Below are 72,089 nucleotides of genomic sequence, written 5' to 3'. Positions count from 1 at the left end.
ATCAGCTCTTCCTCATTTCTATGGTAAGGTACATGAAGACCCAGACTCTTTCTTATTTGAGTTTGATATTTTGTGTAGAAGTTATGATTATTCATCTGATGCCCAGAAGTTAAAGTTGTTTCCTACAACTCTCAAGGACGCAACACTCCGTTGGTTCATGGGACTAGGAGGAAACACTATATCTTCTTGGGAGCAAATGAAGAGAGTGTTCTTGTCAAAATATCAGGAATATTGTAAAACTAGAGATATTCAAGATGAAATCTTTACTATTGTGCAAAATGATGATGAGACTCTAGAGGAATACTTGGAGAGATTCATGTATATCCTCCAAAGGTCAAAGCACAAATTTGATCTAAGTACCATTAGAACCTTGTTCTTACGTGGGCTTACTGATGATGCTAGGAATAATTTAAATCTGTTAGGACAAGGGGATATTGCTCAAAAATATTTTGATCAAATTTGTGACTTGTGCAGGAAATTCTCAAGGAAACAATATAGATCCGGTAAAGGAATTCAGAATAGAAGCAAGAAAACCGAATCTATTGATGCTATGATTATTGGATTAGAAAACAAAATGGACAATATGAAAATTGAAATAATGAATATTGTTAGTAAACAAATAGACTCTTTGAAGTTTCAGCGAAAATTTGTAGAGGAACAAGAGTCATTGTCTATTTTCTGTCAAAAATGTGGAAGAAATCATATTTTAAGAGAATGTCCTCTCGATATTAAAGAAACTAATAAATGTGCAATTTGTGCAGAGAACCATGCCACGGAAAAATGTCCCTCCATACCTAGGTTGAAAGTTGTACTTGAGGGATGACAACCTGAAGCTGAATCACTGCATGCTATGGGAGCACAAAGAAACTGGCCTTAGGTAAGTGCAGGTATGGCTCTTGGACCTCCACCGCTTTTTTGTTGTTGTTATAATTCACATTCATATTCCTATACTAACACTATTCACTCTCAACATTGGCAGCATGGGAACCAATATCAGTATGGACAACCCTCCCAATATTCGCAACAAGGATGGAGAGGGCCATACCATTCACACCATTCACATCATTCCTATCCTGCACCTATGCAGTCATACCCTCCTACATATGCACCTTACCCAATGCCACAATCATCATTACCTCAGCTGAGTCAGTCAATGCCACCATTGCCTTTACCTCCACCGTTTCGACCCTCTCAGCTGCATGCTCATCCTTTACCCAACCCCAATAACAAAGTAGTACAAATGATCCATTCTATGAACCCACTTTCTTCATCTAGATATCAGTCTATGGCAGTTGGAGTCAATGACCTCCTATTGAGATCGGGGAAGATAGTAACCTCAGAAAATCAAAAGAAACCTATGGTGATTATCAATGAGAAAGGAGAGGAAGAAACTCCTGACCATTTTGAAAAAGATGACACCATCCAACCTATCCCCGTACCTTCTGAGCCCTTTCCATCCTCTTCCAACCGACCTCCCTATCCATAGAGGTTAGTTGTGGAGAAGAAAGACCCCATTCCTGAGTCTAGCCTGGCTTCCAAGCTTAGGAACCTTTTCATAAGGGTACCTTTGCTCCAAGATATTAAAGAGATCCCCATCTGCACAAAAATCATTAGGGAACTCTGTCTTAAGAAGCCAGGAAGGAGAATATTAGAACCTCAAACTATTCAATTTGTTGGTAGAGCAGCAGAGTTAATGACAGGGTGTATGCACATGGAGAAATATACCGACCCCGGAAACCCTATTGTCTCTGTTCAAATATGTGATATCCTTGTCTCCAATGTACTTATAAACATGGGGGCAGCCATTAACATTATGACCAAGAAAACCATGGATCAACTTGGATTGGTCCATATTTGTCCTACTCCCACTGTGCTTGAACTAGCAGATAGATCTAAAATCAAGCCGGAAGGGGTGTTGGATGATGTGGTCGTTTCCCTAGACTCTTGGGAATATCTCGCAGATTTCATTGTGCTTCAGCCAAAGAATCCTGTGGGAGGACATCCCTTGATCTTGGGACGACCATGGCTTGCTACGGCCGATGCTTATATCGGATGTCGTTCTGGTGACATGTATATTTCCCATGGAGATTCTAGGAAGAAGGTCACCTTGTATCCACCCGCTAGATCCATTCAGGAGCTCCGAGACACTTTATGGTTAGACTACAATAGTGATGAGGAGACTCAGCCTGTTTCCTTGATACATCAGAATGTTGAGTTCTTGCAGGAGGGTGAGATTCAAGACTTCCTGAACAATCTAGACACCATGCCCAATTTTGAGTCATTGAGTCAGATTTTTAGTCTAGATTTTCAGGAAAGATATGACTCTCTACCTCCCTCACCACCATCTCTAGCGACACCTTTGTGTACTCTTGAGCCTGATACCACTCTTGTTGAGATTAGTCCAGGTAAATCCTTGCATATCAGTTCAGACTTGGATTCTTCCCAGCAAGAGCAGCTTGTGAATTTGTTGTGAAACCATCTTGATGCCTTTGCATGGGGCTATGAAGATATGAAAGGCATCCCTCCTAAAACTTGTACACACCATATCTATATTCAAGATGGAGCCCGACCTGTTCGACAACCCCAAAGGCGAATGAACCCAGCTCTAGAGATTTTGTGAAGGAAGAATTGCAAAAACTCTTAGATGTTTTTTTTATCTATCCTATTTTTGACAGCCAGTGGGTCTCTCCATTGGTATTAGTCCCGAAAAAAGATGGGAGATGGCGCATTTGTATTGACTACAGAGAATTGAACAAAGCCACTCTCAAAGATTACTTCCCCCTTCCTTTCATCGATCAGGTACTCGATACCCTTGCTGGTAAGAAGTACTTTCTTTTCTAGACGGCTTTAGCGGGTATAACCAGATATAGATTGCACCCGAGGATCAAGACAAAACCACTTTTACATGTCCATGGGGTACATTTGCTTACCGAGTGCTTCCCTTTGGGCTATGTAATGCCCCAGCTACCTTTCAAAGGGAAGTCTTGGCTATTTTTGCTGACCTTGAGTGTGTAGAAATCTATATGGATGACTTTTCTGTGTTTGGTGATTCATTTCAGGAAGCCCTCAAGAATCTAGAAAAAGTGCTTCTTCGCTGCCAAGAAGCTCATCTCGCCTTGAGTGACAAAAAATGCAGATTAATGTGCAAGGCGAGGGTGGTTCTTGGCCATCTTATTTCTAACAAAGGTATCTAGGTTGACCCTGCAAAAATAGAAATTATTTTGAGTCTTCCTATACCCAAAACTCAAAGGGAAGTGAGAGGTTTTCTAGGAAATGCGGGCTACTATAGGAGATTCATTGAGAATTTATCAAGGATAGCTACCCCCCTTTTCTAACTTTTAGCTAAGGATAGTGAGTTTTCTTGGTCCACAGCTTGCCAACAGTCCTTTGAGACATTGAAGGAAAAACTAGTCCAGGCACCAGTTTTGAGAGGACCAAACTAGTCCCTGCCATTTCATATTTCCTCTGATGCCTCAGATACTGCTATTGGCGCAACTTTAGGAAAAGAAGAAGACAAACAATCTTATGCTATTTATTTCATTAGTAAAAACTTGTCACCCGCTGAACTAAATTATATGGTTACTAAGAAAGAGTTTTTAGCTGTAATTTTTTCCATTAATAAATTCAGACATTATATTACAGGATATGAAGTCTTTGTACATACTGACCATTCCGCAATAATATATTTGATGAATAAACCATTAACTAGTGGTAGGGTGACTAGGTGGTTATTATTGTTACAGGAATTTAATATTACCATTGTTGATAGACCAGGAAAATTGAATGTAGTAGCAAATTATCTTTCAAGATTAAATAATCCTGGTGAAGCAATTCCTGTTGATGATGATTTTCCTGACGAACATATTTTTGCTGTGTCAACAAAATCCCCATGGTTTGCTGACATAGCTAACTATTTAGTCACTGGAAAATTACCACCTCACTTATCCACTCGTGAAAAGCGGAATATCATATAGAAAAGTGTTGCATATTCCTAGATTCAAGGAGACCTCTTTTACACCGGAGTAGATCTCATTATCCGTAGATGTGTAAGAGAGGAAGAAGTGTTTGATATTTTAAAATCTGCCCATGATGAACCTTGCGGGGGTCACTTCGCTGATAAGCGGACTGCATACAAAGTGTTACGAGTTGGCTATTTTTGGCCTTCCTTGTTTAAGGATGCCAAACAATATGTCAAGCGATGTGATAGCTGTCAGCAGTTGGACAGCTTAATCAAACCAATGAAATGTCTTTATGTCCTCAAGTTATGATTGATCCTTTTGAAAAATGGGCCATTGATTTCATAGGACCAATAAATCCAACATCATTAAATAAAAAACATATTTTGGTTTGTACAGATTTCGTTACAAAATGGGTAGAAGCTAAAGCTGTTTCTTTTGCTACTGAAAGAGTTGTTGTTGATTTTCTTTTTACTGAAATCTTTACTAGATTTGGTGTGCCTAGAGAAATTGTTTCTGACAATGGACCACAGTTTATTTCTAATCTGGTACAGGGTGTGATGGAGCAGTACAAAATATGGCACAGGAAATCTACACCGTATCACCTGCAAGCAAATGGTCAAGTGGAGTCCACAAATAAGGTGATTGAGTCCATCCTCACAAAGACGGTAAATATTCACAAAAAGGATTGGGCTAACAAATTACCGGAAGCATTATGGGCATACCGAACCACTTGGAGAAACAACACAGGACACACACCATATAAGCTGGTGTACGGGAAACAAGTCCTCTTTCTGATACAATTCCAGATCAAGACTTTCAGGACTACAGTCCAATTGGGGTTAAATCTCTCTGAAGCACAACAACAGTGTCTGCTCCAGTTAAATGAGTTAGATGAATTCCAAAGGGATGTTGTTCAGCAGAACATCTTGGTTCAACAACAACACAAGAAGTGGCATGACAAGTCTATTCAAAAGAAGCAATTCCAACCAGGTGATTGGGTACTCCTTTACGATTCTAGATTCAAATATTTTAAAGGGAAATTCCACACACGCTGGATGGGACCCTATGAGGTCGTCAAAGTGTTTGAAAATGGAGCGGTAGAGATTAAAACCATTGATGGACGGAATTATGTGTTCCTGGTAAATGGGCATAGATTGAAGGTATATTTTCAGCCCCTTACTAAAGGAGATTTTATGCAGCAAGTCCAACAGCAATTTGAAAAAGAGTTGGTAGGCAGTAACACCAACCTATTGAAGATTTGATTCTTTCTTGTCCTTATTGAAAAAATCATAAAAATAAAAAATGACAAAAACAAAAGTATAAAAAAAAATTTAAAAATCCCTGTAATTATGAAAATCAGTTGACTGACATGATTGCAGAAGCATCAACCTGAAAACCAGCATGGTGGCAGGAAGATCAAAATTTTAATAAAAAGGGAATGTTACTTGATTTTTAGATATGTTGGCTGCCACCAAGAAAAAGCAGGTTCAAGAAACCCAACCCTTACCCAAGTTTGAGGTAACTAGCATGGAGATTTATATCCAAGTAAACGCTTAATTCCCGCTGCATTACTTTTTCCGGCACCAGTGCAGGAAGATTTTCAAGGTAAAAACTCTGCCTTTCTTCTATTTCCCGTTTCGAAAATTCCCACTATTTTATTTTTCTAAAATCCCCATGAATTACCTTCCTCTTTCTTCTAAGAAAACTACCCTTACCCGATTTCGTAAAATCCCTCTTTTCCCCTGAATTTTTTTCCACATCCCGTTTCATTTACCCCCCTTGGTGATATTATTCTTGGAATCCCTGCTGTAATGTTCCTTCCCATTCTAAAAATTATCCCTTTCCCACTTCTTTATTCCCTCATAAATTGATTGCAGAATTTGATGCAGTCAATCCAGAAGGCATGCTCATGAAACACCAAAGGATGGCGAATAAAACTTTTCTTGTATATTGAGGCAAATTTTTTAAAGTCTAGCTATAGAATCATGTTCTAACAGAATTTTTTATTTTGGTAAAATCCCTAGTGCAAGATGTGCAGTGAAAGCAGTCAGTGCAAGCACGGTGCAATGCAAGCAGGATCAGTGCAGGAACACAATCGACTGTGGAAGCAAGTGTAAAATAAATTTCACACAGTCCAAGAGCGTCTTATGAAGGATGTTTATGGAACTTTATTACCCTGCACATGAGTACTGATAGATCATAACATTATATATTTTAATTAATACTCTGTTTTATCATTTACTGACTTAGGAAAAATTTTAAGTGCAAGATATATTGGGTTCTGAAATCTAATTTTTTAATGAGTACTGAAATATGTCTTGATTAAATTATGAGGTAGACTATGGGATAGTATTGATTGTCCAATAACTCGTATTCACCTCCTTTGAAGCGATCTCGCATTACTTGTTCATTATTATCTTACCTCGTAACCTGATCATTATGACCGTTGCACCACCACCGCATAAGCCTCCGCCACATCCAATCATTATTGCTCACCTGTAGCAGCATGATACGTATCTGCATCGGAGTTGTTTTCATCATGATTGGTTGGGTGAGACTGAAAAGACAGAGGATGGATGAACCTCCGAGTGAAATCCTTTTGAGGTTGTGACCGAGAATTGTGAAGTGAAATTCGAACATGGCACCCGTAAGGAATGAGCCGTCGTCCTTGAAGGAGATCGAGCAGACCGCAGAATACTGGAACAGTCTTTCACTATTGCAAGAATCCGGGTTCCTTCCATTTTTACAGAAGTTCGACGGTTTCGACATGGCTGTGGTACTGGAGTTTGTGAAGATGTTTGAAGGAGGCCAAGTCAGGGTCGGCTCATTAGAATTCGAAGTCACGGAGGAGTCCATTATGCAAGCTACAGGCTTGCCAACTACAGGGGAGCAGTGGTTCAAAAAGGAGCGGCTTGGGAAGAAACGATGGCATCGGTTTGTGGTTGACAAAAAGCTTAAGGTTGATTGGAAGAAGGGACTTCCGCAGAGTGCCATGATCGGGAAATGGTGAGACCTCCTGTTCATACTGTAGAAATTTGTGACCTGCGAGGGACGTTATACATTAGCATTCGTGTATCACCTTCGGCTGTTGCTGCACTTTGAGTCGGGGAAACTTATTAATTTCCCTTACTACCTGCTCAGAAGTCTCGAGAAAATGGCAAAGGGTGTGCAAAGTGGGAACGCAAGCCAAGTCACAAATAAGTTATATCATCACAGGCTTATCACAATCCTCGTCAAGAAAATTCTGGAAGAAAAGGGAGTGACCTAGCAGGCATTCCTGAAGGAGTTTCGAGTGAGGAGTGCAGGGAAGTCTGTTGGCCAAGTACAAACAAGAAAAGGAAGGCAGAAACATTGTCCCCTGCCAAGCAAAAAGGTAAAAGCACGCCAGTGCAAGGAAAAAAGAAGTTTGTCGAAAACACTCTGCCCTCAGCAAAGAAAAGAAAAATCAAAACCTCGACGAGGAAGAAGACTGTCTCTCCAGGGACGAATCAATCAAGCTCTCTGATTGTGATTGATGAATCACCCCAAGTTTCGCCTAAAGATCATAATCTTTAAGTGCTTACAGATGCAACGACCCACACTATGGTAAATGAAGAGAACGTTGAAGACGACATATTGTTGTCTACCTATGTTCGCATATTAAGAAACCAAGTGTAGGTGAAGTTCAAGCAGAGGGTCATGAGGATAATGAGGCACAACACATGGAGACCCTCGATAATTTCGATGAACAGGACATCGAAACCCTCAATGTTCTTAAGGAACATGGTACTAAAGCCCCTGCTGTTTTTTAGGAACAGGGTACTGAAACCCCCGCTGGGTTAAATGAATAGGGTATTGAATCCCCTGAAGAATTGGAAGAACAGGGCATTAAAAACCCTGTTGAGTTGAGTGCACAAGGCACTGAAACCCTTGGCACAAAGGCTGTGGAGGGCACCAAAACCCTCGGTGATAAGGAAACCCTGGGCATAGAAAATTTTGGCGATGTCATGATGCAAACGCTGGATGACCTTAATCTTGATAATGATGGGACTTGTTTTGAATCCGTTGCAGAGAAGGTATTTACACCAGAGGATCTGAGTACGAAGCCCTCTACTCTCTACCTCAACAACCAAATAGTGGAATTGTAACAGCAAGTTCATGACCTGGAGGCTTTGAACCAGGTCATGAAGGAGAAAAATTGGCAAAAACAAAGCGAGGTAGAACTGCTCGCAGAGGTCAAGAAGCAGAAACAACAAGTAAAAGTATGGAAGTATCGGGCTTCCAAATTCTATAAACGCCTCAAGAAGGTGACTAATCAGTTGAAAAGAGACCGAGGTAAAAAGCCAAAGGTAGTGAAAGCAGGAATAAGTATTGAAGTACAGGATTGAGAGCTGGCTACCCATTTTTGAAATTTTTTTGCAGAAGGTAAAATGTTGTGTGAGGACACACAACAACTTAGGGATGGGAGGATGTTGGTGTCCAAAATTGCTCTATTTCTACCCCATTTCCATAAACTTTAACCTCTATTTTATCTCTACTTAACCCTCTCATTCTTGCACTAGTCCAAGATAATCATCTATTCCTACACATGCTTCATATTTCATAATTAAGATTTATTAAGTGCTTTATTAATTACTTTACATAGATTTCATGCCTATTAGTATCTCTTGCAACTTGTGTTTAACTTTCCTAAAAGTAATTGAAGAACTAAGTGTTAATTATGATTTAGTGTGATCAGTGTAGGCAGATTCCTCCACTACCAATGATGTTGCTCTGATATCACCGTGATAGTTCGAATCCTTCCACACTGGCGTTTTGATCCATGACTCCTAGTTCAGTTGCGGACTAATGGAGGTTGGATATTGGCGGCGTATAGTCAGGGATACTTGCCAAGGATGGTCTACGGCCAGCGAATTTCACGTTCCATTATAACCATTAGCCGGTTTTGTAATGTTGTTTGTTAGTTCGTTCGGCCGAAAGGCTTGAATGGGAAATGACTGTAATTAGCAGAATATGGCTAAGGTCGAAAGACTATATATAATGAAGACTGTAGGTAGAGACAAGCTAGCGATCTCTGAGTTGTAATTTCATTTGCCGTGTAATTTTGTATCGCTCTCGGCTCTGGGTTGGACTCGCACCATCATGTATATTTTCTCATCAAGTTAATACAAGGAACACACCATGTTATCTACACGTTGTGTCTAATTTAAATTTTATGCATGCTTGAGTGTTGAATCGTTTCGTTTCCTAAACGAGAAACGATCTGGTTGGCTAGAGCCCAACCAACCCAGCTCGTTTACCCTTGTGATTTTTCCATTTAAAAGGTCTGTGTGAACATTTATTCATTTGCAGTTGTGTGTTTTGAATGGTTCTTATATTTATTTCATAAGTTCTAAGTTAAATTCATTTCATAGTCAAGTGTGAACGGATCCGTAGTTTGGAAGTTTGATTGAGCTTATTTCTCTCTTGCGATTCTTGTCTTGGTTTGCTTCCGCTTGGGTCGTGCAGGAAGATTCTTCCTGTACTAGTGCATGTAGTTTCCTGCACTCCAGTTTATTCATTTACTTCACAGCAAATGTTACATTTCTTTTCCTGCTTATCATTTTATTTATTCCTGCAAGCAAAAGTATTGTTAATTCCAGTAATCGTCCTTAACATTAAGAGTATACTTCTGAAGGATCTGAGAATGTTTACATGAATTAAGAAAGGACGTTATTACAAACACTTCACACTTGCATTTTATGACTTAAGAAAAAGGAACAAAAACATTACAAGCAAATTGTCGAAAGCTAGTTGATGCATGCAAATTACTTTGACTGCTGCTTTGATTATTCTGAATTGTTTTTGCTTTATGAAGTTTACTTTCATTGCAAGGTTCAGTTAATTAAAGCATTTCTTTTCCACATGTAATTTATCTCAGAATTTAGTTTGCAATTGCAATTCTTTTCAACATGTCTTTTAATTCTTTCGAAAGTAAATTGGAAACTTTGGTGAAGGAAGCTCTGTCTCGGTGCAAGAGCTGGTCTCTTGTCACAGGAACAGAGTGCTCTAAGCCCTGAGGCTTAGAGCACCTCCACAAAGACATAAATCTTCAGTAAAGAAGGTAAAATATACTTTTGCACAGAAGTACTGTACCTGCACTAGTGCAAGCAGATTGCAATAGTACAAGAACAGGTTGTTTGTGTAGAAGGAAAATCAATTGGGAAACAGATCTTTGCAAGGGCCCACTTGTCAAGCTGTTAGCCATCTATACTGAAGATAAACATAGTATTTCATTTCAGCATTTAATATTGCTTCCAGTTGTGTGAAAGTTCCTTTACTTGATTTCCTTGCAAATTATTCTTTTACATTCCAACACTAGAGTTGCTTTGGTGTCGATTGCCTTTAAGATTGTTTTCTGTCTGATTCTGCAACATTTCCTTTAAGAAGTAGGATTAGGAATAGGAAAAGTTCATACCACTTCTGGCATTGCCCGTGCTTCGTCTCTAAGTTTACGAAACCCCCGGGTTGACAATTAAGTGTTGAGGAGTTTGCTTAAGTGCAATTCCTACACGCAACAACACACACCCAACAATAAGAGTAGCCAAACATCTAGCTTGCCTAACATTCAAATTAGGTTGATCAAACAAGTATCTCAATGCACTATGATCACTCATAAGAATAAACAATCTGCCAAGAATTTAATGTCTCCATATATTCAATGCGTGAATGATAGCTGCCAACTCAAGATCGTGAGTCACATAGTTCTACTTGTGCTCATTCAACTTCCTTGACTCATAACATACTACATGTCCTTCTTGCATCAGGACTCCAACAATTCCTCTCTTGCAAGCATCTGTACACACCACAAACTCTTTATCTCGATCTGCAATCTTCAAGACTTGAACATTTGTAAGCAAATGATTCAACTACTCAAAACTAGTTGCACACTCCTCAGTGCATTCAAACTTCTTCTCTTTTGGTTGCAAAGATGTAATAAGATAGGCAAACAATGAGAATTTCCTGATGAATCGTCTCTAATAACTTGCTAGTCCCATGAATGAGCTGACCTCATCCACATTCCTAGGAGCTTCCCACTCCATCATAACTATGATATTTTCTGGGTCCACTCCTATACCTTCCTTGGAAACAACATGTCCCAAGTAATGAACTTTTGTCTGAAAAAAAATTGCACTTACTAAGTTTGGCATACAATTGATGCTCTCTCAGCAAACTTAACATTGTTGTTAGGTGTTCTGCATGCTCTTCCTCATTCTTAGAATAGATCAATATATTATCAATGTATACTATCAAAAACTTTTCTAGATAAGGACACAACACATTATTCATCAAACAAATGAAAGTAGTCGGAGCATCAGTAAAACCAAATGGAACTACTACAAACTCATAATGCCCATACCTGGAACGAAATGCAGTTTTGTAGATGTTCACTTCTTTGATGCGTACCTGATGATATCATTGATCTCAAGTTAATCTTTGAGAACATTGTTTCCCCCTTCAACTTACCAAACAAGTCACCAATCAGTGGAAAAGGGTACATGTTCTTGATTGTCACCTTGTTCAATTGTCTGTAATCAATACATAACCTGAGAGTACCATCCTTCTTTACAAACAATATTGGTGCACCCCAAGACGACACACTTGGCCTAATGTATCCCTTATCAAACATTTCCTTAAGCTGCAACTTCAATTCCACTAATTCCACTGTGCTCATCATGTAAGGCACCTTTGATGGTAGTGCTTCTCCAAGCATCAACTCAATAGAAAAGTCCACTTCCCTATGAGGCAATAACTCTGAAATCTCTGCTGGAAAAACATCTTGAAACTACTGCAAAATTAGATAATTCTTCAATACTTCAACATCCTCAACATCCTCTCCTTTGTTACTATAAATATGAACTGCAAACAATATACATCCTTTCCTGTTATTGCACTTTTCTTACATAGTTGTAACCATTCTCACTGACGTAGGCTTCTTCTTTCCCTGTCATCATCCAAGCACTCAATAGCCTTATCATAGCAATCTACTTTAGTCCTGTGAATGTACAACCAATCCATACCCAAAAACATACTGTATGATCCCATCAAAAGCAAATTTAGATACGCCGATGTAGGCATATTGTTCAACTCAAATGCACAAGATCTCACCCAATGATGAAATATTTTCTTAGTACCTGTAGCCAACTACACCAACCAAAACTTTGCATGCACTTCTTTATTCAAGCAACACTTATCCACCAGGTCGGGACTGATATAACTATAGTTAGATCTAGGGTCAATCAAAATAGAAACTACTTGATCACAAAGCATACATTCCATCTCGATAATAGATGTCTGATGATCAACTTGCCTATTATTCAATTCTACATAAATCTAAGGAATAATCTATCCAACATCCCCAACTATTTGTGCCTCATGAGCATTGTAAATCTGCGGTCTGCCACCCTGATGTTATGGACAATCTCTCTTGCGATGCTCTCCACCACAAGTCCAACACTGCAAAGGCTTCCTGCCATCACCCTTGTTCTGCTCCTTAGACTGAAATCCCTGTCCTCTGTCAACTGCATTGAATTTTTCCTATACGGTGTTGCATTCTCCTTATTACCTGCATCTCGAGGTATTCCTCGCTTCTTATCCCACTTTCCTTTAGTCTTTTCATTACCTTTCCAACCCTGCTTACGCTCAGACTACTCATAACAATGTTTAAACTTCCCAATTACTTCTTCCATTTCCCGAGGCTCATCATATTCAACCTGATCTTGAAATGCTAAAGGAAATCCACTAACGAATCTTTAAACCTTCGTCTTCTTATCCTTAAGATATGGTACATACCTCAATAGATCCAAAAAATTAGTCGTATACTCATCATCTGTGATAGAACCCATCCTCAATTCGTAGAACTCCTTAGCCTTACCATCATAGTATCTCTCTGACAAGTACTTCTTTATGAAAAGTATTTTGAATTCATGCCAACTCAATTCCTCTATCTTGATATCTCTGACACGCTTCACATTTTCCCACCAAATGTCCACTTTTCCCTTGAGAGTGAAAATGGCTATTCAGGCTTTCATATTCTCTGTATAGTCATGCAACTTGAAGATCTTCTTCATTCCAAGTAACCATGCTTTTGTATCCTCCAGTTTCTTCAACTCTCCATCAAAGGTAGGAGGCTTGGCTTTCTTAAACTCATTCGAAAAGTACTGCTTCTCACTCCTCTTGTAAGGATGATAATGATGATGACTATGTTGTCTCTCTGATTCAGAACTAAAATAGAACCTATAACCACTACCTCTTTTGTCAGGTGTATCCATCCATCTACCACCTATGATTGTATCATTCATGTCTGACTTGTGTCCTCCATGAGACCTGCTATTGTATGCCCCATTAGTCCTTTCTTCCTATCCATAATTGATCCATGGGTGTCCTTATCTTTGCAAATTTGACAAACTATGAAGAATCACTGCATTAACCTCTGCTTGCTTCTCATGTGCCTTTGCAAGTCTTTGTTGTGACTAAATGATTTTTCACTATCCGCCTTACAACTTCTAATCTCTTCTTTTAAACTTCTCAAGGTGTCTGCTATGTCAAGAGAGTACTCATCTCTTTGATACTCATTTGATCTATAAGGAGAGTCACTTGAACTATAATCCATCGTCTTTCTTGTCATCTCTACTCTTCTACTCCCTACCAACATACCATGTCAGATAAACCAAATACAAACATAATCAACATACCTCAGTGAAGTTTAGGGGAGGCTACTTTTCTGCATAGTCAATCCCGATTAGCACAACATATGTATATATAATGGAATCAACGTACCAATTGTCTCAACATCAACATCATCAAGCTCTACATGACAACACAACTGCAACAATGACTATCACAATACATGCATAACAAACACATCAACAACTAACATGTATGAATGAAAAACACATCCTACCCACCAAGTCCAAGTGTTGGAACCTAGAAGCTTTGATACCTCTCTGTAACCACCCCTCCCACATTTACCCAATTTCAACGGTCTGCAGGGTAAACATGAGATGAATAGTTATTATGACATGACCCGGCCTCCAAGCTCTAATTAAGGAAGTGGGGCCTACAACTAACCACCTAATGATAACTCACAACATTCCTCAGGGGTACAGGACACTCAGGGGCCAAAGGACCACCCTAGGTGATCAAACCTTGAGTTGGGGTTACTTTTCTCATAACTTAAACCCCAACCGCATGCATGACAAGGCCTAGGTGCAGTTGAAGGCCTCCAACCGTGCACACAACACTGCCTGACTGGGACTGTGACCCAAATTGCCCAGTTCCAAGGGTGCGGTCCCGAGATCTGAGCCACAATTCTAGGTCAGTCTCAAGACCAATGCCAGGGACTGACTGAGCCTTCTTAGAATCATAAATGACATAACCACGAGGCTAAACATTCAAACTTAGAGGCATAACTTGACCTAGACTTCCTAGAACATAACAAACATTTCATAGAACACATGGCAAGCATGTAAGCTACAATTCATGAATGCATATATGATCATAATAGTCTGAAACTCAACTGAGAATCATCGAGAAGGCCCTATGCCCTCTCCACATAGCTGCAACAACATTTATTAGTCCATACATTCATCAACCAATCAATAACTAAACAATTCATGACACAAGCCATAAATGATACACATCATATAACTGACATATAACCAGAAAATAACCAATATAGAAACCATGGAAATTCAACCCGAATATCGCCAACATAATCACTACAAATGCTCATATATGACAACAAGGAATATCTCATATTAACATATAAAAATATCGACCGAGCCAGGGACTTCCATGTACCGCTCGACCATAGATTGGGTTGAACCAAATCTCTCTTTCAACCAATCAGCCTGGTGCCATATTCCAAGCATGAATGTGGGATCTCATCGAACAACCAAAACAAAACCAAACCAGGCCTTCCAAAGGCCAAACCACCTCAACCCTCAACCACAGTGATTCCACCTCCACGGTCATACATCACTAACACCAACCAAAGCGGTCTCTACCCAAGTTGTACAGGGCTCCAGGAACTAGTAACTCAACCCATAACCTTCCAGGGCTCCAAATATTTTGTCCAACGAGGCTCCAAGAACTAGTAAATAGACCCACCAAGGGCTCTAGAGCATTTGTCCCAACCTAGGCTCTAGGACTAGAACTCAACCCAACTTGTTCTAGGGCTTCCAGAGCGTTTGTTCCAGCCCACATCCAGAAGGAATTATGAGCACCAGTCAGGAAAAAAAAAAAAAAAACCCACAACACCATGGCTATCCAGGAAATGGAAAGGCAAGGCTAAAACCGTTGTCAATCTAGGAAAATCTCCATGCCAATGACAACACAACCAAAAAATTGCATGTATATACCATGTATCCATAAACCAACAAGGAAATCACACATGCAACCTATTACCTGCAAAGCAATCCAGTTGTAGTTGTTGATCCACCTATTCCCTTACGCTTTACTGCTTTCCTTTGCCTTCTTTCTCCAAATCCAAGTGAATACTAGAGTGCTCCAAGCATGATCCAAGAATTCTCTAAGATTGGAAGAGTATGAGAGAATGAGACAATAGAAGAGAGCTCCACCCAAAAACTATCAAAAGGCTAGAAACTGATCCTCAAAAACCTTTTTATAATTGAGGCCTCTATTTTCTTGATTTTCCTTCATTTTTCCTTCAATTTCCCTCTCATGCAAATATGTGTCTCTTCACCTTCCTTTTCTCCCATTTTCCTTTATTTCATAAATAAAATTCCAATTAATTCCACATTTCCTTTGTCAATGCCTTTGCTAATTTCCATAGCCATTAATTAAACACCAGTGATACCCATCATTATTTTTATCTCGACATTTAGCTTGGAATATGTGTCCCATGACCTTGGCCTTATTTCATTTACATGGAAAATCAACTTGGGGATTTTATAATAACCCAAGATCGCAACATACCCAATTGACCAACTAGATTCTCATGTGCCAAGTATCTATCTAGTTTTTTTGCAATACCTTCCACCCTAGTACGACCAGTCTTCCATGTCGGCACAAGAGGATCTGGCATAATATCCACCAGATGATTTTTCCCAAATAGGCATCTAAAATAACTCCCCGATGGATCCATCTTACTTTTGGAACCCCGTACTTCTATTGTGGCAACAAACAAATTGAAATAACCAACCAAGATAAGTGATCCAATTTTAAGTAGATCACAACAATCCAAGAAAAACATTTCTAGATATATAAGGCATGTATATATTTAAAATATGTAGACGAGCCATATATCAAAATGCCTACACATGTATTGAAAGCCAAAAAATTACACACTTGAGGATCCCACATCTCAACGAATCCACTAGAAAGTTCGAAAGCATTTGCCGCACATACCCTCCAACCCGGACAAATATTCAACAAGTAGGACCAAGTCTTTTCACCGACCACCATAGTTTCTTGTAAAAGGACAACCGATAGACGCTGGAACAAAATCAAATGACGAAGGGAAAGTCATTTTTGGACACCCCCAGTCCCTAAATGTTTTTATACATAATCATCATGGGGGAATTGGAAGAGCGGGTGAAATTTCTCTAAGTGCCCAGGGAGTAACACGTACATGGGATGTGTCATTGAGAGGATCCTTTCCCTATTAAATATGCCACCCCTCTTCTTTCGAATTGTTACATTCCGCCGGGAGACAACACTGATAGACAAATCACCTACTGGAGATTGGAATGAATGGATAGTGAGGGGAGGGTTGGAATTTGATGAGCATTTTTCCCGTCACAGGCCATTTTGCCCGTAAAATACTTTGAAATTTTTTACATGGTCATCTATAATGATGTGTTTTGAAATGTTCAAAACATATTTTCGTTGGTTCATTTTTTTTAAAAACGTCACTAACCGCTTTGAAGGGAACTATTTCATTAGCTGAAGTTTCCCATCACTCCCCGACAGAGGTCTTGAAATTTTTTAAGCGAGATTCCAGGCGTGTTATGCGAATTTACAACTGCAGACATAAGTATCTTCCCTAGACCTAGTGGATTGGTCTAGAATAAACTTAATTGGAATCTGTTGCAAGCTTCATTCTCCTCTCAGCTTGTAAGCTCCAATTGTAGCTCTAATTGCTATAATTAGAACCGCACATATAATCACAACAAACCAAAGATCTATGAAATCTATGTAGCATCATCCAATTACTCTATTCAATGGATTAACAAAGCATTGAAACATAAACATAACATAACATATATAGGAAAACGATATACTATTTGTATTAATATGAAAATGAGAGAGTTTGCAAACAAGAAAAATAGTTTATCTTGTATATATCTCCCCAAGTTGACTTATCCTTCGTTGTCACAAAACACAACTCAATGTCACCCTAATGCATGAAGATGATGATTCTCTTGGATTCAAGGCAGCAACATGAGGGCATGATAGGTCTCCAAAATCCAACCTTTATGTTGTAGATGGCTGTAGATATAGGAGAGGGTGGTAGTTTAGGAATTCTTATCCATTTACCAATCTAGAATTGAGATCCACTCTTGATGGGAGGATGAGCTCAAGGGATAAGAGGTGAGGTCTCCAAGATAGGATTAGATAGGATTCAAGCTCTTATTCATGGTAAATAGTTAATACTACCTTGGAAGCTTCTGGAAGAGGAATCTTTAGAGATATTTTTTATTTTTCTTGAATTTCTAGAATCATCGCACCTACTTAGTTATGCAGGGTACACTGTAGTGCACTCTCAGAGAAGGAGAGACTGCAATGTAGTGTAGTTGCTCAGTTATGCAGGGTGTGTTGGGACTAAAAATATGGTTTTTCAGCAAATAGACCCGGAAACTTAGAATTTTTGGAAAGTTCATGCTTAGGTCTTTGTGTAGGGATGATGACAACATGTTCACGGATGTGGAATGACCCGATTTGTAGGCCTATTGACCAGATGCAACAAATGGCATATAATGGATTGTCGCCCAAAGCGCAAAGTCAAAAACAGTGGCTGATAACTGAAGTGCTTTACCTTGTGACAACTATGATCAAGAAAAACTGGTCGAGATCATCATCTGTTACAATACATTTCATCATGATATTTTTGGTGAGGGAGGCATACCCATGCTTAGCACAAAAGCTAACATTACATGTACAATGATAAAAAAGCCTTGTCTACTGATGACAAAGTGTGGATCCATGATTGGATGACTGTATTATCATAGTCATCATGCTTTGTAATCTTGCATTAATCCTGAAAGAGAAGCTCAAATGGATGGAACTAGATCCGAGGTCTTCTATATCATTCATTCAATCATCCAATGTATAAGTCTTAACCATGTGAATAAATGAGTTGAATTCTAACATGGTAGAAACCATCTGATTACCAGCCAATGATGTAAGCCATTAACATACATGAGAGAAACCATCGATGATGTTAATGGATCTCAAGGTACAACAATACAATCTGTATGGTGTGAATGAATGAATTGAAGTCGAACACCACACATAATTTGTCAGTCGAAAGTCAATGATGAAAACCTGTCATCGAGAGAGAGGAAACTTGCTATTGATGTATGCAAGCTCCAAGGTATCGAAGGGAGCTTATAAGTCAACTTCTTGGATAATGAGTTGATGTTGACAGGAAGCGACCCGTCGCAGGAGGGTATTGATGTATCCCCCATCAACGACATGAAACAGGTATCATGATTTGAGATAGAATGACGTGGATACAGAAGTGGATCAGGAATGGTAGACATGGAATGAAGGTTTAAGAGCATTGTAGCAGATATCGACTGAATGACTTCTCTTGAACATGTCGACAACACTGAATGGAGTTGGCAGCATTGACCCAAAATCGAAAATGGAGACTTTGAAATAATGTGATGAAACAAAAGACAATCATATAACCCACGAAGATGAAGTGGAAGAGTGTCATGTTCAAGAGCAACTCGTTGCCATAAACAAGTAGAGTACCTTGTTTTCCCAATTTCCGCAACCATTGTTGGTCAGTACCTCTTTATTTTTTAACAAGCTTGAGGAGGGAAAGTCATTTTTGAGGAAGGAACAAAATCAAATGATGAAGATAAAGTCATTTTTGGACACCCCCAGTCCCTAAATGTTTCTAGACACAATGATCATGAGGGAACTAGAAGAGCGGGAGAAATTTCTCTAAGTACCCAGGGAGTAACATGCACATGGGATGTGTCATTGAGAGGATCCTTTCCCTCCGAGAAATTTAGGACAATGGCTGAATCAGACAGATCACCATACAAATCCATATTAAATCTTCCACCCCTATTCTTTCAAATTGTTACATTTTGCTGAGACATAGCGCTAATAGAGAAATCACCTACTGGAGATTGGGATGATTGGATAGTGAGGGGGAGGGTTAGAATTTGACGAGAATTTTTCCCGTAAAATAATTTTAAATTTTTTACATGGCCATCTGTAATGATGTGTTTTGAAATGTTCAAAATGTATTTTCGTTCGTTCAATTTTTTTGAAAAATGTCACTAACAGCTTTGAAGGGCACTATTTCATTAGCGGAAGTTTCCCATCACTCCCCAACAGAGGTCTTGAAATTTTTTGAGCGAGTTCAACATCTCATAAGTGAGATTCTAGGCGTATTATGCGGAATTTATGATTGTGGACATAACTATCTTCCCTAGAACTAGTGGACTAGTATAGAACAATAGAAAAGCAAAGAATATAAAGTTCTCCTTAGAGAAATTGAATAATGGAAATAAACTTACTTGGAATCCGTTGCAAGCTTCATTCTCCTCTCGGCTTGTAGGCTCCAATTGTAGCTCTGATTGCTATAATTAGAACCTGCTCATATAATCACAACAACCCAAAGATCTATGACATTTACGTAGCATTATCCAATTACTCTATTCAATGGATTAACAAAGCATTGAAACATATGAATGTAAACATAACATAACATATATAGGAAAACGATATACTATTTGTATTAATATGAAAATGAGAGAGTTTACAAACAAGAAAAATAGTTGATCTTGTATATATCTCCCCAAGTTGACTTACCCTTCCTTGTCACGAAGCACACCTCAATGTCACCCTAATGCATGAAAATGACGACTCTCTTGGATTCAAGGAAACAACATGAGGGCATGATGGGTCTCCAAAAGCCAACCCTGATGTTGTAGATGGCTGTAGATATAGGAGAGGGTGGTAGTTTAGGAATTCTTACCCATTTACCAATCTAGGCTTGAGATCCACCCTTGATGGGAGGATGAGATCAAGGGATAAGAGGTGAGGTCTCCAACATAGGATTATATAGGATTCAAGCTCTTTTCCATGGTAAATAGTTAAAACTACGTTGGAAGCTTCTGGAAGAGGAAGCTTCAAAGATATTTTTTATTTTTCCTGAAATTATAGAATCAGTGTACCTACTCAGTTATGCAGGGTGCACTGTAGTGCACCCTCAGTGAAGGAGAGGCTGCACCGTAGTGTAGTTGCTCAGTTATGCAAGGTGTTGGGACTAAAAATATGGGTTTTCAGCAAATAGACCCGAAAACTTAGAATTTTTGGAAAGTTCATGCTTAGGGTTTTGTGTAGGGATGATGACAACATGTTCAAGGATGTGGATTGATTCGATTTGTGGGCCTATTGACCAGATAAGACAAAATGGCCTATAACAGATTGCCCCCAAAGCGCAAAGTCAGAAACAATCGTTGATGACTGAAGTGCTTTACCTTGTGACAAGTCTGATAAAGAACAACTAGTCGAGATCATCATTTGTTACAACACATTTTCATCATGATATTTTTGGTGAGGGAGGCATACCCATGCTCAACACATAAGCTAACATTACATGTACAATGATAAAAAAAAAAAACCTTGTCTATTGATGACAAAGTGTGGATCCATGATTGGATGATTGTATTATCATAACCATCATGCTCTGTAATCTTGCATTAATCCTGAAAGAGCAGCTTAGATTGATGGAACTAGATCCAGGCTCTTCTATCTCATTCACTCGATCATCTGATGTACGAGTCTAACCATGTGAATAAATGAGCTCAAGTCAAACATGGTAGACACCATCTGATTACCATCCAATGATGTAAGTCGTTAACATACATGAGAGAAACCACCGATGATGTTAATGGCTCTCAAGGTACAACAATACAATATGTATGGTATGAATGAATGATTGAAGTCAAACACCACACATAATTTGTCAGTTGAAATCCAATGATGAAAACCTGTCACCGAGAGCGAGGAAACTTGCTATTGATGTATGCAAGCCCCAAGGTACCGAAGGGAGTTTCTAAGTCAACTTCTTGGATAATGAGTTGATGTCGATAGGAAATGACCCGTCGCAAGAGGGCCTTGATGGATCCCCCATCAACGACATGAAACGGGTATCATGATTTGAGATAGCATGATGTGGATACAGAAGTGGATCAGGAACAATAGACATGGAATGAAGGCTTAAGAGTATTGAAGTAGATATCCACTGAATGACTTCTCTTGAACATGTCAGCAACACTGAATGGAGTTGGCAACATTGACCCAAAACTGAAAACAGAGGCTTTGAAATAGCGTGATGAACCAAAAGACAAGCAGATTTCCCAACCTAACAGCCACAAAGATGAAGTGGAAGAGTGTCATTTTCAAGAGCGACTCGTTGCCATAAAAAATTAGAGTACCCTGTCTTCCCAATTTCCCCAACCATTGTTGGTCAATACCTCTTTATTTTTTAACAAGCTTGAGGAGGATAACATATGCTTGATCTTCGAATTCAAGCTTCTGTGATCCATATCATAATGTATAAAGAATTTTTCGGAGGAAATCACATTGAAGATTTTGGTCGACGCGTTTCGAACCAGCGAGTGTGGTTCATCTTCAAGACATGATGAAGAAACAAATCTAGGAATAAGGTTAAATAGGGAGAGAGGTCAACCTAACAACTATATTTGACTAGGGGGAGGGAAAGGGGAATGTCACATAATATTTAAATGAATTTTATTAATTTATTAATCGTTTATTAAAAATATATAAAAATATATTTTTATTATTATCAACTTAATAACGGCTATATTTGATGATATTTGACTCATTTAAACCTACTTTTATTGTATTATATTAAATTTTAATATATTAATAAATTATATATATTTAAATATATAAATATTGTATAGTAATCAATATCGAAATATATATAAATATATAATATGGTGCTTTTGTAGGGATATATGTAATATTTAATAATATGTTAATATGAAGAATCAAAATAAATTTTATTAATTTATTAATGTTTATTCTATTAAAAATATATATATTTTTATTATTTAATAATGGCTATATCTGATGATATTTGACTCATTTATATTATTTTATCGATATAACCGAATATAATAATCAAAGATTAAAAATAATAACTAAACCTATTTTTATTGTATTATATTCAATTATAACATATTAATAAATTATATATATTTAAATATATAAATATTATATAGTAATTAATATCGAAATATATATATATATAAATATGGTTATCCATATTGAAATATATAATATATAGTAATATGTTAATTAAAATTAATTATTTATAATGTTCTATATATATACAATCAAGCTAAAGATTAGGGTTTTAGAAATATTTGATTCATTATATTTTATTAATATATACAAAAATTAAACTACTAATAAAGATTAAATATATAATATATCTATATTATATTAAAGATTAATAAAAAGGGATTATAATATTACTAAACAATATTATAAATAATAATAATGTTAATAATAAAATATTGTTCATAAAAAAAATAAAAATAAAAATAAGGGGCCTAGACAAAGATGGAGAAAACTAAGAAGAGAGGGCGGGAATCCAACAACTACTAATTTTCCAGCCGTCGTCCCTATTAATATTACTGGAAGACCTCTCAATTTCAATGGCTTCCCTAAACTTACGATGGTGGAAATGAGGAATCTTAGCGATAACCCTAGCCTCCTTAATGCATATATGATGCTTGGTCTTCTCTGCATGTTCGGCCAAAGCTGAAGATTTGGTCCTCCCGTGCTTGATATCAGCAACATGTTCCTTAATCCTTTGGTTAATAGAATGACCAGTTTCACCGATGTATGAGGTTCCACAGGAACAAGGGATGATATAAATGTCTTTCATATCCATCGGGTTTACTCAGTCTTTAACAAACTTAAGGGAACTTCTAAGGGTGCTGAGGGGTCTAAAGGTCGAAGGAATATTATGCTTCTTCCGGATTCTAGCAATCTTGTCAGTTGTTCCTTGGATGAAGGGGAGGTGGACTCCTGAACTGCAATCCAAGGGTTCTTTCTTGACCTTGGGACCTTTGCTTACTTTGAGAAAAGCTTTGACACCCTGCTGCCTACTATAGTCATTTTGAAAAAAACACTAAGGGATTTTTCCTGAGAAAAGTGGTCTTCATCAGAAATTCTAAGAGCCCGAGTGGCTAACGTGCTGAGAACACCTATCTTTTGAGCAGGAAAATGGTGAGAATTGGCATGAAGATACTGCTCAGTATGAGTCTTTTTTCGATATACCTCATGGGAGAAAGATCCGTCATCTTTCCTAGAAATGAGGACATCAAGAAAAGGAAGGCAACCATTGACCTCACGCTCCATCATAAACTGGATGGAGTTGGACTGATTATTGAGATGTTGGAAAAAAAGGTCTAATTTCTCAGGTCCGTGTTGCCATATGGTGCAGGTGTCATCAACGAATATTTTCCGAAGCTTGGGTTTAAATAAAGGTGAGGATAAAGCCTTGTATTCAAAATCTTCCATGAACAGGTTAGCAACAATAGGGGACAAGGGGGAACCCATGGCAACCCCACAGGTTTGTTAATAGAACTCACCTTGAAAACAGAAAAAAAAGTAGAAGTGAGGCAGATCTCTACTAATTTGGCCATGTCGAGATCAGTGAGGTGAAATATGACATCAATGACTTCCTTAATGGGGATGCTAGTGTATAGGGAAACTACATCAAAACTGACAAGATTGTCACCTGGTTCAAATCTCATTTCTTTTAATTCTTTAACAAAAGAATAGGAGTCTTTGACAAAGGACTCTGTTCACCCAACCAGGGGTTTCAACTTCATGGCTAGATATTTAGCTAAAAGGTAGGTGGGCCCACCAATGGTGTTGACAATGGGTCTAAGGGGGACTCCCTCTTTATGGATTTTGGGAAGTCCATAAATCCTGGGAGTGATAGGGCTACTTTCAATCAGCTTATGACTAAAGGAGCCAACCGAGCTACTGGATTTAATAGCAAGAGCGACAGTCTTAGAAATCTTTTTCAAGGGATTCTTGTCAAGCTTTCTGTAGCTTCCACTGTTAATCAAATGATCCAACATCTTCTTCCGATAATCTTCCTTATCAAGGATAATAGCAGCCCCCCCTTTATCGGCTTTTAAGACCATGATGTCAGGGTTCCTGTTCAGGGATTTTAGGGCTTCGAACTCACCTTTGTTGATGTTATTCTTAGGGGGCTTAGCTTTCCTAAGAATAACAGCGCAGTCTTGTCAAATAATATCCTTAATATTATCCTGTAAGCCCTTTATTCCCTATCGTTGCTAACCTGTTCATGGAAGATTTTGAATCCAAGGCTTTATCCTCAACTTTATTTAAACCCAAGCTTTGGAAAAGATTCATTGATGACACCTGCACCATATGGCAGCACGAACCTGAGAAATTAGACCTTTTTTTCCAACATCTCAATAATCAGTCCAACTCCATCCAGTTTACGATGGAGCGTGAGGTCAATTGTTGCCTTCCTTTTCTTAATGTCCTCATTTCTAGGAAAGTTGATGGATCTTTCTCCCATGAGGTATATCGAAAAAAGACTCATATTGAACAATATCTTCATGCCAATTCTCACCATTTTCCTGCTCAGAAGATAGGTGTTCTCAGCACATTAACCACTTAGGCTCTTAAAATTTCTGATGAAGACCACTTTTCTCAGGAAAAATCCCATCTCCTTAGTGTTTTTGTTCAAAATGGCTATAGTAGGCAGCAGGGTGTCAAAGCTTTCCTCAAAGTAAGCAAAGGTCCCAAGGTCAAGAAAGAACCCTTGGATCGCAGTTCAGGAGTCCACCTCCCCTACATCCAAGGAACGACTGACAAGATTGCTAGAATCCTGAAGAAGCATAATATTCCTTCAACCTTTAGACCCCTCAACACCCTTAGAAGTCCCCTGAATTCTATTAAAGACCGAGTAAACCCTATACATATTAAAGGCGTTTATATCATCCCTTGTTCCTGTGGAACCTCATACATCGGTGAAACTGGTCGTTCTATTAACCAAAGGATTAAAGAACATGCTGCTAATATCAAGCACGGGAGGACCAAATCTTCAGCTTTGGCCGAACATGCAGAGAAGACCAAGCATCATATATGCATTGAGGAGGCTAAGGTTATCGCTAAGATTCCTCATTTCCACCATCGTAAGTTTAGGGAAGCCATTGAAATTGAGAGGCCTTCCAGTAATATTAATAGGGACGACGGCTGGAAAATTAGTAACTGTTGGATTCCCGCCCTCTTTTCTTAGTTTTCTCCATCTTTGTCTAGGCCCCTTAATTTTTAGTTATTATTTTTTTTATGAACAATATTTTATTATTAACATTATTAGTATTTATAATATTATTTAGTAATATTAGAATCCCTTTTTATTAATCTTTAATTTAATATAGATATACTATATATTTAATCTTTATTAGTAGTTTAATCTTTGTATATATTAATAAAATATAATGAATCAAATATTTCTAAAACCCTAATCTTTAGCTTCTTTGTATATATAGAATGTTATAAATAATTAATTTTGATTAACATATTACTATATATATTACATATTTCAATTTGGATAACCATATTTATATATATTTCGTTATTAATTACTATATAATATTTATATATTTAAATATATATAATTTATTAATATGTTATAATTTAATATAATACAATAAAAATAGTTTTAGTTATTATTTTTAATCTTTGATTATTATATTCGGCTATATCGATAAAATAATATAAATGAGTCAAATATCATCAAATATAGACATTATTAAATAATATATATATATATATATATATATATATATATATATATATATATATATATAGATATAGATATAATAGATTAAACATTAATAAATTAATAAAATTTATTTTGATTCTTCATATTAACATATTATTAGATATTGTTTTTTTTCAATATAAATAACCACATTATATATCGTTATAAATAATTAATCTTGATTCTTCATATTTACATATTATTAAATATTACATATATCCCTATTAAAAAACCATATTATATATTTATATATATTTCGATATTAATTACCATACAATATTTATATATTTAAATATATATAATTTATTAATATATTAAAATTTAATATAATACAATAAAAATAGGTTTAGTTATTTGTTTATTATATTCGGTTATATCGATAAAATAATTTAAATGAGTAAAATATAGCCGTTATTAAGTTGATAATAATAAAAATATATTTATATCTATTTTTAATAAACAATTAATAAATTAATAAAATTCATTTAAATATTATGTGACATTCCCCTTTCCCTCCCCCTAGTCAAATATAGTTGTTATCTTCTAGCTCTTAGGTTGACCTCTCTCCCTATTTAACCTTCTTCCTAGATCTGTTTCTTCATCATGTCTTGAAGATGAACCACACTCACTGGTTCGTAATGCGTCGACCAAAATCTTCAATGTGATTTCTTCCGAAAAATTCTTTATACAATATGCTTGATCTGTAAGTTCATTCCTCGGATGTATCATTCCAAGTATGTTTAACAAACCCTGAGAAAGAGTGGCTCGGTCCTGTCATGTTTGACAAGTCCATCATTATTTGATGTTTTTACGAGTCCAACAAAGTTGTCACTCAACTCCTTTTCGTGTTTAGAGAGTTTGAAAAAGAGGCAAAACAGAAAACTCCAAAGGTTCATTTTCGTAGATAGTCTCTTGAGTCCGAAAAGGCAGAAAACAATACTCAAAAGAACCTCTTAGCCATGTTCGACTAAGATATTCCTTTTTCGTAAGTAGTCTATCTCAGTCCGGAAAAGGGTTAAACTTATACTGAGTAGACATCTTTTCATTTACTTTAATGAGTTCGAAAAGACAAGTGCTCGATAATCTTTTCATGTTTTAAGAGTATGAAAAGAGTTGAAAGAGAACTCCTCCTAGAGGAACGAGTGGTATAAAGGTTAGCAACTGGTTTCGGTCATGATGGAACTGCTCAAAACACACAAAGGTCAAGAGGATGGATAATAAGACCACTCATTGCAGTGGTTCCTTGGGAAAGGGTAAAACAACCAAGTGAAAGTGTATGATTGGCCAAGTAGATGGTGACGATGGAATGAGAAAAAAAGGGCTTATGTAGCAAAAATAGGCTGATAAAAATGACAATCACAAGAGGTAGGATGAGAATGGTTTCATTTTTACACAAGCTCAAAACATGGGAAATTATGCTTGAAATTTTTTTCTTTTTTTACGCAAGCTTGAAATAGAGGAAAACTATGTTTGAAATAAGTTTGCATGCCCCCCACATAATGACTCAATTCGAGGTACATGCCCCCCAAGCTTCATTTCATTCACCTAAGTAAACTATTGGTTACTAACAGGTGGATGGAATGAAGGTTCATTTACGAGATCAAGTGAAAGACTCGACTGGGAATTTATGAGATCTAATCAAAGACGCGAATTGAAGGGGATATATGTTTCATTTTTTAACAAGCTTGACACAGAAAAAGAACTATGCTCATGACACCTTGTTTCATTTTTTAACGAGTTTGACACAAGAAAGGAACTCTGCTCTGGACCTTGTTTCATTTTTTAAGGAGCTTGACATAAGAAAATAAACTTTGCTTCGAATAACCTTGATCATGGCCCCCAGGAAGCCATGGCTTCCAAGAAGCCTTCATTAAATGGGAGACCAATGTTCTGGAAGGGGTACAGATCAAACGATTCAATGGAAATATCAAGTGCCAGTGCTCCCAGTACTTGATGCACTACATCACCTACAAGATCATTAGTAGACGCGAGCATGGAACAGGTTGTCACATAATTAATTTGTGGCGGGGGAGATACAACTTGCATATAAAGACCATTTAGGGATGTTGGTTGATTGGGAGTCAAATTAGGAACAATGAACGAAAGTTGGTCAATGGTCATGATTCTTCCTTCATGCGAGAAACACTTCACGCAAAAGAGTGAAGAGACAAGAGCTCCCATGACATAAACATAGTCGCGCCCAAGGAGTAAATTAAAATCCAAAGGGCCTTGGTCTACCATCACATCGATATAGACAATATTTCCTCCCAAAGTAATAGGCAACTGGGGAAGGATCCCTAATAGTTGACTAGTTCTTTTGTTAAAAGCCAACAAATTCTAGGTAACAGACACAAGTTGCGGATAACCGAAAGCTTGCCAAATAGTTGAGGACAAAATACTAACTGATGCGCCTTCATCTATGACAATGCTAGGTACGGGCATATTATAAGCCAATACTATGATCTGGAAGGGCACGTAAGGAGGAAGACGATATCTTGCCAGTTGAATCCAATTAAAAGAAGTGATCATACTACTTGCAGGGGGTATTGTAGGAACGGGAGAACTGCCCCCTTGTGCTACAGGAATGGGAGAAATGCTCCCTTGTGTTGTGGGAATGGGAGGATTACTCCCCAGTGCCATGGGAACAAGAGGATTGCCTCCTGTTTCCATGGGAATGGGAGAATTGTTCCCCGATTCATTAGAACTTGAAGAAACGAGAAGAACTTGAGCGGTATGAACTTCACTCTCTACGAGAATGGTATGATCAACTGAAGGTGGAATCAAGTCAACCATTTTCTCAACCAATGGTTGGTCAGGAAGAGGCTCATGGGATCCACATTCAGAGAGAGTGGCATTGATTGGAGATGGATTCTGATCAATCACTTCATCAACTAGTGGAGGATTGAGAGAAATCTTTTGATAACCAACTGGAAGACGAGGCTGAGAAGCTATAAGGTTTTCTAACACTTTTGAGGCTTCATCTATATAAGGATAAAGGTGAATAGGATGATTCCCTTCACATAACCTACAGGGAAACTTGACTTTACTCTTTTTCCCATGGATCTTACTATCACTGGTTAATGGTTTGTCACGAGCATGATCTCCAGACACTGATGACAAAGGCTGATGTGAGCCTGTGGACCACACTTCTAATACCTTGGGAGTACTAGGACAATCTCTAAGAAGGTGATCACCCTTACATAACTTGCAAGGAAATTTAACTATGCGGGGCAGATTGGAATATTTGTCCATACTAGCTGCATTGGTAGCAATGGTTGCTTGGTTCCCCCCTGCTTATTTTTCTTCCTCTTAATCTTCATGTTCTTCTTCTTCTTATCCACTTGGTTACTAACTTTGAAGTTTTCATCAGACGAAGAGGAAGAAGACCGAACATGTGAAGAAGGAAAACGGTCAACACTAGGATCAACTTGTTCAGGCGGGGGACTACTTGGTTGAGAAACAATTTGGACATTTAGAACCAAGGAGGTTGTAAATAACCAAACTGGTAAACCAATGGTAAATTTGGGAGGCACAACATTGCCATATAAGGAGCACCAATATTTCCAAAATGAGGACAATTACCAAGATTCTCATCAGAGGGGTTTCTTTGACTGGTGGTCTCAGGAATTAGTGCCATTAGTCTCAACCTAAGATCCACTATGGAGTTGTTCCACGATAAGGATGTTGTTCCGTGGTCGATTAATTGATTTTAGAAACTAACAACAAAAAATAAAACAAAATAGGGGTAACTAGGCAAAAGGGTTTACCAAGTAACTGTGAACTGCATTATACCATCTTGGTGAATTAAGGATTTACGTACGAGCATGCAATCTCCCCGAATGTTGTGTTTGGTGTATCATAGTATACAAGGCGGATGACTCGGTTACCTAAGGTGAGGATAGCAACCTAGTGTGGACTTCCAAAATATACTCGACGATACACGGAAGTGCAGTCTGTGGTAGTGTTGTCTAATGCGTAATATTACGATGAGAGTGTTCCCATATACTTTTCATGCGTGGAGCACCATCCGATATACTCGAAGGTACGTGGAGAACAGTTTGATACACTTACGTACGTGGAACGCGATATCACCCCAGGAATACAACGGTGGCAAAAAAGGACAAATCCTACATTTAAAGATGTCGGAATGCGGCTCTAGCCTAGACCTCTAAATGTTTCATTAAGTTTCAAATGGTCCTTAGATTAATTGAAGTGAATTTTAGAGTTTATCTTGAATCATGTTTCAGTTTCAAGGCTCAAAACTTGATGTCACATGAACACACCTATGATGCAACTAATATGACAAAAAGAACTCTTTTTGTTTTCCTTTTAACAATGAAAGACCTACTTAAGTAGGGGAAGAAAAAATCAATCAACAATACCACAAACAAGAGATGTAACAATCAATCTCCTCAACTTCACCATTCTAATCAAAATCAAAGCCCTATATGCAATGCAAATAATTGTTTTTCTTTTCTTTTCTCTTAATCTTCAAATGCAATGAAAACTAAGATGCAACAAGATCATTGATAGAAGAAATCACATAGAATACGACTGCAATATAAATTTTTTCAATTGAATCAACAATCAAGCTCAATGTTTACAAATGACCTAATTGATAAGAAGAAGAAAAAAACCAAAGAAATTCTTACCAAAGGCTAATAAAAACAAATGCAAACATTAAGATGGATTTTAAGAGACACTGACAAACTAAAAAAACTCAAGAAAACATTCTAGACCAGAGTAGATCAAAGAGAAAGGGAAATGAATGCAAAATTTTGCATCCTACAAGATCAGTGCAAGTGCATAAGGGACACCAGTGTGCTGCAACGCAAATGCAGCACAGGAGAAGGTGCACTGCAGTGTAGGTAGGCAGTTATGCAGGGTGCATTGGGGCGCTTTGTCTAATAACAGAGAGATGTGCTAAGGTAGTTTCAGTCAAAATATGACACAAGAAACCCAACCAAGCTCTAACATATGTTTTCTTAAGATCAATCAACGTCTGGGTGAGACAATTAAAGTTGGTTTAAGAGGTTTAAAGGAGCTAAGGTCAAGGAAACCACTAAAGGAAGAATCGTCCCCATCGGAGTTGCCAAATTGTTATGCGGAATTTACGACTTCAGAGAAAAATATCTTCCCTAAACTCAATGGACTGGTCTAGAACAACATAGAAATTGAATAATGGAAAGAAATTTACTTAGAATCCATTGCAAGCTTCATTCTCCTCTCACCTTGTAAGTTCCAATCGTAGCTTTGATTACTATAATTAGAATGTGCATATATAATCACAAAAAACCAAAGATCTACAACATCTATGTAGCATCATCCAATTACTCTATTCAATAGATCAACAAAGCATTGAAACATATGAATGTAAACATAACATAACATTTATAGGAAAACAATATACTCTTTGTATTAATATGAAAAAGAGAGAGTTTACAACCAAGAATAACAACTGATCTTGTAGAGATCTCCCCAAGTTGACTTATCCTTCCTTGTCACAAAGCACACCTCAATGTCTCCCTAATGCAAGAATATGATGATCACTTGGATTCAAGGTAGCATCATGAGAGCAAGATAGGTCTCCAAAAGCCAACCCTGATGTTGTAGATGGTTGTACATTTATAGAAGAGGGTGGTAGTTTAGTTATTCTTATCCATTTACCAATCTAGGCTTGAGATCCACTCTTGATGGGAGGATGAGCTCAAGGGATAAGAGGTGAGGTCACCAAGATAGGATTAGATAGGATTTGAGCTCTTATCCATGATAAATAGTTAAAACTACATTGGAAACTTCTGGAAGAGGAAGCTTCAAAGAAATTTTTTATTTTTCCCAAATTTCTAGAATCAGCGCACCTACTCAGTTATGTGGGGTGCACTGCAGTGCACCCTCATAGAAGGAGAGACTACACTGTAGTGCAGTTGCTCAGTTATGCAGGGTGTGTTAGGCCTAAAAATATGGTTTTTTAGCAAATAGACCCAGAAACTCAGACTTTTTGGAAAGGTCATGCTTAGGGCTTTGTGTAGGGATGATGACAACATGCCCACGGATGTGGATTGATCCAATTTGTAGGTGTATTGACCAGATGCGACAAAATAGCCTATAACAAGGCAGAGAGATCAACATTAGAGATGGCGTTATGTTGAAAAGAGAGGCAAAATTTAGGAGTACTTTGGAGGGCTTTGTAATTTTGGGGCTGCGTCAGTGGTGAAGAAGGGTTTGAAAAGTTGTTCCAAAAAAAAAAAAAAACAAAAACAAAAACACAGTTAGTTTCTGATGATGACTCTTAAAGTATGGAAGGATTAGAGGACGATAATGGCATTATCTCCGACTTATTTTACATAAATGGTTGACGAAAATTGAGAGTCGTGTGGACCATAAGCTCCCTAGTTGTGGCTTCAGCATGACTTATTGAAAGAGATTATTCATGACCATCTTGGTTTTCACTGATGCAAACGGTTAGTGGACTCTATATGAAAAGAGAAAAACTCTGAGAGTTTTAGGATAAGCCCTTGGCAACTTCGTCATCTTCAAATAGAACACAAGTCTCGGCCCTAAATATGAAATTGACATATGCACAAACTTTGGACCTTTCCAGTGGCACCGTGTTCCAGGGTGCAATGCTCGTTACCATCAGAATGAGTGATCAAAATATCGTTGCGAAGAAGGAAAGTGAGGGTTTCATTGTGGGGTCTTTTAAAGGGCAGAGTTATCTTCTTGAAATGAATTCATTCTAGTTCCCTAAGGGCTTTTACATGAGATGCGTTGAAACTAACTAGAATCGATGTCTTCCTTATACCACGACAAGAAATTTCATTGATGGGATGGATGAAGTAGAAATTCTCATCAAAATGAAACAAATTAGCATAATTTATGGATTGAAAATGAGGTAGATGTCGATCTGAGCTTTCTTTCTAGGGTATTTTCCAGATGACTTCTTTTATCTCTATGAAATTGTTTCATCCATGGTGTTCCCATGCTGTTAGTTAGGTTTGTAGCAAATAATCATGAAGTCTTTGGGTAGTAGTCTAAAACATTGCAGTTTAGTTGTTTTCTTGGACCGAATAACAATATCTTGTAAATGTCCAGAAATGACTAGTAATGTACAATAGTTTAATATTCCGAAATGTTGTCTTTTATAACCTTTAATGTATAACTAGTAATGTACAATAGTTATATAATCCTGAAATGTTATTGCTTTTATACTCTCTAATGTATAATAGTTATAGAATCCTGAAATGTTATGTTTTTTATAGCCTCACTTGTTTCTTTCCTTTGAAGGAATATCCATTTAAGCCATGCTCCGTTGTAATTGCACTCTAGATTGCATCATCAAAGCATATTTGAGTCATAGGATTCCCTAAAAAAAAATAAAAAAAATCCATGGACCTCATGCCAGTGAGATGAGGAGTTATATTTTAGTGATCTTGGTTCTGATTCTTGCTCTGTGAACGTGATTTCTTAAATCTGTTAAGTTTGCAATTCTTGCTCTGTGAAAGTGATTTCTTAAATCTGTTAAGTTTGCAACATTCAAATGAATGACCTTTTAATTTTTCATTATTTTTCTATGTAAAAGTTGATTTTCATTTAGGATCAACTCCTCATCTACATTTTATTTTTCCCTCGTCTATATTATTTTATTTTTCATGTATTTGTTATTTATATCTAGCCTTTGATAGCCAACTTTGGTGTAGCTATTTCTTTTTTTATTTGTTTGCTAGTTTGTTTATGAGTTGCATGACTAGCCTAGATCACTGGAATTTTCAAAAAATGAGTGAATGAAAGTGGAACTTTTCCTTCATGGAAACAAATAGACTAAGTTGAAAAGTTGAAATTTTCTTCTTAAATTTAATTCACTCCAAATATTTATACTTGTATAATAATTCCTCCTTGTAGACCATTAGGGAGAAAGGGAAAATTCATCCTGGTCTACTTGGAATAAATGAAAACCACTATTGTGTTTTCTTGGGATACACGCTCCCTACTTTTTCTATTGCTAATATTGAGGAATAAAAGGAAGAGGGCTCATAACATTATGATTTTGCCTATAGGGGATCTTATTTTGGTTCCAAGAAGGATTGTAATGGACCCTTCTAATATGATCTTTAGAGAATCCTCTCTAAAATCTATTTTCAGTTCCAGGGAATGTAAAATCAAGTTTCAGGATTCAATAAGTCATTTCAGTATTCAATAAGTCATTTCTATGTTATGGTCACTTTATTTTTTTTCCTTATGATAAATAGGCAAATTTTTTTAACATAATTGTGTTATTGAACAATGAATTTTTAATCAAACCCTTAGGAGTGAAGGGATACTTTATTATCCAAAAAATCACTCTTGAAAGAGCACTTTTATGTTGATTGCGGATTCCTTTCAGGATCCATGGACATGAGTGTGATCCCAAAATATTCCAGGAATCCGGAATCTACTTAAGGTCAAGGGCAAAATTTTCAGGAATCCGGAATCTACTTAAGGTCAAGGGCAAAATTTTAAAAATAAATATTTAGAGAATCCCCAATTGACTTAAGTTCAAAGCAAAATTGTAAAAATAGATATTCTCGGAATCCACAATCAACTTAAAGTAAAAACTCTTAAAAAGTTGATGAAAAAAAAAAAACTCAAAACTTAATTTTTTTTGTTTAACCAGTGAAAAAAATATCCAAATTCAAACCCAGATAAAAGAACCAATTTAGTTTTGGTTTAAAAATTAATTTCCACAACCTGCTCAACACCAACGGGGACACCACAAACAAAGAACCAATTTAGTTTTGGTTTAAAAATTAATTTCCACAACCTGCTCAACACCAACGGGGACACCACAAACAAAGAGTCAGAGAACAAATGAAAAATCCCCATTTGTCAAATAGTAGAATATAAAGAAGTCGACCCACTAAAGCCCTATTTAATTAATACAAGGATTCAGGCCAAATTTCATGAATTTCATTAAGATAATAAAAATAAATGAATTTCATTAAGATAATAAAAATAAAAACAAATGAGAATCTTTCAAATTGATTCCAAACACCACAACTCCATCATTATCGTACACATCAAGAACATCATCTGGATAGATAACAGAAGTAAAAATATCGTACACATCAAGAACATCATCTGGATAGATAACAGAAGTAAAAATGGGCCAGGGTTGATTGGTACCTGGAACATGAAGTGGAAAATAATTATGTTCCGTTGGCATGCCCGCTTCAGACCCGCTTGTATCCCTTTTGTAAACCATTCCACGGACCCATTAAATGTTTATGGATGGAATATCCGTAGTTATAACCTTTTGTATTTTATTTCTCCAGCAATTTGCTCTTGAGTTGCTGCTGAGTTGAGGTTCCACCTACTGGTGGCACGAAAAGGTTGATGCCAAGCCAAGCCAGATTCTTTTGGAAGCTATCCTCATCTTAGCTCTTAACCTTAGCTCTTAGCTCTCACTGCAATCAAGCTAGAGGATGAGAAGAGCAAACCTGAAAGTCTGCTGCAATGTTATAGGCATATTCTCTTATTAATATTCTTCATCCCCTGCATCTAGTTCTGGGCATCTCCTACATGTACATGTAGTGCATTGTCCCCTGCATCTGGTTCTGGGCTTTCCTCTCTTATGACTATTCTTCATCCCCTGCATGTAAGTGCTTTAATTAGGTGGGCTATCGAGTCCTTCGCAGTGTTGCAGTGACTAGCGATGTCCAACTATGGTTTGCATGAAGAGCCTCCTCCTCACTGGTAGCCTTCTCGTGCTCTTCAACTAAAGCCTCCTCCTCAGCTCGGCCAGTGCCCAGCACCACCATATTCAGATCAGCTCAGTCTGCATCACTACATGCAGGTGCCGTACAAGAACTTACTGTTATCTTTTTTATACCTTAGAATTTGGTGAACAAAGGAATGAGGCTCCCCATATTTTCTTGCAAATTCTTCAATAAATCTTTGGACCTGCAGCTGCGAAGGAATGAGGCTCTCCATACTTACCTGCATTGATGTTAGACTTATAGCAATAACTGGCTTTCACGTACCTCCGGAGGGGTGTGTGATGAATGGTGTAGGGCGTGGGTGATAGAGAGTAGTGGGCAGCTTAGTGAGTGAAGTTTGAGGTTTATTTTTACCGATGATGAGTTTCAGGAAATTCATAGAACTTGGGTCTGTGCCCTGGGTAACAACTGCTAGACTTTTTTCCTTCCATGAGACAGAGCAGGGTCATGAGGATATTTTAAGAGAGCCTCTCTCAGAACAAACCTACAGACTCTACCTGCACAGAACATCGTGCAGAAAAATGAGTGCTTACTAAAAAGGAAAATGAGTTTTAAGAAAATGTAGAACATTACTTTGCTTGATGAGAGTGGGGGAGAAAATCCTTATAGAAATCTGGTTGTCCAATCAACCTTAAGCGCTGGTCAAGGAGGCGTCCCATGTGCTAGAACCCTTTCCATATTCTCTAACTGCTCCTTTAAGCGTCGCTTGAAAGGTTCGAATTTTCTCAGGAAACCCCATTTAAGTCGTTGGTTAAGTTACATTTGGTGACAAGAAATAGTGTCGCCTGATTCAAAGCTCTCCAAGGAAACCACTTAGTAAGCCCATGTAAGTGGCCAGATAAATCACATTTAGTGACAAGAAATAGCAACGATTGATTCAAGCTCTCACGGGGAAACCACACAGTAATATAAAGCGTCTGAGAGCTCCTACAATGCTCCATCATTCCTCCCGCTTTCGTCAGTAAATAACGGTGAGATCTTGTGGGTCGTATTTTTTGCTGCGCTTTTCTTTCGTAACCTTTAAGAATTCCCTCTGGTGGGGGCGTCTTTCTCTCAGTTTTATGTGAGGACGTGAATCGATTCCTGTCTACGGGAGGGGTCTGCTTACTACTGTCAACACCGTTCAAATCCGTCCCTTTGTCTTCTTTTTCCATTTGTTTTCCGTCCTTTAAAGAACCATCGTCTCTGATATACACTCTACTATCTGCATTTGCTATTTTGGCTTGTATGAGTTTCTGGTTTTCTGGGCATCGGAGAGAAATGCTGGTGGCTTGCGAAAGGGTGGTATGCGTGTTCTCGGGGAGGCTCGGCACCGGCGTCACGTGTGCTATGAGGTAAGGAAAAAATTCTCAGCCTTATCTCTATCAGAATTTCTCTGTGAAAAGATTTTCGGGGAAGTATTATTTTCCTCTGCTGGATTTTATCTGCTTTATTATTCTTAGTATCTGGGTTTCCGTTATGGCTTATTTTGTCTGATTAAGAAATGTGTATGGATTTATTTGCCTTCCTTATGGATTTGAATAGGAAGTTGTCTTTGTCTTACTGTGCGCTATAGCTCCATTAAGATTAAGGAAGCTGTGGGGTTTCAAGGCTGTTTCTAGTAAATGTCTTCTTTTTGCTCTTATAGTTTCCTGGAAGGTTTTATTGCCTTCATTCTGAATTTTCCCCGCAAATTATCTTTCAAGCCATCTGATATCTGCATTATTTCCAGACCATGCGTCGATTTTAGATTTAGAATTGGAAACTGGTGGTGCACTTGTAAGGGGTGTATATGTTGTTGTAAAAGTCTACCTGGTTTCTCATGAATCTATATGGGTCTCCTGATCTTTGAGATCATTACTTAAATTTTTTGTCTTCGTGAGCCATCTGCCTGATTTCTCTACTGTCATCTGGTTTTTCCGGGACGGAAAAATTCTTTCCCATCTCTCTGTCTCTTTTCCGGGACCGGATTTTTCAAAGTCCTGATCCTTGATTTCCGGGACAATCGAGGGATTGATATTTTGGAAGGATATGTCAGGCTTTTTGTCAAAAAGAAGCCACCATTTTTCGAATTTTCATCTATTAGCCTGATCTTTCATCCTGCGGACGTCATACATCCTTAATTGTCTGACTGCCTCTGTCCACTTTTGGCCTTGATTTTTCCTGGAAAAGCGTGCTTTTACCTTTTCGAGGCTTCACCTGTCAGGTTCCACTTTACGGGATCTTATTTCACCCTACTTGGCCATATCATTCCTTATCGGAATGTTCAGAGATTTTGTCAGTTTCTATTTAAGACTCTAGCTTGTGGAAATCAGCGTTGGATCTTTTGGTCTCCCATCTGAGTCAGGGTGCGGACGTCATTTCCTTTTTCTGCTTGGTCATCATGGACCCTTTCTCGGATGCATCGGCCATGGTGCGGGCCACCATCCAGGCCGAAGCTCTCCACGGGGTCGCTCTCCCTTCTAGTGATTGGCAGTCCACGCTGGCGGAGGATTTGGTCCCCCCCACTCTGCTGGCTTGTGGGAAGGATGGTGATGACCTGGAGTTTGTGAGAAATGTGCGGGAGGGTGGTTATCATGATTTCACGCGTCGTGAATTAAAAGGTGGCGAGCCATCCATGAGACGTAAACATAACCAGAGACCTGTTAAAACTATCCCGCCACCTTCCGCTATTAACCTTGATAGCGTCTTCCTCACTGACCGCATAGCTAGCCTGCAAAATCGTGCTCTTGTTGGTCGATGGTTTTTTCCAGAGATGGATGATGAACAAATGCGAAAATGGCTTGGTTATCAGTGGAAATCTCTACTGGGATATATTCCACAAATTGTAAAACTTATGAAGGATTGGTACAACTTTCATTTCATGAGTGCTGAAGACCTGGTAATCATTCAAAATCTTCCATGGGTCCATGGAAAAAGTTTTCTTGCTCTTCACAAATGGTATATAGGTTACAATCCATTGAGGAACACCCCTACAAACAATCTGATATGGGTAAAATTGCCTGGGCTCCCTATCGAACTATGGACGAAGGAAACACTTACTGATATTGGAAATGCAATAGGAAAATTTGTTTATGTGGACCCAAAGTGCATTGGGGCAAAGGATAAACGAGTTGCATGGATTCTTATCGAAAAAGCCTATAGGGGTGGTTTTCCTGATCATATAGAATTATTTTGGGGAGATTTAAATATAAATCAGAGACTTGATTTTTGGGGAGTCCCGTTCAGATGCTCGGTCTGCCATAGAACAGGACACTTAATCAAGAATTGTCCACGCCGTCCTGGTCATAAATCTCATGGAAGGCAGCATCAGGAGAAATTTCCGTCAAAATTTTATGGGCGAAAGCTGGGGTCCACTTTCTCAGGTATGTCCAAATTATCCTCTCCTATCTGTTTATCTCCCAACGTATCTGGAAGTCCATCAAAAAAGTCTGCTTCTTTTGATAATATGCCCAGAAATCCATCCCCTCCATATAAGGATTATGTAAGGGACCATATCTCCCCTAAAACAAATCCTATGATCCATAGTTATTTACCTGAAAGTTCTAGAAGGTTGGTCTCCCCACTTGGACAGATGGACATTAATCTTATGCACAAACATCCCCCGGAGCCTCCGGCTGATATTGAAATTCCTCCCCCTAATCCCATTCCCCCTCCCTTTCATGATTTTCCCTCTGCTTCCCATATTACATATATCCCATCATCTTCCCCATCTCCAAAAAAAAAATTCTTTCCCTCTGAAAAAGGTAAGGAGCCATGCATATCTGTCACTCCCCAAAACTCACCTGTCTCATCTCCTATAAACTCTGTGGGTAGTGACCTTGATTATCTTCTGAGTAAAAAGTCACTTGAACTCCGACCTCTTACAATACACAAACCTGGGAAGCCATCTTCTCCCCATATTAGTCCAAATTCCGCAAAGAACATTACTGTTAGGAGAAAGAATAACAGAGGAAGCAGACATTTCCGGGGCAGGATGGACACATCTGGCATTGGGATCCGTGACCTCTCTCTTATTGATGTTCCCATCATTGACCTGTCTGAAAATGGGCCTCTTAGAGCAAGTCAGCCCGAGCATGGACCATTATGACTTACATTCTTTCAATGAACATTAGGGGTCTTGGGGCAGACCAAAAATTCTTGGCCCTAAAGAATCTGTTTCTCTCGGTCCATCCCAAAATTATCCTTATTCAGGAGACTATGCATGGTGCTCCTGAAGCAATTTTCTATTTCAGAAGGATGTTTCCTTTATGGCATATTGTAGCTACTGAAGCAAATGGTCAATCGGGGGGGTTGGCGGTTCTTTGGGACCCTGACTGGATTAAGGCAAGGGCTTTTAAATGTTTTGTTGGCATCCTCATCTCTGCAAACTTTCGGGGTTATGCTGGACCCTTTCATATTTTGAATATTTATGCCCCATACAAGGATAGGTTCCCTTTCTGGGACAGATTACTGACATCAGAATTATTAGACATTGATTCTTTGATGATTGCGGGTGACCTGAATGTTACCTTAAATTCTGGTGAAGTATGGGGCAGTGGTAGGAAAAAGGACCCACTTGCTGGACTTATAAAAAATGCGATGCTGCACCGAAATTTTGTTGATATTTTCCCTCCTCGGATGCAACCTACTTGGGACAATGGTAGAAATGAAGTTGCATATATTGCAAAAAGGTTAGATCGATTTATAATCCATGATAGCATTATTGACCGTTTGGGCATGCCGGTATCAAACATTGAAAAATGTTTCATTTCGGATCACAGACCGATATCTCTTAGATGGAGGGATCAGGGGTTCAGGAAAGGTTATCCTTTCAAGTTTAACAGGACTTGGTTGGAGGATCCTGAATTTAATGATCTCATAAAAAAATCCTGGAATGATTTCCCTCCAATAGACCATTTTTCTCCCACTATGTCTTTTATAGATAAATTTACATCCATCAGGAAGCTTGTTAAGGAGTGGCAATTCAGGAAAAGACAGCTCAACAGGAAGGCCCTTCAGGACATCCAAATGGAATTGGAAAGGATCTCTGGTGTCTTGTCTGCGCAATCTTTTCCTTTTCTTTTGCGCTGTCGTATAAAAGAACTAGAAATGAAAAAACAGAAGATATTGGATATGGAAGAAGCCTCATGGAGACTGAAAAGTCGTGCTATTTGGCTAAAAGAAGGTGATAGAAACACTAAATTTTTTCACAGGTTCGCAAATTCCAGACGTGAAAGAAATACTATATGGGGGATAAATGATGGGGAGGGGAACTATCTACATACTCAAGAAGACATCTCAAATGAGGCTGTGAAATATTTTGAAAATCAATACAAAAGATCTGGGGATATTAGGATTGAGGATATTATCTGGGGTATTGACCTATTCCCTCAAATGTTTGATGAAGTTCAAAATGAGTGCCTCCTCAAGCAAGTATCTGAGGAGGAACTCTTGGGGGTCATGAAATCCTTCAAAAAAGACAAGAGTCCGGGCCCAGATGGGTGGACGATTGAATTTTTTATTCATTTCTTTGACCTTATTAAAAATGATTTACTGGGGATGATCGAGGAATCAAGAATATCAGGTAACATTCATCAGCTTATATCTTCTACTCTTATAGCTCTCATTCCGAAAAAATCGGAAGTAACCTCCTTCCAGGATTTCAGGCCTATTTCACTCTGCAATATCTCTTTTAAAATTATATCAAAAATCATTGCTGAAAGAATTAAGGACACCCTATCCAGATTTTTGACTCAGGACCAGCATGGTTTTCTCAAAGGAAGGAATATTCTGGATGTTGTAGCAAACACATAGGAAAGTTTGTTCACTATGCATACTAAAAAAAGTGAAGCAGCCATTCTGAAGATCGACCTTAGAAAGGCATATGACTGCCTTGACTGGGGATTCATTAGATGTCTTCTTGCAAAAATTGGTTTAAATTCTCAATTGATAAATTGGATTATGGCCTGCGTGGAAAATGTAAATTATGCAATCATTATAAATGGGTTGCCTTCCACCTATTTCTCGGCTGCTAGAGGACTGCGCCAAGGCTGCTCTTTATCCCCTTTATTATTTATATTGGCTATGGACTCTTTAAGCCTCCACATTAACAAGGCAGTCTCGGAATATAGGTGTCGACCTTTGAAGATCTGCAGGAATAATTTTATTTCCCACAATTTATTTGTGGATGACATCCTGATTTTTGGTATGCTATGCAAACTTTCCTGGGAATGTTTATATGATATTTTGGATCGGTTTCAAAAAGCTACAGGTTTGCATATAAATGAATCAAAATCATCTTTTTATCATAGCGAAGTTAATATGGAAGTTATGGAATATCTATCTATGTTGTTTGGGATTGAGGCGAAGCCCATTAAAATACTTGGGCTTTCATTTAAAAGCAAAAGGATATTCAAAATCAGATTGGCAATGGATTCTGGATAGATATTATAAAAGGATTTCTGGGTGGGAATATAAATGTCTCTCTATGGCAGGTAGAGCAGTTCTATCTCAATCAGTTCTGGTTCAATTAGCTGTGTACTGGGTTCATCTTTTCTTTATTCCTGCGAGCATTATTCATCTGATGAACAAAATGACTGCAAATTTTATTTGGGGAGGTAATTCGGAGAAAAGAAAATATCACTTATCAAAATTATCTGATATTTCCTTACCAAAGAAGCTTGGAGGTTGGGGTATTTTGGATCTGAGGACATTTGGGAAGGCATTATTATGCAAGTCACTTTGGAGGGGTATTTTCGGGGAAGGCTTATGGAGCAAAACCATCAAGAAAAAATATATGGCAAACAAAGACATCACTTATTGGTTCAGGATAGGGAGGATTGGATCCTCTTATGGATCTGCTATTTGGATGAGTTTCCGTAAGGTCGAATCTTACTTCCTAAAAAACTTGGTCTGGAGCTTACAAACAGGAAAAAAGATTCTCATTGGGCTTGATCCGATCATGGGCGGGGGGGATGATATCTATATATCACAGATGCTTTTGAATTTCTTTCATAGAAAAGGGTATTTTACATGGAATAAGGTTATTGCAGATTGGCAGGGTCCCTTCCCAACCTGGAAAGATGCCTCGTCTATGGGGATGACAGGTGCTTTGGCACTGCAGTGGGAACAGATCAAATGTTGTTTGAGAAACAATGGTTTTTGTCGAACAAAGGATGATGATGTCCTTATATGGAAGGGCACAAGTGGTTTGGAGTCTGTCAGAGTAAAGGATATCTACTCAAATCTTATAAGTATAAAATGTGCACAATCACTTTCCATCTTTCCAGTAATTCTATGGAAATCAGGATGTCCTTATAAACTTATCATTTTCTCATGGTTGGTATTCCATAATAAAAATCTGTCATGGGATAATTTATAGAAGAGGAATTGGTCAGGGCCTGGGTATTGCTATGCCTGCAGATCGGCTGATGAAAACAATTATCACATGTTTTTTCAATGTCCTATTTCCCAGCAACTCTGGCGTGACCTTGCTGCATATTTTGGTTTCTCCTATGTATCTCATCCCTCAATAAAAGAAGCTTTTGTTTGGTGGAGTTGTCAGAAAGAATCATGGAGGCCAATCATTCTGCTAGTTCTCTGGTTTATATGGAAATGGAGGAATAATATTATATTTCAAGACAGAAAGGAGGGTTTCATGGTTGTATTTGATAACATTATATCCCTCTTTAACACTATCCCAACAAAAACTTCTCAGCATAATAAGGTAAATCAAATAGAACAATCTTCAGATCTTATGATTTTCCCAAGAGCATATTTTGATGGGGCAGCACAAAATGACATATGCGGATGTGGGGTCCATATTATTATGGATAAAGACCTGCAATATCAAATCTTCTGGAACGGGGGAAAGGGAACCAATAATAAAGCAGAGGCTATGGCGCTGGCAGGACTTCTTACTATCAGCTATTTTCTAAACATTCAGTCCCTTCTGATTTGCGGAGACTCCAAAATTATTATTGATCATGTCACAGGGAAGAATCATATCAAAAAGCAACATCTTGTTGGTTGGTTGAACAGAATCACGTCTCTATGGGGGAGGAAGGAAGGCTACACAATTCAACATATCAACAGAGCTCAAAATTCACAAGCTGATATATTATCCAAGAAAGGTCTACACTCACAAAAGGGTTTCTGGAATATGGATGTAATATTTGAAGCAGAAACCTTTTCCATTCAGAAATTCTCTCTCCCTGGTACATAACTTCTATTTTTCATTGCAGAATTCCCAGGTATGTCTTTCTTGTTTTACTGCTTTTGGTTTTTAGCATATTCCGCTTTTACCCTCCCTGGTGGTTGAAATGATCTTTTTTGCACCACTGGATTTTGCTGGATACACATTTTCGCTATCTTTCTATCTATCTAGGTTGTTTTGTCTTCCTCTGAAGCATCTTGCTGTCTATTCGCCTACTATGGGGGTACTTTTTGGCCATCCGTCATATCTGGACTTGCTTTTGTTCAGACTTTGGTCAGATCTCTTTTACAAGCTATATCATGATGTAATATGTTTGTCTTTTATATATCTTATATAATACAATCAAGCTTTTTTCGCTCTGAAAAAAAAATACTTTTTAGCCATCCGTCATATCTGGACTTGCTTTTGTTCAGACTTTGGTCAGATCTCTTTTGCAAGCTATATCATGATGTAATATGTTTGTCTTTTATATATCTTATATAATACAATCAAGCTTTTTTCGCTCTGGAAAAAAAAAAAAAGCATCTGAGAGATTTAAATTCTCAAATTGGTAGAAGGAATATTGTACTACAATATATGCAACAGGACTTTCTTTTTACATTGTCGTCTGAAGATTTGATTTATGGATCAGTAAGACATTTTATATCCTTTTCTTTTTACAGTGTTGTCTCATGATGTGATTTATGGATTAGTAAGACATTTTTGTATCTTGCAGGATAAGGAGGTGAATAATCGAATTGTCAAAGTTCATGCAAAGGATGGTAACTTTGTTGAATAAGAGTATAAAATTTTGATGGTAGGAGATGTAGTGAGGGTGGAGAAGGATTCTTTTTTCCCAGCTGACCTTTGCTTATTGTCATCAAGCTATGAGGATGGTGTTTTCTATCTTGAGACAATGAACCTTGACAGAGAGACAGATTTAATTTAAAGTTAAAGCAAGCATTGAAGGCGATAACAGAATTGCATAACAATGAAAGTTTCCAATCCTTTAAGGCTTTTATCAAATGTGAGGATCCAAACCCAAGCTTGTACACATTTTTTAGCAGTTTTAGCGGTATGGAATATGATGGTCAAACCTATCCTCTGTCATCTCAACAGATTCTTCTTAGAGACTCAAAAGCTCCGCAACATAGAATATATCTATGGTGTGATAAGTTTTAGTGGACATGATACAAAAGTGATGCAAAACACGATTGACCCACCATCAAAAGAAGTGGGATTGAGAGGAAAATGGATAAAATTATTTATTTCCCCTGTTGGTTTTGATTGCATTGGTCGGTTCAACAGCCTTTGGTGTCAAAACTAGGGATGACATGCTAGATTGGTGGGACTTAAGACCGAATGATGCAAATGCTTATTTTAATCATGACAAACCAGCTTTAGCATCATTTTTGCACTTTGTGACAACACTTATCCTGTATGGTTACCTCATCCCAATTTCTCTCTATGTATCAATAGAAATGCTTATTTTAATCATGATAAACCAGCTTTAGCATCATTTTTGCACTTTGTGACAGCACTTATCCTGTACGGTTACCTCATCCCAATTTCTCTCTATGTATCCATAGAAATTGTGAAATGCTTATTTTAATCATGATAAACCAGCTTTAGCATCATTTTTGTACTTTGTGACAGCACTTATCCTGTACGGTTACCTCATCCCAATTTCTCTCTATGTATCAATAGAAATTGTGAAGGTAGGATAGAGCGTGTTAATTAACACGTAGTCTAAAGAGGCCTCAATTTTACCCAGAAAACAATGGAATTTTTTGCAGGATTTTGAAAAAAATCTGCAATTTTTTTTGGAAATCCAAATTATTTGGTGCCCTGGGGTTGAATTTTGATGGTTGATCGTGTTGAAACTATTTTTTATGGTGTTAATCCATTTTCACCGTGACAAGCAGATTCAAGCACTCCTACTATCCGGATTCTGGCGATTTTTGGCCGTCTGGGCAAAATTGATTCCTCGGTAGACAACACCTGTTTATTAATAAGGACCAGCAAATGTATTATGCTGAAACAAATAGGCCTGCACAAGCCCGCACATCCAATTTGAATGGAGAACTTGGGCAGGTTGACACTATCCTATCTGATAAAACTTGTACATTGACCTACAATTTGATGGAGTTCCTAAAGTGCTCTATTGCGGGTACTACCTATGGTCAAGGTATGACGGAGTTGGAAAGGGCAATGGCAGAAAGGCTAGGAAAATATGTTGTAGAGCTGCAGAACTTGTCCTTTGAAGACAATGAGATAAATGATCAAGTCGGCACTGAAATGGAGACGAAACCTCGTGTTAAAGGTTTCAATTTCAGAGACAAACGCCTCATGAATGGACATTGGCAGCAGGAGCCGCATGCAGATGTTATTCATATGTTTTTTTGTATTTTGGCTATTTGCCAAACTGCAATCCCTGAATAATATGAAGAGACTGGTAAAATCAGTTACGAAGCTGAGTCACCAGATGAAGCAGCTTTGTTGTAGCAGCAAAGGGAGCTTGGCTTTGAATTTTTCAAATGTACACAGACAAGTGTTATGCTGCATGAACCAGGTCTCATGCCCAACCCTTGACCGGGTAGAGAGGTGGGTGTTTGTACACAATAATTTTCCCGATATGGATGTTTGTTGTTTATTTCTGGTGTTATATCAAGTTGATGCTGCATAGGTTTATTGTGGAGGCTGTAAGCTCCAGACCATTTTATGGCCCGTAATGTGATATCAGATAGAGGTCGTGTTATGCAGTGAGTACATAATTTTAAATGTATTGGAGTTTAGTAGTGCTCGAAAAAGAATGTCTGTGATAGTAAGGAATGAGGAGGATCGGTTGTTTCTATTTTGCAAGGGCGCAGACAGGGTATATCTCAACCCTTTATAAATCGTTTCTCTTTATGAGTGAAAAGACAAGGATTCAATATTATTAAAATCTTACGAGAACAAAATGTGAGAACAGAGATTTTAAAGATTTCAAGTATATGAAGTGTCTTGAAGACAAGCATAGAATTTAGCCTTAGGCCTTTTCCTCCTCATGTGTTGGCTCTTATATATTAATATTGGAGGCATGCAGGCCAACAATATGTTGGAAACCTTGTTAAAGTCAATGCCAATGATTGTTCTGCTTATAATGCTTGTATTGGGCGATGGATTCTTTTATAATGGCTATTTTTATGTCTGTGTGGTGTCATTTTGAAACATTGTCAAAGAAGCAAGGAAGAGGATTTGAGGAAGCCACGAGAACTCATATAAGCAAATATGTTGATGCTGGGTTAAAAACCTTGGCAATTGCATGCTGTGAGCTTGATGAAGAGGAGTACAAAGTCTGGAATGAAGAATTTATGGAGGCTATAAATACTATACGTGCAGACCAGGATGCAAAAGTGGATGCTATCACAGACAAAATTGAAAGGGAATTTATTCTTGTTGGCGCAACTGTTGTCGAGGACAAACTGCAGAAGGGGGTGGGTCATAATATCAAAAATGTCTTGTTTTTCTTATGGCACAATTTCTGTTGTCATTAGTTGATGACTCATGAAAGAGACACTGCTTTGTTGTATTATTTTGTATGAAGTGTTTTTTTTAGTTTTTTCTTTCATCTGTTCACATGAACTAAAGTGATTTCTTTCATAACTTGCAGGTTCCTCGGTGCATTGACAAGCTAGAACATGCTGGTATTAAGATCTGGGTTTTGACTGGAGATAATTGGAAACTGCCATCAATATTGGGTATAGTCTAAAGCACTTGATACTATGTGTTTGAAAATATTTTATAGTTAAATTTTATAGTCAAAGACCTTTTTTCCCTTACTCGAACATGTCAGAATAGATTGTGTTAAAGTATGTGGTGGTCGACATTATTCAAGGATTGTTTCAAATTGGTTAAAAAATGTGCGCAGTGCCTAAATGCAGGCATGAAACCTTAGATCCTGGATTACAATGATCTCCCTCCAATCCCATTGATAAAACCTTTTGAACATTAGTGGATAGATTTTATTAGACCATTTCTGCTAGTGAAAAATATGCAATTTTGATATATAATTGTGGCCACTTAGCTTTTCACTAAGTAGACAGATACCAAAGCTCTTAGAGTAGCCTCATCAGAAGCCACAACTAAATTGCTTTTCGAGGTCATGATTATAGGTTTAGATGTCTGATCCAAATCACTTCTAAGTTCTAACCATGACAGCCCCATATTCTATAGATTTAGCCTGTTTAGAATAAAAGCTTTAGCTCACCAGATAGTTGAAACTTGAGACACACCCTAAATGTTGTAAAGGATGGATTTGACCCACTATCGAAAATGCACTAATGCTTTGTTGCTTAGCTGTTTGGCACTGGACCTTTGATAGTGTAATGGGGGAGAGGGCTCTTAATATAGGACTCTAATCACTGAATCAGTCTTAATGGTGGAAACAAGCTAGATCTCGACCCGCTCAAGGTCTCTTTCCCCAAGTGTATATCCAAAATGCATAGAGAAAACCCAGGAAAATGTAAAATTCTAGATGATCTTTCTCCCTATAAAGTAAAGAGTTGTAGCCTCTTGTTTCCACCACCCTTAACATAAGCTGTTCCAAAACCTTAAATATCTAACTGAGATCTAATCAAAATGTTAAAATGTGCAACTAGGGCCAAATTCCACTTTGGGCAGCTCACTGGCCTTAGATTATTATTGGACAATATTCCTCTTTTCGAGAGGACCAAAATCGACCCTGGAAGCACTAAAATTGGACAAGAAGAAATATGTTTTTGATGTCAAGCCTTCAAGAGCACAATTGGTCAAGGTTGGCTAGGGGTCGATTAGATAAATTGATCCCCCTCCAACACATATAAATAAAGGAGACTTTCATCCTCATTTGGCACATTCACTCACACATCATTCTCTCTCCTCATCTGATTGTCATTGGTATGTACATCTGAGGCAGCTATTCATCCACACGTGCAAAGTTTCTTGGGCTGATCTGACCTGTGTTGACTTTCTGTTGTGAGGAGACTTTGACCAGCATTGACTTTTGGACTTTAGAAGGACTGTTTGACTGCGTTTTGACCAGGGATAGGTCTGTCCACGCAGGCTGCATTATCTGGCACAGAAACTGAGGCAAAATGAGCTGTTTTGACCAGGGTTGACTGCAGAGTTGCAAGACTGTTTTGACTGCAGGTTGACTACATGATTTGACTGGGTTTAACCGCTGATTTGTTGACTGTTTTCACTACTGTTTGACCAACAAGGAAGGCCGAGTTTGACTAAGGTTGACCGAGCTCAAGAAGGAAAGTTTGACTGCTGTTTTGACCGTTGACTGCTGATTGGTTAGGGCAAGTTGACTGCTGTTGACTTTTCAGAATTGCAGTCCTTCATCAAGCTGATCAGATTTACATTGGTTTGGGTAATTTACAAAAGTCAAGTCACATTGACTTTGAATCTCATCATTGTACTCTATTGGACATTCTCTCTCTGCTGAACATTTGATATTTGATAATAAGAAGGATTGATTAAGGGTTTTCCCCATCTTGGGGTTTTTCCTTGGCTTGAGCCAAATATTGGTGTTCTCTTGTCTTGACTTGTCTTCTGCATTTATTGTTTATGTTCTATCTACAGTTACTGTCAATGTGAATTAATGGTTTATGTGATTGCTATTGGAAATTAAAGTGGAATTGACATTGGGCTAATAAAAGGACATTGAAGTAATTGTTGCAAGCATAGAACATACCATTGTTATCTAAAATTAACATGGTATCAGAGCTAAGGTGAGGACAAGCCCAAGCAAGAGAACAAGCAATCACCAAGATATTTGTTGACAAGGACTAGTCTCCATGGCTGCTACTTCATATTTCAAGATTGAGGATAAGCTCAATGACAAGTCTGACTATCATGCATGGAAGATGACTTTGGACCTGACCTTGGAGGAGCATGAAGTATTGGATTATGTGCAAGGGAAAGTGGTAGAACCTCCTTCAAATGCACCTGCTACTGCTAGAACAAAGTATAGAAAAGGTGAGGTCAAAGCTAAGAAAATTTTGATTGACTCCATTCAAAAGCATTTGGTTGCCTATATTTCTGATTTGGGAACTTCTAAGGAAATGTATGATAAGTTGGTCGGGATGTTCAAAGTGAACAATGCAAATCAAATCCTCTTTCTCAAGAACAAGCTAAAGGATATCAAGATGGATAAAGGGGAGTCTATCCAATCCTATTTTATGAGAATAACTCAAGTCAAGAATGACCTGCTATCTATTGGAGAAGTTACTGCTGACAGGGAACTCACTCTCATCGCACTTGGAGGTCTTTCAAGACCATGGGATACATTTGTCACCACTATACTCAATAATGACAAGATGCCTAGTTTTGATGAGCTATTGGCTAGATGCACTCAAGAGGAAACAAGGATGATGGAGAGAGATAAGTTCTCCAATGGAAATGAACCTACTGCTTTCTCTACACATGCTAAAAGAAGGAATGATGCCGGTCCATCTAATTCAAGGAGACAGGATCAAGGATCTAAGAAGGGATTCAAAGGAAGAGGCAAAGGAAGATGCTACAATTGCAACAGGTTCGACCACTATGCTAGAGAGTGTCCTCACAAGAAAAATCCTCCAAGGGATGACAACAACAACAACAATTACAAAGGCAATAACAATCAAAGAAACAATAGGTATAACAATAAAGGAAAGAGGAATGCTCTCGTTGCCTGAGAAGGAAATAATCGACCTCCCAAGAGGACAAGAAATGCCAGGTATGATGAAAATAATGTTGTAGAAAAACAAGATGAGTTCTATCTTATTTCTGCTCTATCTACTGCCTCTCCTCTGGATACTTTGGATCATTGGTTAATTGATAGTGGAGCCTCAAGGCATTTCACTGGATATAAGGAGGCCCTCTCAAATTTAGTTGAGAGGAAAACTAATCTAAAGATTATACTTGGAGATAATGCCACCTACCCCGTAAAAGGGATAGGAACTATCACTCTTCACTTGAACTATGGTCAAACCATACATCTTCAGGAAGTCTTGTATGTGCCCGATTTGAAGAAGAATTTGGTGTCTATTTTTGCGATGGAAGACAAAGGCTTCAAGGTAGCTTTCATTGATGGAAAGGTACGTGTATGGAATAGAAACTTCAAAGATGCTTTTACTCTTGGATTTAGGGTTGATGGTCTTTATCAAGTTGGTGGAAGTCCTTTGGGAGCATTGGCAAGTGATACCTCTATTCAATGTGAGCTATGGCATCGAAGATTTGCCCACTTACATTACAAAGCCTTACTTGGGATAAGGAAGATGGTCACAGGGATGCCCGAGTTTCATATGAACCATGAAGGAGTCTATCAAGGTTGTGCAACTGGGAAACATACAAAGGGACCATTCCCTTCTAGTGAAAGTAAGACAACTGATATTCTTCAATTGATCCATTCGGACTTGTCTAGTGTCTTGCCCGTAACTTCATTAGGAGGATACTCATACTATGCAATTTTTGTGGATGACTTCTCACGCAAGACATAGATTTATTTCTTGAAGAGGAAGGATGAAGTGTTCAAGTGGTTCTATTCTTTCAAAGCGTTGGTGGAGAATCAAACAAGAAAGAAGATCAAGACATTGAGGACTGATAATGCAACCAAATATGAATCCAATGAATTTAATGACTTTTACAGAGTGACCGATATTAAGAGGGAGACAACTGTTCCATATACTCTAGAGCAAAATGGTGTTGCTGAAAGAAAGAATCAAACTATTATGGAAGCCACCCGTGCCATGATCTATTATCAAGGTCTACTGGAATTCTTGTGGGGAGAAGCTGCTAACACTGCTATATATGTTCAAAATAGAAGCCCTCATCAAGCTTTGGATTTCAATTTTCAAGACACTCGAAGAAGTTTTCACTGGTAAGATACCTGATGTTTCTCGTTTTAGAATCTTTCGCTGTCCTGTATATTTTCATGTCCCTAAAGAGAAAAATAATAAGTTGGAGGCTTCAGAAGAAAGGTATATTCGTTGGATACAGTGAAAATTCAAAGGCTATAGAATTGTTGTTCCTGGTCGAAGAGAATTAGAAGTAGAGATGTTACTTTTGATGAAGACACTGCCCTCGAGAAAGCCATAGATCTCCCCATTTCAAGAAAGGATGATGATGCTACTGAAAAACAAGAAGAACCTCTGATGGATGAGCCTATGCCCGATGTTGATGGCCTAATGGATCCTCTTGATCCACCTCCTTGTGATCCCTCTACCTCAAGGAAAAGACCACTATGGCTCAAGGATACACTTGAAGATGCTGAAAAACATTCCTCTCCAAGAGGAACATTTTGGGAAAGTAAGAATCCCAATAGGTATCAAAGGTACTTGGCTGCCATGAGTACTATTATTCAAATTGAACCTTGCACCTTCGAAGAAGTATGGAAAGATGTTATGTCTTAGGAATATGAACTGATCATGAAGAATGATGTCTGGGATGTGGTGACTAGACCCAAGGACAAGTCTGTGGTCATTTCAAAATGGATTTACAAAATTAAACATGGAGTTGATGGAAGTGCTGAAAAATATAAGGCAAGGTTCGTGGCTCGTGGTTTCTCTCAAAAGGGAGGAGTGAACTATGATGAAATATTTGCACTAGTCGCTTGATATACCACTATCTGATCCATAATTGCTCTTGCTGCCAATCAAGGGTGGAGCCTACATCAACTGGACATCAAGACCACTTTCTTGCATGGCTCACTTAAGGAGGAAGTCTACTTGGAACAACCTTAGGGGTTTGAAGTACAAGATCAAAGGACACGTGCATGTAGGTTGAAGAAAGCCCTCTATGGGTTGAAGCAAGCCCTAGGGCTTGGTATGAGAGGATTGATAGTTATCTTATGAAGCTGGGATTTACAAGGAGCTATGCTAATCCAAACCTATACTTCAAGGTTGAAAAGGACATGCCACTTATCTTGGTCTTGTATGTCAATGATCTATTTCTGATTGGTGTTGACCCTCTCATTTATCAATGCAAGAGGGAGTTGGCTTCTAAATTCAAGATGAAGGACCTAGGACTGATGCATTACTTCCTAGGCTTGGAGGTCTGACAAAAGCCAAGCGAGATTTTCCTTTCTCAAGGGAAATACATTGTGAAGTTGTTGGAAACGTGTGGGATGATGGAATGCAAGTTTGTGTCTACTCCGATGGAGCTAAACTTCAAGAAGCTATGTGGAAGTGTTGCTGGTCCCGAATTGGCAAATCCTTTTGAAGATAGACAACTTGTGGGGGCCTTGATGTTCTTGGTAAGCTCTCGACCAGACATATGCTTTGCTGTAAATACTTTGAGTCAATTTATGGTTGAGCCTCATCATATACATTAGATTGCTGCAAAGAATCTCTTAAGATATCTTCATGGCACTATTAACTATGGTCTGAGGTACACTGTCAGGAATCTGAGACTACATGGATATTCTGATGCTAACTAGGCTGGCAGTGTGGTGGATAGAAAAAAGCACGTCAGGATGTTGCTTCTCTTTGGGATCTGCTTCAATTTCTTGGATGAGCAGGAAGCAAAAATTGGTTGTTTAAGCATCGTCAAGGCCGAATATATTACTAGTATGGCCTGTTGTGAAGCTATTTGGTTGAGGAAGCTCTTCAGTGAGCTATTTGAGCATGTGCTGATACCACCGTCATTTATTGCGATAACCAAAGTGGGATTCACCTTTAAGAGAATCTCGTATTCCATGACCGCCCCAAGTATATTAACATCGGGTACCACTTTATCCGAGATATGCGACAATAGGGAGAAATAAGGCTCCAACACATCAAGACTGATGAACACGTTGCTGACATCCTCACGAAGCCCTTGGGGAAGGCCAAGTTCTTAGCCTTTCGAGAGAGACTTGGAGTCGTGGAAAGACCCTCCCATGAGGGTCTCGCTTGAGTTGGACATTGAGCTCTGGGATCTCTTGGGGGGCTTGGGGTACTTCTTGTAGCTACATGATCACATGGTCAGTAGTTCACCTTCCCTTGTGGAGTATATAGCCCAACATGATTGAGCATAGGGTGAGTGGTTCACCTTCCCTTCCCCTGAGAATGACATATGCATAGGATGAGTGGTTCACCTTCTCCTATGACATATGAGTAGAATGAGTAGTTCACCTTCTCTTGCGGATGCCCCAACATACATTCTATCCTTGTAGTCTGGGACTCTTGGGAAGTACCTCTCATTTGGCCAATGAGTTGGGAAAAGTGGTTAGGGATCATAGCACTACAAATGGACTCATCGTGTACTGCCGTACTCCCTATGTCTAGGATGCATGATGTTCAACAACTTGATCGCTCAGGATCAAGTCCGATTGGGGTTCTACCCTTGGTTATGTGGACTGACTTTCGTCAGTGGAGAGTGGTAATGTCTTGTGACTCACTCTCGATCTATCCTTTTAAGTTTTTATTATCTATATCAATCTTCAACAGAGACGAGACGAGATGCAGAGATAATACATGATGATCAGAATGGCATGATGATGATGGATATTGACAGGTGGAATTCTCCCTAGTTGAGAGGGAGTGTTAAAATGTGCAACTAGGGCCAAATTCCACTATGGGCAGCTCATTGGCCTTAGATGATTATTGGACAATATTCCTCTTTTCGAGAGGACCAAAATCGACCCTAGAAGCACTAAAATCGGACAAGGAGAAATATGTTTTTGATGTCAAGCCCTCAAGAGCACAATTGGTCAAGGTCGGCTTGGGGTCAATTAGACAAATTGATCCCCCTCCAATGCATATAAATAAAGGAGACTTTCATCCTCATTTGGCACATTCACTCACACATCATTCTCTCTCCTCATCTGATTGTCATTGGTATGTACATCTGAGGCAGCTATTCATCCACATGTGCGAAGTTTCTTGGGCTGATCTGACCTGTGTTGACTTTTTGTTGTGAGGAGACTTAGACCAGCATTGACTTATGGACTTTAGAAGGTCTGTTTGAATGCATTTGGACCAGGGATAGGTCTGTCCAAGCAGGCTGCATTATCTGGCACAGAAACCGAGGCAAAAGGAGCTGTTTTGACGTGGGTTGACTGCAGAGTTGCAGGACTGTTTTGACCGCAGGTTTACTACATTATTTGACTGGGTTTGACCACTGATTTGTTGACTGTTTTCACTGCTGTTTGACCACCAAGGAAGGCCGAGTTTGACTAAGGTTGACTGAGCTCAAGAAGGCAAGTTTGACTGCTGTTTTGACCATTGACTGGTTAGGGCAAGTTGACTGCTGTTGACTTTTCAGAATTGCAGTCCTTCATCAAGCTGATCACATTTACATTGGTTTGGGTAATTTGCAAAAGTCAAGTCACATTGACTTTGACTTTCATCATTGTACTCTATTGGACATTCTCTCTTTGCTGAACATTTGATATTTGATAATAAGAAGGATTGATCAAGGGTTTTCCCCATCTTGGGGTTTTTCCTTGGCTTGAGCCAAATATTGGTGTTCTCTTGTCTTTTGCATTTATTGTTTATGTTCTATCTACAGTTACTGTCAATATGAATTAATGGTTTATGTGATTGCTGTTGGAAATTAAAGTGGAATTGACATTGGGCTAATAAAAGAACATTGAAATAATGTTGCAAGCATAGAACATACCATTGTTATCTAAAATTAACACAAAATATGTCAATATCAGTTAACATTTTACACATCACCAGCTAAATAAGATCAGAATTCTAAAAGGTCAGAAGACCTTGAGGAAACTAGATGTCTCTCAATAAATTCATCTAATACAAGAAAACCTTCAGCCAAGCGCAAATTAGGTCTAAACAATCTCTCTCAGTATAGAAGGGGGTAACTTCCCTAGTGGGATGCCTTCCTATTGGTTGAGAATAGAATGTAACTGCTGCTAGGAGTAAATGAGCAACTTCCTCGATTAATCCCACAGTAATACACCCTCTTCATGTGCCAAAAACAGAGTGTGACTCCCTCATTTAGGTACCCTTACTGTTGTCAGGAAATGGAAACCTTTACTGTTGTCAGAAAATGGAAGTGTAACGACTTCCAGAAATAGGTATTTGACAAATCTGACAATGGCAGCAAGGGTGTCTGGAAGAACAAGCTTAAAAACAGAGCCCTCTAATCTTGTAGCAAACTTCTCTCTAGTTGGAAAAAAATCTGCCAACACAGCAAGTCAGAGTTCCCATTGATCAGGAAATCTGATTCAATTTTTGACAATCTAGGTCAATTCAGAATTAGGAAAAACCCCTAAAATCATTATTCCACCATGCGTAGCGCTTGGATCATGGTAGAACTTTGCTCATGCCTGAGATTTCTGCCATATTCTTATGAAATTTGCATCCAAAAAGAAGTCTATTTGCTAAAAGATCAGCGTACTTCCTAAAACCTCCCAAAGGTGGTGCACTTTGGGTCATCCTCCTGCTAACCTAGGTATTAATTCAGGATAAAGGTCCCACGCTGACCCATGAAACACAGGCATAATACGTGTTATGAAAAGTGGAGGGGGGGTGGTTGCACTCTCCATTGAAGTGTACTCCTCATTGATGCACATAGCTGCCAGCATCATGATAACATTTACCTACTATCATATATAAATGTTGCCAGATCTAAAGTAACATCCAAGGAGTGTGCCCTCCTAGCTGGAATAACTCAAGTAAATAATGACTTTCCAGCAGTCCACCCTAATGTAACTCCTCATTGAGGGTGCCCTTCATGTAATTAGTAAAATTAACTCCCCTAGGAACCGCTAATGCTAGTTGTGACTAGTTATACCAGTAGGAATGTAGATCCAAAAATAATTGAAAAAACCATCTCAAGTACTGTGCCTTCCTCTGTTGTCATAAATGAATGTGGATAGGCCCAAAAGTAGTATCAAATCAGCACCTTTCCTCTGTTGTTAAGTGCTCCCTGCTGCTTGTTATAACTCCCATCACAAGAATTCCCAATCTCTTGTTGTAGATACTATGTTTGGGCATCAAAGGAGTGCCCCATATCCTGATATATCTCCTCAAAATAACGCTCTAACTTCTGAACATAACCCACAGCCACATACTCTTACTACAGTGCCCTATTATCGTGAAAGGTACTTCAAGCATTTGCATCCTCAGTAGAAGTAATGAAGGAACTTCCTTACATTTATTTGTAATATACCCTTAATCAAGACAGGTGTGGAAAGAAGTTGAACATCAGACCTCATTTCAGCATTTGTGGGATAAATCAATCCTAGAAGATTGCTTTCAAGAGTAGTTTAATTGAAGAGAGCTGAAGAATTGCTTTCAAGAGTAGTTTAATAGAAGAGAGCTGAAGGAATATAGAACACTTACATACTTGATTACTTGGAGAATCTGGTTAGTGAGAAATACCAAGCTTTTTGAGGATGTTTAAGTTCCCACTTTCAAAGTTTCATTACAAGCGCTTTCACTGCTTTCTCCTTATAAGCCTAGTATAAAGCCAAAACCCACACATACAATAGGAGAGGTGATTATTAACAAGGATTATGTGTGGAGCTTCTTTGATGGAGCCTGCCAGGGTCTAGAACACTTCTGAAGTCTGGGTATTGTGCTATTTACTACTAAGGATCACAATTTCACTAGTAAGGAAAATATGGTTATTGGGACCAATAATTAAGGTGAATTTAGAAAATTATTTTTCCTATTGAAGTGTGCTATGGAGAAAAATATGGTGCAACTACAAGTTTTTGAAGACTTGCCTATGACTATCAAATGGATGAACAATAAAATCTAGGTCCACAGTTTGGGACTTTCTCAGTTGGGATTACATTTGGAGAATATCTCTATTCTTTATCAGATGATTAGTTTTACTCATATATTTAAAAAACTGAACGATTTTGGAGGATATCTTTGGTCTTCATCTCTGGTAATCTAAGGATCTCTTTTGAGCATTGAAATGTTGAAAAGTAGTGAGTAAAGGTCTTCTTGACTTGTGCCTTAGTCAAGATAGACCTTGCTCAAGTCTTCCTTAGCATGCACGAGTTCCTAAGGAGTAGGACGAGTTCATGATAATACTTTGACTTAAGTGCAGAGGTTGGAGAGGCAGTTAAGTCGATCTCCAAGGTGCGAGTTAGATTTGGAGAAGGACGAGTGAAAGTCTCAAGCTCTAAATTAAGACTAGGACGAGTTACAATAGTTAGTGAGACTCAGTCAACTAATCAATCACAAGTCCGAGTTCCGAAACTAAACTTCCTAGATTTAGCTAGGAAGAGCGTGGAAGGAGAGGCCTTTAAGCAACTTTTGATAGAAAAAATTCCTTGCAGAAGTGCGCTAATATTTAGGAAGAAATTCCTAAATAATAGGGGCTGCCCAACGCTAGGAAATATGAGCCAGGTAGCACAAGGATTTAGGAGCTGGGTTAGGGTTTATTGCAAGCGGGTTTCAGCTAAGTATTAGCAGTGAGAACAAGCTTGTTCTCTAGTGAAATAGGTTTCCTTGTAACTAATTCTATATTGTTCAATTATGTCAATAAAATTCTACAGCTAGCAAAGGGTTTTCCCGGTTGGGTTCTCCAGAAAATTTACTGCATTATTGTGTGTGAATGTGTTTTTATTTCTGTTCCTATTCCACTGCAAACTACGTAGAGAAATTATGTGTCTTGGTGCAACGAACTTGTTTTTAGGATTGACATCATAGCAGTTGCAGAATTTCAAGGAAATTATACATGGTATCAGAGCTCGAAACAACATAAATTCCTTGCAGAAGTGCGCTAATATTTAGGAGGAAATTCCTAAATAATAGGGGCTGCCCAACGCTAGGAAATAAGAGCCAGGTAGCGCAAGGATTTAGGAGCTGGGTTAGGGTTTATTGCAAGCGGGTTTCAGCTAAGTATTAGCAGTGAGAACAAGCTTGTTCTCTAGTGAAACAGGTTGCCTTGTAACTAATTCTATATTGTTCAATTATGTCAATAAAATTCTACAGCTAGCAAAGGGTTTTCCCGGTTGGGTTCTCTAGAAAATTTACTGCATTATTGTGTGTGAATGTGTTTTTATTTCTGTTCCTATTCCACTGCAAATTACGTAGAGAAATTATGTGTCTTGGTGCAACGAACTTGTTTTTAGGATTGACATCACAGCAGTTGCAGAATTTCAAGGAAATTATACATGGTATCAGAGCTCGAAACAACATAAATACCGACACACAGAGTTTACATTTGTGAAGAGCAGTTCCTTGGACAGGGAGGATGGAGAACCAAGGACTAAGATTTGACCACTGTTTAGAGGGAGCCTCTAACTTTGTTTCGTGGATAGGGAGGATCATGATAGTATTAGAGGATAATGGGGTGGGAGAAATTGTGAAGCAGGCTATACCACCACCATAAGATCCCCAACAGTTGGCCCAACATACTATGAATGATGTCAAGGCTAGGAGGATTATTCTAGAAGGGGTCAAGGATCATATAGCTCCTCATATCCATGAGAAGAGGTCAACTTTTGAGATGTTCAAAGCTATTTTAGATCTATATCAGAGTTCTTGTGATACCAGGAAGCTTTCTCTTAAGGAGAAGCTATGGAGTATCTGGATGAGACCAAGAGAGCCCATTATCACATATCTTATGAAGTTCACTTAGGTTTGAGATGAGCTAGGTGGTGTGGGTGTCACTATACCTGAGCCTGACCTTGTCAGTTTTGCCTTACTAGGACTTCACAAGTCTTGGTATGGCTCCCAGGATGTTGTTAGTGGCAGAGAGAATTTTCCTAGTTGGGAAAGGATATGGACTAACTACATTCAGGAGGAGATTTGGGGAGGAACTCGTGATGGTAGAGCAACAAAGAGCAAGGAAGAGGAGAATTTTACTCTTGCAGGTAAGGCCAAGGGCAAGAAAGGCAAATGGAAGGCCGAGTCTAGTCAGAAGGGCGAGAAGAAGAAGAAGGATCTAAGTAAGATCAAGTGCTTCCATCGCCATGAGTTTGGGCATTGTTACCCACCACTAGTGGGTGACCCCTATAGGAGAAATTTTCTCCTAGATTTGTCTTCAGTCGGCAGCCAACAACCCCTTGTAGCCACTAGATAGCTCGATGTATTCTCTGCCACGTGAGCCAGCCATTATGTGCTCTCACCCATATGTTATGATTGTATGTTAGAAGGTGGGCCTTCCAACCCCGGAGGTATGAATTTTCATTACGTAATTGGGTGTCTATGCTTAATTTTCTTGGGCACATTTAGATTTGGATTAGTGGGGGGATTGGGTGGAAAGGTGGGCGTGGATTGTACTTTTGTTCCCTTGTCTCGACTTGGTGGTTAATCTTGTATCTTAGTCTCGTGGGATCTCCTCTATTGGCTACTAGCTTTAGGAGTGACACTACGAGGGAAACCCTGATTTTGGTTGCGTGGTCCCGCTTCTCGACACCATATATATCACTCCCTTCCATTCATTATAATCCCTTTTCACACTTTTCCCATTCGGGTCCACATTTGCCCATTGGGTCCACAAGGGGTTAGCCTCCCCTTCCCCTTGTCCACACTTTGGGTCGGGCTTGGAACGATGCCCTAAAGGTTGATGCAGCTAAAAAGAAAGTTAAAAGCATAATTTGGCCACTTTCAATAGGAAATGTACCACATAATGCAGAAGATGGCTGGGACATAAAATTTAGCACGTGGGAAAAAGCCAAGCATGAGCTCTACCCCTTGTCATTATGGCCATCACCCTGGTTCCTAGGGCCCCTATGTGTGCCCCTCACATCATTAAGGAACCCATGTTTGTCCCAACCCTTGGTGGACGATGAACTACCCAACCTTAAGGGGATGATCACTGCTTTATCATACGCATCTTGCTCTCATCCCCTAGAGCCCCGAGTAGTTAAAAGAAAGAAAAATCAATAAAAGGAAAAAGGCATATGAAGAAGGGTGGAAAAACAAAGGCCAAGGTAACTCATGTATCACGATTGCTCCCTCCTATATCTATACACCCAATGTGTGGGCTTCCCTCATTATAACTGCCCTTGTACCATGGCATGTGGTTTAGTGCCTTCCTTATTGCCCCACTCTGTTCCACTATCATTTCACATGACACCTGCCATTTGACAGATGTACCGTGGACTTGTTACTCCCTTAGAGGTTGAAACCACCTAATAGGGTCCTTTATTAACCCCTCTCATGAGCTTGGTGACACCTGTACACTCTAAAGCCCATTTGGAAGGGCATGCCACTATGAAGTGTTTACTTGTGCCCCTGATTAGCAAGCTTATTTACTCGATTACACTAATGAATTGTTGTATTGGAAGGTGAGGAGACACATTGGATCTTATACAGGATTGCAGGTGGGTCTTCATCTTGGGCTTGGCCTCCCTATACAGGATCCAAGCCCTCAAGAGGGTCATAATGGTACTTGTAGGGTGAGCATTGAGAGCCATGGGCCTCCACCACAACAGTGCATTTATTGTCATGCCATGGGCATCTTCAGCACCACACATTACTTGTTCATGCCCCAGCCATACAAATATGATGATGCACTTGGACCACGTTGCCCAGCCGGCCACACACTCGTACCTAACACTTGGCAGCTGATCCAGAGCCCATACAGGGTTTTGTCTCATCCGGAGGGACATGGGAGGGCTTGTGTCATCATTCAAGCCCTTATTGATGGAGCATCGACATGCTTGATCCAGTTGGAGACCCATGAGAGCATTCATTGTGCCTCGTAGCCACTTGGGAGCACCATAGCTGTTTTGCTCAGAAATCAAGCCCCCCCCCCCACTCCCCTTGGTCACCATTTTGGGAGCCCCCCTCTTCATCATGGCACATGGAGAACTTATCTTGGCCTTCCAACGACCCTTTGCACTGCTATTTTATCATTTCGGCCTCATTAGGAATGCTTATTTTGCACCTATGAGCTATTTGGTGGGCTTGTCACCAATAAGATTGTTATTTGGCACATTAAAGTTATTTTTAGGGGCTCATTAGGCTAATTAGACTAAATCAAACTCCTAAAGGCTCATATAAATAGAAGGAGAGCCTCCTTTGTGAATCATCATCATTTGGATTGGGATTTCTCTTGTAAAAGAATTCAGACCTGCAATTGATGGACAAAATTGGATGTTGTTGATGCATTTTGATGTTTGGATTTTCCTTATTCTTGTCTTGGATCTTCTAATTGCAATTATGATGGATGGATATACTCGCATTGCCTAGTAAGTTTGATTTTTTATGCTATATCTTTATTTTATTGCATGTCTAATATGTGGAATAACTTGTCATAATCTTGTTGATGCCCTAATTTAATACAAATTCCTAGAGGCTTTCCTTGTCTTGGAATCCTTGAAACTCCATCACTTCTTGCCCAATGAAGTATAATTTCCTTTGCTAGTCGAAATGTTGCCTCCTAGGGTTAGCGAAAGCTACATAAGCCTCCTTGATAGAGAAAAATTCTTTCATCAAAGCTAATCTTGATTCCATTTCTCCCAATTGTCTAGGCATTGGTCCTAATCCTAATTGATCAACCATAAACCTTTCTCTTTTCCTTTATTTTTCCATTTTCGTCCCTAAACTTAGAAGGCTAACTAGGGCCTAGTGTGAATTGCATTAGGAGGATCTCCTTGGGGTGCGAGTTGGTACACTACTGCACTGTCCTCTCCTTTAGCTCCCCTCAAAACTTGAAGCAATTCCTATGGCTAGTTTGAGAGAAATCTCAAGCCCTAGCTCCAAAACCGTTTCTATCCTTTACCTTCTTTGGTTAGCGGCATTCCAAAGGTCATTTGCTCTTGAAAACTCGTTGGAAGTTAATAATTCTTTGACCTCTCTCATCCTTGCTTGACCTAGGTATCTCGTCGAATATCATCCCTCTTGGAATTTTGCAAACCCTAGGCCTCACTTGGATTCTCCTAGGTCTCTCTTGTGGTCCCAAACCTTTATATGGTTGTTACCTTACAAAATCCTAAGAGAGGTCTTTCCCATTCCCTTAGGAAGCCTTGATTTAGGTGTATCCCTTGTTATCAAGGAATCTTTCCTCCTAGGTCTAGGTCTTCTCATTAGCCTTTCTTGGAGAGCCATTAAGCTTCGTTGAAGCAAGTGAGCCTCATATTGAGCCTCTCCTTTGAATGGGCTTTGGAAATCACCTCACGCCTTACCATTGATCCCATCACCCTAGTGATTTCCTTTATACTAGGACTCCTCCCATCGGTCAAACTCTGTAAAGAGTAGGGGACATTGATTGAGGTAACAGTGGGTCTTTGTCCCATTGTTGTCATTTGGTCTAGTAGCTGTCCCTTTGGTACCCCTCCTAGGACCCCTGCTAGATTGTGTAGCAACAGGCACTATGCTACCAAGTCTCCAAATCGAAATAAGATGTCCAGTAAGAATCACGTGGTTGCATCAACTGAGGTAGATGGGTTTGCTTCTCAGTTTGAGAATGATTTCTCATTGATAGCTTGCATGGAAAGCTCAGTAGGGAGTAACACATGGTATATTGATTCTTGAGCCTCTTTCCACATGACCGGGAACAGGGAGTATTTCAGCCAGCTAAAGGAGTAGGACATGCAACTTCAAATCGAGCTAGGAGATGATTGCAAGTATGCGTCTAGGGGAGTTGGTACTGTCAGCTTTGAGAGGGAGTCCGGGAGTCCTTTCCATCTCAAAGACGTCCTCTATGTTCCAGGCTTGAAGAAGAACCTTGTTTCAGTAGCTACCCTTGAGGACAAGGGATATGATGTCATCTTCAACAGAGGTAAGGCATACCTTAAGCACTTAGCTTCTGGAGCAGTGAAGCAGATAGGTGTGAGGGTGAAGAACCTTTACAGGTTGCAGGTTGAGACATGTGCAACCTTGAGCAACAAGGCAAGTGGTGAGCAGAGTAGAGATGTTGGAGAACTTTGGCACAGGCGCATGGGACACTTGCATCATGGGGCGCTGAAGATTCTTCAACAGGTAGCCACAGGATTACCAACATGCAATTTTGATCAGCATGATGTGTGCAAGGGGTGCACACTTGGCAAGTATGCCAAGACTTCTTTTCAGGGCCAAGACAACAAAGCTAAGGATATTTTGGAGTTGGTGCATTCAGATGTATGCGGGGGGCCCATCACTTCTTTGTCTCTTATGAGACACAGGTATTATGTTACCTTCATTGATGATTATTCTCGGAAAACTTGGATATTTTTCATGAAGAAGAAAGATGAGGTCTTAACCAATTTCATGGAGTTTAAGGCCTTGGTAGAAAACCAAACCGAGGAAATGATCAAGGCAGTGAGGAGTGACAATGGTAGAGAATATGTCTCCAATTCCTTCAAGGAGTTGTGTGCGAAGGAGGGCATTAGGAGAGAGATGATAGCACCCCATAACCCTCAACAAAATGGGTGGTTGAGAGGAAGAACCGCAGTATTGTTGGAGCGGCCAAGGCCATGTTACATGATTAGGGACTGCCTATGTTCTTGTGGGTAGAGGCATGTGACACTGTAGTATTTTTGCAGAACAGAAGTCCACATAGAGTTCTTAGATGAGTTACACCAGAGGAGGCTTTGACGGGCAAGAAGCTTGATGTTTCACACTTCTGTATCTTTGGCACAAAAGTTTATTGCCATGTGTCCAAAGATAACAGGAAAAAGCTGGAGTCCATAGTAGAAAAGAGTATTTTCGTGGGATACAGTGAGACAACTCAGGCATACAAGGTGTATCGACCAGGACTCAAGAAGACGGTTCTCAGGCGGGATGTCAGGTTTGAGGAGTCTAGAGCCTTGAGGGAGTCCTTAGAGCGAGAGTAGGTTGGATTATCTGAGATGGAGGAGCTACTCGCTCCCAAGGAGGAGCCTCGACTAGGATCACATATTGAGTCTCAGCTAGGTGGCAAGAGGTCCGCCTAGTAGGATCCATAGCAGGATGCAGAGCAAGATGTTGAGGAGAAGAGACCAGGACGAGAGCAAGCAACTACTTAGTTAGAGACTCCTAGCACAGGGAGGAAGAAAGCCAAGTGGGCCAAGAAGTTGATTCAGGAGGCCCAGGAGCAGGTTGAAGCTCCTAGCACCATGTTCAGGCAGAGCAAGCAGCCACAGAGGTACACAAGATATATGGCACTAATGACAGAGGTGGTGGACACTGAGCCTTCTAGTTATAAGGAGGCAACTTCTTAGTAGGTTTGGTAGGATGCCATGGTGGAGGAATATTCCTCCATCATGAAGAACGATGTCTGGGAGATTGTGCCATGACCTGAGGGAAAATCAGTAGTAGGCTCACGCTGGGTGTACAAGGTGAAGCATGGAGAAAATGGGAGTGTGGAGAAGTACAAGGCTAGGTTTGTGGCCAAGGGCTTCTCACAGATTGAGGGCATAGACTATGATGATACCTTTGCCTCAGTAACATGATATTCATCCATCAAGACTATTTTGGCACTTGCAACACAGTTGGGGTTGACAGAGTGAGGTTTGAGGGCTTCACAGATGCAGATTGGGCAGGGTGCTCCACAGGTCGAAAGAGTACTTCAGGTGGCATCTTTAGCATTGGGTCGACAACTGTTTCTTGGTACAACAGGAAGCAAAGATCAGTTGAACTTAGTTCAGGAGAGGCCGAGTACATGGCTGCCAATTTGACAACATGCAAGGCTATTTGGATGAGGCAGTTGCTTGTGGGACTTTTCAGACAGAGGATGGAGCCTTGATCCGGATTTAAACAGGAACGCGACAAATTACAGATATAACCATAAATACAGAGATGCAGCAGAAATAATACTTCATTTCATTAATGTGAAATACTGAAATATGCTTACAAACAGAAATGGAAATAAACTAGCTAGGGCGATGGTAGCTTATCTCTGAGAAGAGATGTGGCGGCTACATGCCTCTGAACTATCTTGCAATGAGGCTCGAAGGCTTATTAATTGTTGAGAAACCATGGAAAACCCTAAACATCCAAAACCCTAAACCTAGGAGATGAAGCGCCAAACTATGGGCCCCGTTTTGGGTAAATTAGTACATCAAATTCTCGGGGTCATAACTTTGGCATACGATCTCCATTTGATGCGCACAATACCTCGTTAGAAAGATCTATCCGAGGACTACAACTTTGGGATGAGCAACATCAGTCCATGGACCCATGTTGCTCCCAGTTTTCCAAAAAAACGTCGTTTAGGGCCTCAAAATGGCTCCGGAAGTTCAGGACCCAAAAAAGCTACCAAAAATAGTAAATTGTGCTACAAATAAGGAAACTGAAAAACTGAAAGAAACAATGGTGGGGGTCCAAGTGGAATTGGCGGGTGGCCACCAGTATCCACCTGGATCAAGCCTACTGTGATACACTATGATAATCAGAGTTGCATCAAGCTCTTTGAGAACCCAATGTTTCATGATCGCTCAAAGCATATCGAGATCAGGTATCATCATCTCAAAGATTATGTGCATAAAGGGATAGTGAAGCTATCGTATATTCCAACAGAGGAGCAGACAAAAAATATCTTGACCAAGGAAAGAAGGAATTTTGTTCATTTCAGAGATAAGTTGGGAGTTGTACAAAATCCCTTTCTCGCTAAGAGGGAGTGTTGAAAAGTAGCAAGTAATGGTCTTCTTGACTTGTGCCTAGTCATGTTAGACCTCGCTCAAGTCTTCCTTAGCATGCAGGAGTTCCTAAGGAGTAGGATGAGTTCATGATAACAATTTGACTTAAGCACAAAGGTTGGAGAGACAGTTAAGTCAATCTCCAAGGTGTGAGTTAGATTTCGAGAAGGACAAGTGAGAGTCTCAAGTTCTAAATTGAGACTAGGACAAGTTACAAGGGTCAGTGAGACTCAGTCAACTAATCAATCACAAGTCTGAGTTCCCAAAATAAACTTTCCATTTTTAGCTGAGTCAAATTGTTTGTAAGGAGGTCGAAAGGCATAATTGTAACATAATTTTGTGAGCACGAGTTTGTGTGAGAGCTGGTTGATAGGAAGAGCATGGAAGGAGAGGCGGAGGCCTTTACACAGCTTTTGACAGACATAATTCCTTGCAGAAGTGTGGTGATATTTAGGAGGAAATTCCTAAATAATAGGGGCTGCCCAGCGCTAGGAAATAGGAGCTAGGCAGCGCAAGGATTTAGGAGTTGGGTCGGGGTTTATTGCAAGTGAGTTTCAGCTAAGTATTAGCAGTGAGAACAAGCTTGTTCTCTAGTGAAACAGATTGCCTTGTAACGAATTCTATATTGCTCAATTTTGTCAACAAAATTCTACAACTAGGAGAGGGTTTTCCCAGTTGGGTTCCCTAGAAAATTTGTCAACAAAATTCTACAACTAGGAGAGGGTTTTCCCAGTTGGGTTCCCAAGAAAATTTACTGCGTTATGGTGTGTGAATGTGTTTTTATTTCTGTTCCTATTCCACTGCAAATTACGTAGAGTAATTCTGTGTCTTGGTGCAACGAACTTGTTTTCAGGATTGACATCATAGTAGTTGCAGAATTTCAAGGAAATTCTACATGAAATTTGATCTTCTATGTGGAATGTCTAATCAAGTAGATGGCTTTCTAACTTGCTAAGCTTTTTCAAGGTGGCATTTTTCTAACCAGTAAGATTGGGATTAATCAATCTATCTTCCATACTTTCTTCTCCCCTTTCTCGATTCACCCAATCAACTAAGTCACTAGTCACTGAAATCATAATTTTTAAATCAAGTTTTTCTAGGGATACACCTTTGAGGTTGGAAAAGCACTAGCAAAAAGTGAGAAGAAACCAACCAAAATGACAGTTGGGGCTGATTTCTTGTTGTTACACCCAAAACTCTCTTTTGATCTTGTGGCAGGTCACAAGGACAGTTTCGAGTGCTAACATCCCCGTACAGCTTGATTATTTTTCCATTGTTAAAATAAATGATATGATCTCCTGGATGGAGAAGAATCATATTGATAAATTGCTTTGGAATTGAGGATAACACCATATTTTTTGATATTTATCATATCGAAATCTCAATGACTGTTGTTGAAATAGATGTATTTGGGTTGTGTGGTACCCTTTTTATACCTCATTCCCATTTGCTAGCTGAACCTCATAACTATACCTCATTCCCATTTCCTAGCTGAACCTTGTAACTATAGGGAGTCTTTTTGACTACTACTTGTACCTAACTTCACAAGTTCCTTGAGCAGAAAAGTGCGAGTAGACCATGGATTCTACTCCATCAACTCTGTTAATTTTCATACTAATGAAAGACAACTCCCATTTTTCAAATTTCATAAGAAATTGCCTTTTTCTGTAGCAACATCTTTTGTGGCTTTATCTTTGCAGATGATTGATGTCTTCAATTTTTGTGTGTACCTTGTAGTTATTATCTCTATGTGTATGTTTATATATTGCTAAAAAGGGAATCGATGTTTAGATGCATTGCCAAATCATTAAGCTTTTGAAAATCTATTCCACTCACACTCAAGTTACCTTGCACCTGTGCATGCACCTATGCTTTTAGTGTCATTTCCTTTAAACTCAGAGGTATTCTTTTATCTATGATTGCTTAGGGGCAATAGTTGGCTTTGTTAGCTTCTGCATTGTGAATGGTGTGTCAATGCAGTTTAGTCCATATATTTTGTTGAGCTCCAAAATCATGAATTTTGACATGGAGTATAAGAGTGTGTATCTGTCTTGTTTCAAAGGAATGTCACCACTATTTGAGTTTTTTTGCAACACACAATTGACATATTCATCCACTTTTGAGTCCTAAAGTGTTAAAAGTTAAATTTTGTTGCCTGAAAAATCAGCCTAATTTGGCAAGGAATAATGGCTTCCATATGAAGCATAAAAATGTATCAATGGCACATGTAACTTTTGAGGAAATATTGTTAGTACTTAGTTTGTAAAGCAATTTTGAATGGACAAGTGGTTTGTAACGCTTTTGACCAAGAAGGTCTCATGCCATTTTTTGACTTTGTAGGTACATGTTTCTTTGATAGGAGAAAATCAGATGAGAATAGCATGGATTACAAATGATACCAATATACCCTCAGTTGTGGAGTATGAAACCTCTCCAAGAGTGTACAATTCTTCAGCAAAGGGAGAAAACACTTCGTATACTTGGGTTACAGATCTGGCCAGATTCACCATGTTATACTTGGGCCACTAAAAGCTAATACAATTTATTATTATCGTTGTGTAACTTATGGTCCAAAGTATAATGTCAAAACACCAAGATCACAATTCCCCATAACTTTTGCGATTGTGGGGAAGACCATTTCCCCGTTCCATCTTATTTTGTTATTTGGTATATACCAAATTCTAACATACTTGAAATTTTAAAAAGAACAAGATGTGGGTGGAGATAGAATATTCCCCATCTATTCTTCGTTTCATCTCTGTTTTTCATTATTTTTCTTTTCCCTCACTTTTGCTTTGAGCAAGTTTTGACTCTGACCTATTTTTTTCACCATTGTTGACTACCAACCATGGTGAGAACATGGGTGCCTAACAAGCATGGAGTTACATTTGATTCTTGTGTTTCACCATCCCAACTAAGAAAAATAGACTGTAGATTGATCCAATATTACAATATCATCTGCTCTATATTTCTTCGAGCTGCCTAGTAATTCTGGCTAACAATTTCTTCACATTTACATTATCAATACACTTCACAGTAGACATCTCATGTGTTTTTCTTCAATTTACAATAGGTGACTTGGGACAGACAGGGCAGACAAATTAACGTTACAACACATTCACCAGACAAATTATGATGTCTTTTTGTTGCCAGGTGATCTTTCATATGTAGATACCCAACAACCATTATGGGATGAATTTGAGAAAAATCATATCTTCACAAGCACCTTACCACTTTACTGATGAGCACCTTGTGATATCTAGAGAACCAAAATTTGTTGAATGGTTCCCAGCTCACTAGTTCCATAGGAGTAATAGTATTCTACATGTCGGATATGCCTTCGTATGGCTAGTGGGGTTTCCCTCACCAGGGGTGGAAATCAACTCCGGGATTCATTTTCATCTCGAGGGATCCTCATTTGTTGTGTAACTGAGATTGGGCATGCCTTATTCCAAACGCATCTTTAATTGCAATGTTGATCATAAATGTGGCTAAATTAAAATTTTATTTCAATTCAAGGAACAAGGAAGATGGAGCCAGATCTGTAGTTGTACAGCTTTATTATATGGCATTTTCATTTGATTGTAACATTTCTTTCTCTTTCTTGCTTTGATAGCACTTTGCCCATTTTGATTTCTGAAAATAATTTTTGAACTTGCACTTGTCATATCTAGCTGTGCAGGAGCTGTGATGTCCATTTCTATTTGAGAATAATTTTTTATTTTGGCCTTGTCATATTTGGTTGGTGCAGGTTGGAGCAGCGGATGTGATGGAATAATTGGAATATGGCATTGTAATTGACTCTAGACCCAATGAAGAAAATTGTCCAACAAAGGGAAACCTTGAACCGCAATAATTTGAAAATGAGATGATTTGCAAATAAGAGGAATAAACAGGCTTAGTTAATACTTTTCTGCATTCTCCTTGTGTCTTAAATTCAAGGCTTCGTTAATACTTTTCAGCATTCTCCTTGTATCTTAAATTTAATGCTTAGTTAATACTTTTCCTCATTTTCCTTGTGTCTTAAATTTGTGTTTGAGGTTCATGGTGTATTGAAAACAAAGCAAAGAATTTTGTTAGGTTGTGTACTTGGATAGTTTTGTATAGGTAGAATATGAACTTTGTGATGATATCATTTGGATAAATATCTCATTTTTAATTTCTACTTAGGCAGATTTGCCAATTTATAAAAAAGAACCCTGATGTCAAATTTGTCAAGGTGAACTATGAAGAAAACAGGTTTATGTGCTACAATTTACGCATCATGTTTTACCCTTTTACTCCTGCAGAGATTACAAACCAGCACCTGACATCATGCATGCCTGCTGTTAAATTGACCACTCTATTTGTCGTGGTAGATTGACCACTCTGTGTATCTTTTATCTCATCGAAGCTCTCTATCTTTTCTATTATCCACAGTATTTCATGTATTAACGCTCAAGGTCAAGGTTGATCATCTATTTTTTTCGTTTTTAATCTTCACCTTTCTTGTAACACAGGTATAGTTATTTCCATTATTAGAGAAAACTTGAGAAGCTCTAAATTTGTCTGATATTACTGTCTCACATATTATGGTGTGAAATTTGATATAGTTATTTCCATTATTGTAGATTAAGTTTTTAATTTTTCTGAGACTACTATCTCATGTTATGGTGCGCAGGTTAAGCTTCTATTTTTCTTTTCTGGTCTTTAATTTCATTATAATAAAATCAATAAATAAAATTTAATTTTGGAGTTGTTTTCCAATTCCAAGTAAGTGGATCTGTTGCTTTCAAAGAATTGTTATGTGCAGCTGCAAAGTTTGACCCTTTGGTCTGAACTACGCCTATGGTTGACCAGTGAATCTCTTCCCCCCCTTCCAAGTTGCTTCCAGGCAACTGGGCCTTTTGAGGTCTCTTTGGTTTCAAAACAGTTTGGTTTGTGGTCCATCAATAGCTTCGTTTGCAGTAGCCTTTTTTGCTAGCTCCCTTATCTTCAGAGCTTTTGAAGACTTATTCCTTCGTTCCAACCAATCTGAGGAAACTGCTACTTGTTTTTTCAGCTATGGATGATTATTTTTTTTTCCATAAGTTTTGAGAATGCTCCCCAACAATTTATATTGATTTAGGTACATATGTGCCAAATGGTTTCGTACCTGTGAAAAAGAGTTGAAGCTTATGGTCCAAAGTTTTATATAAGTCCTAATCATCCCACAATCCACCAATCCCCTTGAAACACTGTATCTCATTCTTTATCTTCAGGGTTCAAAGAAAAAAACAGTGTTCAGTGCCCTCTCAAGAGAGGTTGCATAGCTAAGCCATTTTGCACTTTCTAATTTTGTTTATTCCATTTGGACATACTGTCAAGTTTCAACCAATAGCTAAATGCCCATGAATAATTAGATCAATGCTAGACTTCAAATATTTCAATAGGATATGTAAGTGCGGCTTTAATACAATCACCGGTGCTTTGTGTGTTTGAAGGCCAAATGCTTTTACAATCATCAGTGCTTTGGGTGAAGGCCCAATGCTTTTTGGTGCCAAGATAGATTCCTGCCTCCCTTTTTCTTCAAAGGCCACCAGGTATTCTATTTGAGAGGCCCCTGTGTTGGAGTGACGCTAGGGTATATGTATACATTGATCAGTTTCCCTTCATACACGGAGAAACCTATGGATTTGATGGTGTTAACCAATCAAGGTTTAGA

General features: G+C 38.8%; 1 protein-coding gene and 2 pseudogenes across 3 annotated transcripts; all 3 read left to right on the top strand.

Moving 5' to 3' along the window:
* Positions 1 to 36,988: 36,988 nt before the first annotated feature.
* Positions 36,989 to 46,120, top strand: LOC149223931 (putative phospholipid-transporting ATPase 7 pseudogene; annotated as a pseudogene). Its single transcript, XR_016249493.1, has 2 exons — positions 36,989 to 37,126; positions 44,684 to 46,120. The product of XR_016249493.1 is annotated as a putative phospholipid-transporting ATPase 7 pseudogene (transcript).
* On the top strand, positions 45,812 to 46,709 carry LOC149223930 (putative phospholipid-transporting ATPase 12 pseudogene; annotated as a pseudogene).
* Positions 45,979 to 70,421, top strand: LOC149223929 (putative phospholipid-transporting ATPase 9). 2 transcript variants are annotated; one of them, XM_089385972.1, is made up of 4 exons: positions 45,979 to 46,822; positions 47,169 to 47,423; positions 47,600 to 47,687; positions 68,747 to 70,145. In XM_089385972.1, exons 1-4 carry the CDS (start codon positions 46,760 to 46,762, stop codon positions 68,800 to 68,802), a joined length of 462 nt encoding a protein of 153 aa, XP_089242098.1. In that variant the 5' UTR covers positions 45,979 to 46,759; the 3' UTR covers positions 68,803 to 70,145. The 2 variants fall into 2 exon arrangements, with proteins under 2 accessions (XP_089242098.1, XP_089242099.1); XM_089385973.1 differs by lacking the exons at positions 45,979 to 46,822; positions 68,747 to 70,145 and adding an exon at positions 70,158 to 70,421 and having other exon boundaries at positions 46,841 to 47,423.
* Positions 70,422 to 72,089: the final 1,668 nt, after the last annotated feature.

This window comes from Pinus tabuliformis, chromosome Q (assembly GCF_031772625.1).
Source record: "Pinus tabuliformis cultivar Carrire ecotype Pingquan chromosome Q, CPIR1, whole genome shotgun sequence".
NCBI classification, from domain to species: domain Eukaryota; kingdom Viridiplantae; phylum Streptophyta; class Pinopsida; order Pinales; family Pinaceae; genus Pinus; species Pinus tabuliformis.
The sequence above is the reverse complement of the archived record's forward strand: the minus strand, read 5'-3'. Positions and strand labels throughout refer to the sequence as shown.

Bases quoted from the DNA above. Each gene is read 5' to 3' on its own strand.
- LOC149223929 (XM_089385972.1), top strand. From the start codon at position 46,760: ATGTCTGTGATAGTAAGGAATGAGGAGGATCGGTTGTTTCTATTTTGC. The intron at 47,424-47,599 runs GTGGGTCATAAT...CATAACTTGCAG, and splicing joins AGGACAAACTGCAGAAGGGG to GTTCCTCGGTGCATTGACAA. The intron at 47,688-68,746 runs GTATAGTCTAAA...TTGACTTTGTAG, and splicing joins GAAACTGCCATCAATATTGG to GTACATGTTTCTTTGATAGG.